We start from the raw sequence: 70,094 nt of genomic DNA on the forward strand, positions 1-70,094 counted from the left end.
ATATGGAATAATTAGACACATAACTGATTTAAATACTAATACAAAGCCGTATTCTTTTGTCTCCACTTAATGGTGACTGGGGGCACGGTGCCAAAGGTTAGAAGTGCATGCATGGGTGCACGGTTGTACGTTTTCCTTCTTGCGTTGATCAAAAGTCTTTTTTTTCCTCTCACAGGTTGAAATTCAGCAGTGATGTGGGTGCACTGCAGTCTTTACAGCAGCTGAATTTCAGTTTACAAAATAAGCGAATGCATGTGGCGCATGCACAAGCATCCGTGTATGTGTGTGTTGCTGGGTATTGTATGCACACAGGGGGCCTGTATGTGGTGTGTATGTGTGTGTCTGTCTGCTTGTCTGTTTGTGTACGCTGCATTCATTATCCAATCCAAAGGTGAAAACAAGAGAGAACATTCATCCTGCGGTTACCTAATAATAAATATCAAGCACACTGGTTGAGAGGAGAGAAAAAAAATAGATCAACTTTAGTTTTAATATTTGTTTATGAGTGTTTGCAAAACCTGTTAATTCACACACGGCCTCAAGTGTCAAGGACAAGGTCTTTGTGGAGGTATTAGTGTGTGTTAATGTGGAAGGAGAGTTCCTGTCACAAGAACCCAGCTGTTCGTAAAGTCTACAAAAAAACAAAAAATGTGGTGGCACTGATGATGATCATGATGATTCTTGAATAGGATTTCTTGCAGAAAGACATTGACATTGAATCAGAATTTTAACTGATGGCTACTTATGTCTGTTGACTCTTACAATGATGATGATGATGAATGTCTTATACTTGATGGATTTGTTGATGACACACATCACACATGCACATCCTCCACACAAGAGGCCAGAGCACAAACTTCTACAAATGCTAATGTGGTTAAACGGCAAAATGATAAAAAAAAAAAAAATGCAATCTTCAGGACAATTGACATTAATTTGAAGTGTCAGTCCACTTTACTTGCATGTTAAGTGTGTATTTGCATTTGTCTGTACGCAACATTTCAAAATTCAAGTGAACAAGTAACTAGCATTGCGTGCTAGGCTAATACAAAATACCCATTAACTTTTGACACTCATTTGCATTCATATGACAAATACTACAAAACTTTGAGTTATTTATTGATTTAAAAAGAAATACAAGGAAGCATTCCTAACAGCGCCTCGCAATAGTTTTTAACAGAGAACAAATTACAGACAAAAATTGAAGTCACAATACGCCCAATTTCTTCTTCTACGTTGTCGGACTCGAGTCACCTTGTGATTCACCTCTGAGCTCTCGTAGCTTGTTTGCGGCGTAGCCAGAACAGCGATGCTCTGTTATGGTTTTGTCTGAGTCTGGATTAAACGATTATTGTTGTCCATAGAATTTCTTGGTTTTGCCAAAGGAATTACAAACGCATTTCTTTGTGTTTGTTTTGAACAAAAAAATGGAGAAAAGTGTGTGTGTGTGTGTGTGTGTGTGTGTGTGTGTGTGTGTGTGTGTGTGTGTGTGTGTGTGTGTGTGTGTGTGTGTGTGTGTGTTCCCACATACATTGACACATTTGTATTCCTGCGTGCCTCCATCTCTCAGGGTTGCGCCTGCCTCAGCCATAAGGGGCTGTTAAAAAGAAACCGTGGCAATGCGACAGCGCTACAACACAAACCAAAATACGCTTCCTTTCGTGCTCTTTCTTTCTTTGTACTCTCCGTTCTCATTGAGCTCTTAGTTCTCAACAATGCCCGTTTTTTGTTTTTTCCCTCTCCCCCCTGGACGAGGTCCCTCTGCAGGGACCGCGCCCCCTTCTTCCTAATTTCCCTCCACCTCGACAGAAAGGAGCCCTGTTAAAGAGCGTCATTAGTGCCAGGCCATTTTTTTTTGTTTCCCTACTCTCAGAAGAAAGAGGAAGTGTTATCTGTGGCGGACAAACTTAACCCAATTAAGATCTGGTGGGGCGTAGGGGCTTGGCTTGGGACGCAGCTGAAGCTGTTTGCTTGCCAAGCCGGCATGCAGCCAGCCAGTCAGCCAGACAACCAACCAGGCAGGCAAGTAGCCAGCCGCCCACTCAGCCAGCCAGCAGCCAGTCAAACAGTCCGTCAGCCGGTGGAGGAACCAACCAGCTGCCTGCTCAGTTCACCTACTGGCCGGGCAGTCAACACAACTCAGAGGCCATCCAGCGAACCTGACAGATAGTCAGACATTTTATCAGTTCCCCAGCATCAGACCCCGAAAAGTCATTCTGAATTATTTTTAAGAAATGTTGATTTTTAAGTACATATGCTCAAAGTTGAAAATCAAGAACTGAGATATTACAATAACAAAACAAAAACAACATAGATGAAACACGTTCCGTACAAAAAAATGCATCAAAAGATGAGTATGAGATCAGCTTGATCAGATGATCCTGTTTTTGCTGGAAAATTCTGTGTTGGCATTGAAAAAAGGCAAAATGTTAAATTTCGGTTGAATGTTGTGGAGTACAGATTCAAACAAAGGAAGAGGCTGTTTTCTAGTAATGAGATACAATACAGGTATAATTACCATATTACTATATTAACTTTTGTATTTAGTTTGGGTTGTTTTTCAACCTATTATTAAAGTTTTACCAAAATTTTGTTGTGTTCCTGCAAAATGACAATAAAAGGAATTCTCCTCAATATATTTTCTATTATATTCTATGAAAGTTCTCTCTCATGAATATCCAAACTTATCTTGGCATCTGAGCTTCTTAAATATGTATCCTCCCATCCAGCTGGAAGCAACCACGCCTAAAATAGACACATTTTGCATCACAAATTAACTTCAAGTACATGTTTTTAGGTTTGAATAAAACTTGCGTATCCAAAATAAACCCACTAAATTACAGGAAGAACATGTAATCTCCGACCTGACCCTGACAAGCTGGGGATATTCTCACTGTGAGGCAGGAGCTGACGCCTGAACCACAAAAGTATCCAACTGAATTAAGTTAAATTGAGTGAACATAATGCAAGGAAATATTATGACAATTAAAAAAAATAGATTTAAAAGTTTGATCATGAATTTTTCATGTTTGTGCAATTTATTTTATAAACTCAAACATGATGAAATATATGTATTTAATCAAGAATATTGACTTCCTCCTTTGTTTCTCTGATTTAAGTATCTAAGATCAAGTAAACGGAATATATTAGAAAACTATTTAAGCTTTTTTTTTTTTTTTTAACTAATCAAGTTTTAATTATAATGTATTGGCATACAAATCATTGAAAGATCCTAAAATGAGCTGAGATCCGTTTGGGTACCGGAGCACTGGATACAAGTAAAAGATAACAAGCTATTAATATTATTATGTTACTACAAATTGAATATGCAGCATATTAGTCGAATATTTCTATTTATTAGAATATATTTTACAAAGGCCTCAAGTGCGAATTCCCTCGAGTACTTTAGATCTCTTCTTCTGGACCCCTGTTAGTCTTTACATGTCAACACATTTCTCAAAATCTTGCACTCCGGGGTAGGATGGAAACCCAGAGGAGTAAAAGGGATTTTTTTTTTTTTTAATTCATATTTGCAAAACATGATAAAGATCTGATTGTGCATGTGTATGTGTATGTGTATGCGTGACTATGTGTGATGCAAAAGAGGCATTGCAGTGGTGTCATTTCTACAGTACAGAGCATTTGCAATTAACCAAACAACAAAAGACCCCTTGTCATATGCAAATGTGGACTGAGACATCATCACCCCATACAAGAGAGCATGTGCACACACACACACACACACACACACACACACACACACACACACACACACACACACACACACACACACACACACACACACACACACACACACACACACACACACACACACTCACCCCTCGCATAGACACGTACACACACAGCAGCAGCATATTTCAAAATCATCAAACCTTCTTCCCCTGATGCCACACCTCACACTGGCACACACACAAACACTCTCACCCCATGATCCGTACACAAGTGCCAGATACACACTTCGACAGCCAAACATGTTGATAATTAGAGACTTGTTATTGGAAGGTGTTATCACAACAATTAACACCCTAATGTGTGTATGCATGCATGCATGAGTGTGTGTGTGTGCGTGTGCGCGCGTGCGTGGATGCGTGCGGTGTGTGTAAAAACCTTTTTATGCAATGCTTGATAGTGAGGTGTGTGCATTCCATTAATTCTGCCACACAGGCTCAGAACAGACACACACACACACACACACACACACACACACACACACACACACACAAACACACACACACACACACACACACACACACACACACACACACACACACACACACACACACACACACACACACACACACACACACACACACACACACACACACACACACACACACACACACACACTCACAGCGAGGGTTCGATGTAACAATGAAACAGTTTCCTATTTGATGAAGTTCCTGTGAATTCTGACACAAAGGCAGCAGGAATAGGTGGAGTGATAGATTCTGATTGATATCCAGTGGGGAGCAGAGAGGAGGGGAAGAGACGGAGCCTGGGGCGGTGGCGGGGGTGGAAAGGGGTAAAAGAGGGGAAAAAGACAAGGGAGAGGGACACAGAGGAGGAGAGGGTGGACTTTTCAGAAAAAGACAAAGGAACAAATAGAAAATAAAGTGTTTGTGGTTAAATTAACTTTTCTCTTTGCTGTACTGGTGTAGAAGACGCTGTCATCAACCTGCAGCCCCGCTTTTCATCTCACCCGGAGAACTCAGGATGTGCTGTGAGGGTCATGTACTTTGACATCTCAGCGTGTCCAACAGTGTCCAGCCGTCTCTGCCGAGGGAGAAGTTAGAGGGAGCAGGTGTCAACAGCGCCCTGACTGCATGGACCATCGACTACCTCACCAACAGACCGCGACATGTGAGGTCTCACGTCTGTGGTACAGGAGTTCCTCAGGGTACTGTGCTCTCTCCCTTCCTCTTCTCCCTCTACACCTCTGACTTCTGCCAAAACATGGAGAGCCGCCACCTCCTGAGGTTCCATTGATGATACAGCCAAAGTTGGCTGTGTATTAGGGGGAACAGTTTGGAGTATACGGAGGTTGATTGGTGAGGTCAGAACCAACACAGAGGAGATGATGGTTGAATTTTGCTGAAAGGACCCCGACACACACTCCGGTGAACATCCAGGGTTTGGACATAGAGACAGTGGACTCCTACAAATACCTGGGTGTTCATCTAAATTATAAACTCACCCGGGCCACCAACACAGATGCCCTGTACAAGGAGGGCCAAAGCTGACTCCACCGACTGAGGAGGCTGAAATCCTTCGGCGTCTGCAGACATTCTATGACACTGTGGTAGCATCGGCTGTATTCTATGCAGTGGTCTGCTGGCGCTTCTCTGCTACGTTCAGGGACAGGATCAGACTGGACAGACTAGTTCGGAGGACAGGTTCTGTAAAAAACTCACATTTTGATGGATTTAGAAAATGTAAGTAGAATTTCTCTGTTAAGTGACCATTTATGTCTGAACACATTTTTAACGCACAAGCAGGAGCGATCAATGAAGGATTGCAGTTGTGCCAGATGCCAATTCCAATCCAACACTTTTTGTTATAAATAATCAAACATCAGTTTTCCTCCATAGAAAACTGCAATAACTTGAAATTACATTGCAGCATATCGAGCGCAACCAGTAGTTTGCAAATAAACTCATGAGAAATTCTTCCTATCAGACATAAAGAACTGCCCACAAAAAAAATAAAAATACTTTGAGAGATATTTGAATTATGAATTTAAAGATATGAACCCTATGCAGTATTTCTTTTACACACAGTGTCCAATCAGTGTGTGTGTAGGCTGGTGTAATGAGGTGAAGACAGTTGTCCATTATTCTGTGAGTTGATGGGCTCCTCACAGCAGAGCACCCACAGCTGGAGGAGAGGAGGAGGAGGCGCCCTGAGGAGAACACCAGCCACACTCATGCAGATTCGCCCTCTGTGTTTTCGTGTCAGTGCGTCTGACTCCTGCTTCAGCGTACAATATCAGTAATATTAAGGCAAAACAACGATGGGGTCCTTGACTTATACAGCAGTTTTTTTTTTTTAGGAAGAGGTGATTAGTAAACTTTGTAAACCTATTTAAAAAGAGAGAGAACAGTGATCTGGATTAAAAAGAGCACAAGAACTTTCTTGACGTTGGCTTATGTAGGGGAAAGAAAGCCATTATAAAACTGTTTTGATAGTTTTAATTAAGCCTGGTTTTATTAACAATGATATATTTTTATTTAATTAACTCGCCCATTTAACCTTGAAGTGAAGTTAATATATTGATAATGTTTACAGTTGGTTTTGTTTTTTTACATTCCTGAAAGAAGTCACATAGATTTATCCTTCCACTGCCGCCCAGAAGCATCACTGACACCCATACTCTAAGCCCAACAGGAAGTTGGCGTCAACTGTGAAATTCTTGAACTCCTCCTACAGGGTTAATCCAAGAGACCTCAAACTTGGCCTGTACATACAGCAGTCCCTCCCAATGAAAAGGATATCAAGACTCTTCAGCAAAAGTCAAAGCGCATGGCCATGGCTGCCTGCCGAATATCTGATGGTTCGCCATGAAACAGGACATGATGTGGAACTGTGCTCTACATGCTGCAATGGGCCTAAAACTTTACATGCTTCATCGAAGACCTCCCTCCATCAAATCCATATGCCCATATCTATACACAGACATAGTGCCACCTGCTGACAACAGAAAAGATCATCTTTTACATTTGTATTAATCTTAAATGAGGTTTTGTGAGTATAAAATATGTTAATGACTCACGATGAAAATTGTGACTTTTCATCGAAGGGCGTGTCCGTGGCGGCCTTCCGAATTTTGATGTGTTTGGTCTGACAGACACACGGGTCCTACATTGAGCTGCAAGCCCACACTGGTGCCGTGGAGAAATGTGACAGGCATAAAACCTTGGCATGCACCACTTTCCATCATGTGTAGCTGTGCTAGGACTCTGCTTGCAGCTTTAATTTTAAATTCTTTCCCTTACTAACAATAAAAAAAAATATATAAAAATTTGTTTAAGAAATAATGAATAGTTTTATGCTATAAATATCTGCTTTTCATCTTTCCTGCTGCTGTGCCTCCTCGGTCATCTATTATGAACAAATGTGCAAGGTGAAAGTTACAGCGACAGAGAATATGACACTCACCTGTATCCATGCAGGGCTGAGACAACAAGACAGTCTTAAAATAACTTCACATATATTGTGTTAGTGGTTCAACGAATATTGTACAATTTCCACTGAACAATCTAATAATAAGGCAGGCACTACCTTTTGTTCACCTCTGTGTATTGGGTTGGATTTGTGTGCCTTGTTTCACAACGCACAAGTGCACATTACCATCTAGCGTTTAACAAATGTAACTACAGGAAGATACTTTTTTTCTTTTTCTTTTCTTCAGCACACATAAAATATACAAAGATCATAAATGAACAAAACTAAATCATATCCCCCTGGTAGGGCCCAGCTAAAAGGACCATGACAAAAAGAAAGAAAGAAAAAGGTCAAAGGTTTATTTTAAAAAATTTATCTTATTTCTCAAAACAGAATATATTGACTGAGTTTGTACACCATAAAATTGATACACGTACAAGAAAAGATCCCAGGCTGGAGTCAACTGTAATGTTTTGCAACTATATATCCAACACACGCCATTGTGATTTTTAATAAGCCATTTTTAATTCTTGTGAACACGACACACAATAAGGTTCATCAGATACAAATCGATTCACATAAGTTTTCTTTGAAAATAAAATCCAGTTTCACCCGAAAGAGGTGGGAAAGGTTTCCCACCTTTCATCAGCACAGCTCCACGTCAAAGAAAAGGTAGCGAGACGATCACAAACGCTTTGGACAGTAAATATATCAGGAATGAAAAATCTATTTAGTAAAAAATATTCCATGTGTAATTTGGAGTGACAAGTGTGAAAGGTCCAAAATTTAATTTAATTGAAAAAAAAAAAAAAAAAAAAAGTGTCCCGGACTGTCTGATAGCACCAGCCAGCATGTTTTGACAACTAAAGAAATACCTTAAAAAAAAAAAAAAGAAAAAAAAAAAGAAAAAGGATTTTCACCTGAATAAGACAATTGTTCACAGTAATTAATTCAAATGTTTCAAATACATTAAGAAAAAACGACAACTGCTGCACACTCATGCACACATTTCAGTAAGATTTTCTTAATCGTTTCTTGAATGACAAATGACTGAAAATTAGTGATTCTTTCCTCACAGGCCAAATATTTGTTTTTAACTGCTCCAATCCTGCAACTTCAAGAAAAATGGACACATTCAGGGCTTCTGTACTCTGTATATACAAATTATATACTTACATGTTGATAAAAATGTGTTTATTGAGAAAGACTATGATTTATCTTCAGTATGGATCATTACTCAAACAGGTCAAAAGCAAAAATATCAATTTGAAAGTGAAGTAAATGTTCTTGTACAACAGGTGGAAAGAAACCCATCACACAAACTTTTTCAAATTAATTACTGTGATTAGTGACAGGAAAAAAAAAAAAAAAAAAAAAGGAATTTACTGCAGTAAGTTTGAACTCTCACACCGTCGGGAAATCACGAGACCCTTTACAATAACTTTCCATTATCAACAACAAAAAATGGCTCTGCTGCCATCCTGTAACCACATTTTATCTTTATCGTCTTCACATCCAAACCTGATGTGAAAATTTACAACCAAAATGGTCGATACACAGTCACTGCAGGTTGTCCCTCTTTTTAATGCTGAATCGACAACACTTTGAAATCCAGAACATAAACAACCCCCCCCTCAAAAAAAGTGTTGGTATGCTCCACAACTTCCTCCATCAGTCTATCCTTAATATAACAATATCAAACACTCGCTTTTATCCACTGACTAAACGTCCTTCTATAGCTTAAAAAAGGTCAGTAAAGAAATCTAATGTGAGGAACAAGAGTTCTTTAAAACACTGCCTGGAACCTGAAGGTTTTACAGTATGTGTGAGCTCGGGTGTTTTCGTCATTTCTCAGTGTCGAGGACCACACAGCCGAGGAAGAGGGGGGCCTGAGGAGAGGAAGAAGGAAGGGGTGTTTAGATAAGAGTCCTAATGTAACTAGAACTGGACTGTATCCACATGTAAAGGATGACTAATGACCTACCTGGGGCGCATAGCAGAGGAGGGCGGGAGCTCTTTAGAGAGGGAGGGTTTCCTCGGGTACCGGGGGGGCCCCTGGAGCCGGGGTGAAACAGAGGCGGGTGGTGGAGTAGGGGTCCTCTCGGCATTCCGGGTGGACCGAAAGGCATGTGTGGGGGCATGGGACCTCGGGACATCGGCGGCCCCAGTGGCGGACAGGGAAGCCGATGTAAGGAAAGCAGCGGTGGAGGTTTGCTTTTGAGGTGAGAGCCTAGAAGAAGAAAAACATCCCGAGTGAGCGACATGACTTTAATGAAACCGTGATCATTTCGGTACAAGAAAGCGATTCGGCGAAGAAAGATAAAAAAAAAACGTTCCTTTGGTTTGGTTCACGTTTGAAAACAGATGCTCTACTGGGGCGCTTTTGCACCAAATAAACACAAGACTTGGACTTTTTTTTTTTAAAAACACAAAGAACAAGAGAATCTAGCTCTGATTGAAGCAGGCTGAATGAGATGAATTTCTGTCTTCAGGCACATAAAAATTTTTTTTAATCCACACTTAATAATAGAGCAATTTAAAGTACATAATCATCTGACCAATGACTACATCAGTATGAATAACTGCCTGCACCTCGTCATCGCTCCAGGTTTACCCACAATACTTTTTCCTATGTTTCCCCAGCTTCCTCACAAGCACTATTAACTTTCCTTTTTCTACCGACAGTTCACTATACGCTCGACATCCCTCTCCTTGGTTCACTTCCTGCATTTCTTCCGCATCAGAATTTACTTGTTTGGTCTCAACCAGAGTGCAGACGAGCCTTTCCATCGAAATTTACTCTTGGAAGAGGAATCCTTCCCTGCTCGCCTAAAAGTTGTGCACAGTACTGTCTGTGGGCAGTCCAAACCTGGTGAAGGCAGGAGAGGTACAGGAACAGGTGGGGGGTGGTCGCCCATGGGCCCGCCGAGCCCAACCTGAGGAGGCCCAGGTGGAGTAGGAAGCAAAGGAGGTGGTTTTCCCAGTCCTGGAGTCAAAGATTTCCCCCTCTCCCCCTCACTGCCGGAGGCTAAAGAGAGAAGGAAGGAGAAAAATGACTGACAGGAAATGAGTGCTCCACAGAGACAGACCGGAGCATCAACCTGAAATGACCAACAACGACACAGCTTCAGCTCCTGTGGCGGCTGCTGTGTTTATCGGAGCTTCACCTTGTATGTGGTCCTGTCGCGAGCGAACATAATCGGAGACGGTTTCCAGCTCCTCGGAGTACAGATGCACCCCGTCAGCTAACAGCATGAGGAGCTGGCGGGTTTCGGGGGGAACCGTGTGCCGTTCAATCTTCTCTCGGTCCAGGAAGTCGTCCAGCAGCTGCGACGCCTGCGCTGCGATGTCTGAGGGTTCCCTCGCTGGGCGCTCTTTGGCGTGCCCGCGATTATGCTCGCCCTGGACAAAGTCCATGGCCTGTTCTTTGGGCATGTTGCGATGGACTGAGGAAGGAACGGGAACGTCAGCGGTGAGGGACGAGGAGACAAAAGTAGATAAAAGAGGTGAAAAAATAAATAAATCCTGAAACGCAAGGAAGATCTGGTGTTTTGAGTTCACTCGGGTCATACTGACGTGGGTTTTGTCTTATGTGATGATGATCAGCATTAGTAGATTAATCTGTACCTTTTGTCGGGGAAAAACTATTAAATGGGAGTTGTGTTTTGTTGGAGAAGCCGCAGTGTTGATTGGAATTATTTTTTGACGTATATATTCTTTTTGTGCTGCATTGCATTTGTTTCTCAACAAAGAACTGTTTTCTGAACACATATTTGCCGTGTGTGTGTGTGTGTGTGTGTGTGTGTGTGTGTGTGTGTGTGTGTGTGTGTGTGTGTGTGTCCAAGTCTAACGAGTGAACCTGAGATGTTTTTATGCATTTGCATGTTTGGTGAAAGAAGGTTTCTTTATTGCATTACTATTATTATTCTCATTTAGTCTGGATAGACTGAACTAAAGTAACCAACTCATTTTGCTGTATAGCATCATAATGAAGCAGGGAAGAGTTTGATGTAATGCATATGTCTGATTTGTATTATGCAGTTTGTGTGGGGTATGCACGAGAGAACGCGTAAACATTGTTTCATTATGTAGATGTAAAACCAAAACAAAAAACAAACAACAGTTGTGTTAAACGAAACACTCTTAATTATGAAAAGCTACAATTTATCACACCTTGAGTTTGATTTTAGTAGCTTTGGCCATTCGTTCAGTCGAGTGAGATTTCTCTCGCAGCGGATTGTGTCCATGCAAAACCTCCTAGTTATAGAGTTTGCTTTAGTCATGCAGAACAAGCAGAGGCTTGACATAAAGAAAAACCTCCTATTCGTGAAAGTCCTTGTAAGATTACCACAATGGATTGTGGAGGCTCAAATGCGGTCATCTTTTGGTCTTCTTCAAAAATATCAAAACCATTCGACCCACGTTACACTTAAAATCAGCCAGCCTGGCGGCTTCTCAATGAATTCCTAGTGAATGATTGATCACATGCATGCCTCATCTGGTGTAAAAAAAACATTATTTTCATTCCACCGAACATTTTTTTTTCCAGTGTCGCCTTTGTTTTCAGAGACTTCACAAGTTGTTTTGTGACGTTAGAAACAGAACATATGGCCCACACTACAAAATGAAATCCAAGCTGTAATAAATCAAAGCTTTATTTCAAACTGGTTTAGTTAATATCTGGTTAATGTGATGTAATGTGTGTCCAAGTGGAGATTTTCCAAGTAAGAGCTGTTAATGTGTTGAAAATATGTAGAATTGACAGATTATATGATTTCAGTAAATATTCATTCAACTTCATATGTTGGTGTTTGCAAAGTCAATTAGGGTTTTATTTGAGTAAAATATATTGTGAGATCTAAATGAAAGGGAAAACAATTAAGACTGCTGATCTGGTCTGGAGCCCGAAAAGAGGATTGGAAGGTTACAGCTGAGGTGGCTTGGGCAAGTTAAAGGAATACGAGGGGTGGGGACTTACTTTTGAGGGATTCTGAGAATATGATAACAGTGCAGGAGGACAGATCTACGTTTGTCTGCTCCACCAGAATACATAACGGGGAGCCAGCAGCTCGGACATCCTGCAGGGCCCGGGTCAGGCCCGATTCCACTTGAAGGTAGAGCATTTCCACTGACAGGCCGCGCTCCTGCAAGCACTGGCTTAGCGATTTGGGGTAATCCCTTTGAGAGGAAGAGAAACACTTCGTTAACTTTACATTTCTTATGTTATGTGACTCAACTGGTACGTAGAGAAGCCTCCAGTGACATCGCCGAAAGCAGCAGGGACGGCTTTTTTTATTTTTTTAAATTAGTGTGTTGCATGAAATTTAAATTGGGTAGCACTTGTTATTTTAAATTGGTGTTTGTAGTTGTGTGCATTTAGAAAATGTATATAGAAAGGTATCCATTCAAGACCATGAAATGTCTGAGGGTTGTGGAGGAAAACCACTCACTATAATAATCAACATCAAAAGTGGAAGCTAAATATTCCAACTGCATGATTCACATGTGTACAATTGTCTGCTTTTAAGGGGACCCTAAATGCTTTCCTGTAATTCATGCCTCATAAATTGTTACAGTGAGGCTCTTGGAATGATGTGAGGACAAAACACTCTTCTTTATCTGCTTGAGCAATAGCTGGGGGGGGGGGTCACGTCTCAATGAGGCTTGTTTTAAATGACTAACATTTGATGCTGTGAGTCGGCAGGCCCATTGCTGTTAAAAAAGCAGCTGCCTGGATGTTGGCTGCATAAAGGGTCCATATAAAACAAATGATAACTCTGAATAATAAGACTTTTTATGTATATATATCGGATAAAAGAAATCAAATTATTAACCCATGTCATTCTCTTGTGCCACACTGTTGTTTCACTGATTAAAACCAAGACGAATGCTAATGACCAGCATTGTCCTGTTGGATACTAATACACCAAGTGGTATTGCAATGTCAACACGTCAAAGTAAATCTGATGCCACAGAAACTTTACCGCAGGCCCACTCGATATATTTGTGACACTGCATCGCGTTTGTTGTTTGTACGCATCTTGTGTATGAATCACTGATGTTGAACTGTGTTGGAAATTTGAGTTTTGTGCTTGTGTGACGACTGGCCACTGAATGAACATGTTTTAAAGGAATATGTACATTAAGTTGTTTGTATTGAGAGAGAGAATGTGTGGGAAGATGACATTTAGAACAGACAAGGTATTCAAACGTGCTGTCGAATGTGAATGTGTTGAAGATATATCAGAATAAATTACAACACGACAATGGCCTAGGTGACGCAGTAATAATGTGAAAGTGAAAAGCTGTAGTCAGTTAAAGTATTGAGCATGAGTGGCTGAGAAACAGGTCTGTGTGCTGGAAAATATTTGAGTTAGAGTGGTTAAAATTTGAGTTTTGTATATCTTTGTGAAATACGTCTGTGCTTAAAAGACCGTGTGAAGTTGTGTCAACCAGTACTGGACATTTAGAGGTCAGGATATGGAATGGAATATAATTCTCTTAAAACGAGTGAAAGAATCACAAGTCAAAAAGGTTTGCGCATAAAGGCCCAATACAGCAAAAAGCAAACTTAAAAAGAACTTAAAGCCAACTGGCAATTACATCATTGCAAGCTTTAGCATCACAAGGTGTGACGCTGTTATTTACACACAAACACAGGGCCAGGCATCTGCAACAGCTGAATTTAACAGATTATTATCCGTTTCAGATTTGTGTAATACTCTTACAACCATTCCCCTGGCCTGTTACAGAAAATATAGGAAAGAAATCCCTGAGACAGCATATTCGTATAGCTAAGTGAGCTTGAGGTTGGTTTAGATGTTTACACTGTGAACCAAAAATGAAATACACACTGCAGCCCAATCAAGTATTTTTGACACTTTCTCAGTCACAACAATGTCCCTTTTGTCAAACTGGGCTGACAAAATTTCAAGAGAAGCTCAAAATCAACTGACTTTCCAAGGTGTAGTTATCCCATTTTGTTCAACTGCCACATTAAAAAGGTGGATGCAGGCTGTGGGTTGGAAACCACAAACCAAGCTCAGGACAGTCGCCTGGCAACCAACAGGAGAAACTTGTGCTGACATGGGCCAAAATGTCGAAGATTTTAGGAAGTGATGAGCTACAGACAAGACAAACACACTTCAAACTGGGAGGTCCAAATGAAGTTGGAGCATTTGGAGTCAAACTTGTGCCAAGCTTAATATGCAAATAGTGATCTGATGGGGTGAAACCCGAACTGAGAATGCAAACGACCATCGACTCTCAGCTTTGTCTACATACGGGTCATAAAACTTCCATATCCTATATTGAAGATGACATGCATTTATGTCACACCAGCCTTTAAAGCTCTGAATATCTTAAAAGCTGGAAAAATAAAGTGAGTCATGATCAATAGGGAGGGGTGAATTTCAGTAAAAGACATTAATACCCCTCATCCTTGGAGCATGAAGTTGCATTGCTTTTTAACAAAGCACAGCTGTTCCATGCTGAAACACAACAAAAATATGTATAATATCTACCTGAATCTTGCCTCACTGACAGACAGCCAAGAAGAAACTATCAAAAACCTACCTGAAAAATTCAAACAATTTGTACGTCATCTAGGTCTTTGTAGTAGGTACTCACAGGCACTGGTTGGTGACAGAGAGGACGACGCAGTCGGCCGGCTTCTTCTCGTCCTGCACCTGTCTATAGAACTTCTGATAGAGGGTTTTACGTCTGTCTGATGGGGTACAGTTCTCTGACTTGGCTGGGGGTGGGGGGGTGGGGGGGCGGGTTTCCAGGAAGGTGACGGAGTGACAGAGCGGGGAAAGTGAAGAGAAAAAAGGAATGAAACCTTCCATTGGTATGGTGTGGCAAATGATTTGACGTGCATAACTGTCATAACAACGGATCTTGGACCACTGATGGTGTCCATAAAATTCCTAAACTACCAGAAAGCAGAGAAGTTTTATGAGAAGAAAGCTTTATGTCTTCAGATATTCATTACAGTGATGCACTAAACATGTCCAGTACAAAACAAGATTTATCAGCATCAAACATATTTGTGACACGAGCTTCCCGCTACCAACAAAAATACAGAGCAATATTGAAAAAACTGCCAGACAATGAGTTATTTTTTGAAAAAGATACCGAAGCACTCACTGACTGCACAATTTCGGACAATTACAAAGCCATAACATCAAATTAGATCTGGTCAATATGGTCGTAAAATGTGACGTTAACAGGTCCTACCATTTGACTGATGCTTGAACCCTTCAAACTTTCCACTTCCGCTGAGGTTTTGCATTTGTTCTAGTTCTTCATAACTGAAAAACAAACATCCAAAAATGTATTACATTTCACCATAAATTAATTTCATCCGTCTTCTTCACAACATTCTGACCCTGGAGGGACTCTGGATTGAGAACAGGCATTTATCTGTACTGGAAAACCACTGCATGGGTACAGGAAGAGTACTAGAAATCACTGTGTGTACAAACCTTTCAGCATGGAAAAAAAGAAGTATATCATGTTAAGAGGAAGGCCACACAGAGGTGTAGTGATGGGCACTCTTGCTTCATAGCAGGAAAGTTGTGGGTTTGAGACTGGGCGCGATTTTTTAATGTGAAGTTTGCCTTTTGCATTCAAGAGTTTTCTTTTACAGTCTAAAAACATACATTTGGGACGGATTGACCCTTAATAGCCCACAGGTGTGGATGTATGCGGCAGTTTGTCATCACAAGACAAACACAGAGACAGATAATAACATTCTCAATTAAAGACAATTTGGAATCACGCATAAGTCAAATCGTTTGTAATAAGTGCAAAAGCCTGCACCTCTGATGAAATTAGATGGCACACATTTAGAACGGCTCGATCAACACTAGAAAGTACATCAAAGTTTAAAACACATGCCCCAATTGAGACAATGGTTCTTTCAGGGAATATGTAACCTCTTTTACAACATCATGACTTTGAGAAAAAGAATCTTTGTGCTGAACTGAACTTAATGTAAATATTATTTGATACAGCAATGAAGGGTCAGTAGAATCCTCCTTCATATGAAAAGTGGAAAACATTCATCTTCCAGAACTCCTGCAGGTGGCCTCTCCCAAGTTCCCGGATGATGGGAAGAGCTCCAGATGATGGGGTGCTGCTGGTTTGTGAACATCGTCCTCTCCCAACTTTTTAAAGATGTTTTTCTGCAACCAATTTGAAAACAACAACAACAAAAATCCAAAATGAAGCTGTTACCTGTCGAGGGCATCTTTGATATCATCGCCCCTCTCCTCCCTGCTGGGGTAAGGAGCTGGTCTGCGAAACAGACGCATCGGCTGCGCACTGTGAAACACAGGAACAAGGTTTTGTATTTTTAAAAACTGAAAATAGCGTGTGTCACCCTCGGCGAACTGTTGGAAGCGTGAATTATTATAACTGCTGGTTTACTGGTGTGTTTTGCGCTGTGCAGCATGCTAGCTGCTAACACGCATGACGCTACACAGCAGAAGACTTTTACCTCCCGTTTGGGTTTCCTGAAGATCGCCGTCCACCTGACGATGATTTCGCCCAGGACGACATTTTATCTTTGCACCTCCTTCTGCTGGATAGACTTTTACAAACGCCGGATGTGAAGGTGAAGGTTTGTGGGTGTTTTGTTCCCCCAGAAGTGAACTCAGTGAGCAGGCGGGGAGTTCTTCTTCTGGTGGTCACTGTGCTGCCTGGGTCACTTTGTTTAGGCGCTCTACCGCCCCCTGCTGGAAGTGGACTCATACTGCCGGAAATAAAGACCAAGGCCTAAATGTTGCAGTCATTTGCAGATATGTACATATATCTGAAAATAGATGCAACATTAGGGTCCGAGCACTGACAGTGCATAAAACCCTATTGAAACCATAAGGATTATTATTATTATTATTATTATTATTTCTTTTCCCCAGAACAAACACGTTTTTGAGGGCCTTAACATACGTAACATTTTGCGACACTTCGCACACTCATCAGACCCGGCGAAAAATTTGATAAATTGGAGAAATCACACATGTGACTAGAAAAATGGCTCAATGGCAAGAATGAAGAGAACTAGTCCAAGGGGGTAATTCCAAATGGACTGAACGTGGTCAGGCTGACCTCAGACTTGATACGCTGCATCAGAGTTCGGCTCTCATCGCAGCCATACAACAATTATGACCACCAGCTGGAAACAGGGAGTGAGGGGTACATGCTCTGTTCTGGTTGAAACTTTACAAGTTGCATGAGAGTCCACATCTGATCACAGTCATAGGACGATTACATCGATTTGGCATAGCGCCACCTGCTGGGAACAGGAAGTGTGGTGACGTGCACAAAACCACAACGAGCGACACATTCCGACGTGCGTGGGTGTGCGTGGACCCGTTCAACGCTGCTTGCGGCTTTCATTTTTCTTCTTCTTTTTTTTTTTTTTTTTTTTTTGCGTTTCCCAGAAGTCTCCTTAAAACCAAAACTCAATGATGAAAAAAAAAAACAACTGAATCTGACTAATAAAACAGCCGAAACACTGCGATTTGATAGGTTTAAGCAATGGCTTGGGTCAGGCGTCTGCAAACCTGCAGCCCTGGAGCCTCATGTGGCTTCAAGCCCCCTTTGTAGTGGCTCCCTGTAACCTGTACAACATTATACAGCAAATAAAAATGTCCATAATCTTTTTATAACCTTTGTCATACAGCCTACAATCTTTCAGGGTTATCTTGCAGCTTGAGCGGGCAAATTTAACACAGAGATTGGTTTAGGTTTGTCAACACAGATGTGTGTCACATCCTGACATGGCATCTAAACTGATTCCTTTCACACATTGAGATTACAAACAAACAAACAAACAACCAATCATTCACTCATCCAGTTTCTGAACCAAACCCAGCTAAATTCTATTCTATTCTATTCTATTAATATAGTCAAATAATCATTTCAAAAAGTGTAGGTGTATTATGATTCCATGTTTTAGTGTGTTTCCATATTTATACACAACTAATGGTCCTACTAAAGTGAAACCGAAGGGATGATGTTTTCACTGCAGAGCGTTGTTGGTAGTCAAGCTGGTGGAAGTGTTGCTTAAAATTCTCAGTAAATGTACAACAGTGTCAAAAACAGAGTGCCACGATATCACACCTCCTCCTCCGTGCTTCACGCATTCAACCACAGTTTTCAAATCTCATCTATTGATCTTCCTGCAACCACTCAGCACCATTCTTCTATATATATGTCTTATACAAAGTGAGGTTGCATATGATGGGAGCCTGTCCTGGGCAACATGAGGCGAGAAACAAAGTTCAACCAGGAAAGATCAACCATCATTTAGAGAGCTCCAGCAAAGAGACACACACGTGACCAACCTGCATTTCTTTGGACTGTGAGAAAAGGCTGAATGAACTTGAGAATCAAAGTGAGAACGTGCAAGCGGCCAGTAACCATCTTTCTGTGAGGCGAAAGTGCTGACCGCTACACAACTGTGTCACTGCCGCCCCAAATTCTGGAATCCAGAGAAGTATGTGCACTTTTGTTTTTCTTCTTGTCTCATAGATTTTTCTTTTTCTTTCTTTCTTTTTTACAATTCACTGATATTTCAGCCTGCAAGAGAATCCAGGGTGGGGTAGTGGTTAGCACACTCTACACACCAACACTGCTCCTGGTTTGAGTCCGGGCTTGGAGCCTGCACGTTCCCTTTTTGTTTGCATCCGTTTGATTTCCACCAAAAACGATTAGTATAGAAAAAACTGGCGACTCTAAATTGTCTGTGTGTCTGTTTTTGTTTCTTTCTTTGAACCTTTGATGGCTGATGACCTGTTCAGAGTGTATCCTGCCTTTGCACATATTCAGTTTTGATTGGCTCCAGCCCCTCCTAGCTCTGTTGGTTAAAGCCATAGAACTGGAGGTCCAAAGTCCGACTCGAGGACCCTTCATGGTCTATGTTGTTTCTTTGCATCTTTTCTGTCCTAAAATGTTACTTGGCACAAACAAACATATAAATACAATTCTGAATCCCTAGTTTGAACTAACGTTGTTTTACATGTTTGTGTAGCATGCATGAAAATGGTATGATCTCTGGTAAAATCCTATTCACATAAGCGGATGGGGCATTTACGTTTTCTTTTCACAGATTTTTGAGGACAAAAATCTGAATTATGAGAATAAAATCTGAATTCAGACTTTTGTTGTGTCAGAATTAAAATTAAAAAGTCTGGATTTTGTGATTTTAGTCAGACTTCAAAGTCAGACTTCAGTTTCTCAGATTTCCAATAAAGAAAACCCCTCTTTTTCTTTTTTTCCACACAATTCTTACTTTAATCTCAGAATTCCACTTTCAGTGAAAGAGAGAAAATGATTCTTTTCCAACCTCATGATTTTCTCATATTACTGATCACAGATTTTGAAGTGAAAGTCAAAGTGAGCTTTCTTGTCAATCTGACAAGACATGGCAGAATCAAACATTCGTCTGACTTGCCCTTCTATAGTGTAGACATACATCACCCAAAAATGAAGCTATAGACAAAAAAGAGAGTATCCAGAAGAGTGCAAAAATAATTAAATATAAAATCTTTTAATCTAAAATGTGCAAAATACAAGACAATGTAGGATTAAAATTAACTATAATTGCCTGGATAATGGATTCTGACTTTAATGTCAGGATTCTGAGAAAAAAAGTCAGAATTTTGACTTTAAGTTCAAAATTCAGATTCTTCCAGGGGCCCCTGACAAGAAAATCAGGAATTCTTTCCTCCCAAAAAATTCCCTCAAGATTCTAAAAGAAAAGCGTGGCTGTGATTGGGGGGGGAAAAAAGCTGAGTTTTGTTTCTCAGGAATTATACAGATAAGTCAGAATTCTAACTTTTCTTGGAGCTTTGAGGGGTAAAACCACTTACCGTATGTGTGTGAGAATGAAATGAGCGCGCGGGTCAGGTGTCCAGCGGCGGTCACCTTAAAACGTGTCGCGCGGATAAAGTTCACGCGCGCGTCTCCAACCGTGAGCGCGCAGCGGCGGTGACAGACGCCATTTTATTTTGAAACTCACACTGAGCTGGAGGCACGGCAGCTTTTCCATTTCGTTCAGGTTGTTGTGAGAAACGGGATAAGGGATGACGATCTGACGCACTTTCTGGGGGAGCACGGTGAGACTTCGGTTAGATTCTAGTGCGCGGAGGTCGACATGTTTGTCTCCGAAGCTCGTTAAGCAGCGAAGTGAACGCGGAGCGGAGCAGAGGGTTAGCTACTAGCACGGGGGGCGGCTACTTGCTGGGGAAGTACTAGCATGTTGGTCTCACCGATAAATTTAACATTTCACTTCTTGTTTTCATCCCAAGCCCGACATTTTCCTTTAACCAAATGAGTCCAGTTCACATTGGGACCAATATGAGACGCAAACACTTCTGTGCATCAAATTGTTGTTCCATGACTCCTGGTACTAGTCGGAGCCCGTCGAAATGAGCTAACAAGGTTAATGCTAACGTTAGCTGGCACGATCGCGTAAAAACAAACTTTCTCTGTCCTCGTGGCTTTAAAAGTGAAATAAATTTAAAGGTGCGACTTTATTAATTTCTTAGACCGTCAAGCATGTAGTGTAAGTTTGCAAATGTGCCGTTTTGATTGAATTTCCAGTTTCACACTCGCTAGCTCGAAACGCGCTCATGTTGCTAACGTTAGCTCTTCGCAAATGCTAATGGTAGCATGAGCTCGTAGCTTCGGAAGGAGTTGGTAACGTCCCAAGAGTGGATCATGTGTTATGTTTTGGTTGTTCTGATTATCTCTGAGATGTGTGTAAAGTAATGGAGTAACTTTGGTGGGTATAAAAGTGAATCCTCAATCAGGTTATTGGTAATGCTAGTTAAATTGATTAACATGTTGGCTACTGAAGGTAACTTAAACTTCTCCATCGCTGTTGTTTATCAGCGTCACGGTGATATTAGCTGGAGTAGTTAGCCAAACTGCCTCACTTCCCAATGGAATGTAGTCTATAAAGGATACGTTTGCCTCAAATCGCTTAATATACACGATCTACTAAAAAAAAGTACATTTATATGCATTACTTCGCGATTGGATCAGAACCCCCATTCACTAACCAACACTAGCATGCCCCTTTGTTCCGGTGGGTGACTCTTGAACATTATTAGTTAATGAGTTGTCAGAAATAAATTCGTGGTTGGGTGCTCTTGGTGCTCCGTGTTCGTGGTTTTATTGAAGGACTAACACGGTTTGATATCGTGTGCCTGCAGCTGGCGGTCCTGCTGAGGCCTAGTAGTAACACCAACTGCACGGCAAGTTTATGTAACTTTCAATAACTCGGGGAAGGTTTTGCAGGATCCCGGGAGCAATAACTTTTAGTGTCCAGACGTGCAGCTTTCCTTACTAGTGTAATGTCTTGGCACCTAATGTTAACTGTGTTTTTCAATGCACATTTCAGGTAGTTGTTCAACTAGGCCTCAAAGCCTGTCAGTGTGTCATTTGCGTTTTCTCGTCACTCAATAGTAAATATTGTCACTTTTCAAAGTAAACTTTCCAAAGTGTCAAGCAACACAAAAATGAACTGATTCTACGGATAGGCTATGATTTTGGTTAGCACTCATCGAAATTGTGGGAACATAAAATAGGATTAAAAGAAACCTGAACATAATAGTACACTAAGACACTAACCCCAATCATTTATAATTGGGCAATGTGTCTGTGTGATAGACCATAACTAAATAAACTAATCAGGTGAATAAATGCTGCATTTGTTTGTTTTCTTTCGTAATACAAAGCAAACCTGACTTGACTATTAATGCAACTGTAGTACATGAGAAATATATTTCCCTTAAAATGTTAACTATGTCATAAACAGATGTGTTTTATATGTTTCTTTAACGAACAGGAAGCCATTCTATTGGATTGAATATTCATGTGATGCTGCTGTTTCATGTGCAAAAAACACTTGCTTTGAAATGATTTTGTTTTCTCCTTTTTTCATTCAGATGGTGATCTTGATTTTAAACTGAAGGACTCTACAGAATAATACTGGGACCCACTGATCGGATTGCCTATTTGGAAGCCGACATTTTTCACACCTTTTGGGGGGGGGGAGCAGAAGTAACCTATCACTGAAGTGACTAAAGGGGAATAATGGTGATTTTGCGCCGTGCTCGGCCGCCTGCTTCCGCCCCAACCAGCAATGAATCTTGACTCGCTCTCGCTGGCTTTGTCTCAAATCAGCTATCTGGTGGACAATTTGACAAAGAAAAACTACAGAGCCAGCCAGCAAGAAATACAGCATGTAAGTGGCAATGGTGTTGATGTTGTTCTTATTATTACGCGTGACGGCAAACGCCTTGGAATAATTCAACACTGAGGAGGTTACACTTGTAAATTCAAGCTTTCTTACGTCAACAATAATGGCCTGACTGTTTTTGCTAATACATACATTAACACAAAACAGCAAGATGTGAAAACTAAAGCTGCTTTAAACTGTGTATTCGTCATACAGACCCACTCGGTGTCTGTCAGAAATGTTTCTCCACTTATGATCCAGATGATGGTGTAGTAAATGTACACTGTTGAAGAAGTGCTGTTAAATTCCAACGAGGGCACAGCACAAATAGTCTGGACTGTGAGATTATTGTTGATTCAGTCATACGTGCAGAAACACAGATTGTGACCATCGTGCACATATGCAGAGTCTTCAGAGTCCAGTGCCTTCAGAAAACCATTCTCAATGATTTGCAATGTTGTAGACATGTAAACAAAAAATCCAAAATGTAATGAAAGCGTTAACATTTTCACTGTTGTGTGAACAGTTGAATTTTTCATTCAGACTTTAAAATTTTTTTTTCCCCCTTCTTGCTAAAATGAAACATTTCCCAAGTGGCTTTCAGGGTGTATAAATCCGATATTTTAGAACAGATGTTTTACAAAGCAACTACAACAGTAAGAAGCTGTTTCACAGGATCACATATTGTTTAGATGAATAAAGGGAAAAGATATGATGCACTTTCTAAGTTATTCCTGAAAACTATTGACATACCAACATTTTGGGTCCTGATGTTTTCTGTTTGCTCCTGTAGATTGTGAATCGCCACGGTCCTGAGGCAGACAGGCATCTACTACGCTGTCTCTTCTCTCATGTGGATTTCAGTGGCGATGGTAAAAGCAGTGGCAAGGATTTTCACCAGGTAGATTTTCATTTATATGTCATTGTTTTTGGATTATATGCCCTCATGTTATGTCAACGCTATCAATCCACCCTTGAAGGGTATTTGAGTAACATCTTCTTAAAATATTTTGTGACGAATGTATTTAAAACTATACCCTCAATTTGAGCGCTTGAAATCAACATTCTAATGGCTGTAGATGAGCATTCCCTAATCAAAGTCTTTTCCTTTTTGAACATGTTTCAGTTCAATTTCATTATTTTGGGTTCCCTAAGTCTCAGTCTGTCAGTAATTTTCTTTGCATCTTGTCCAATCTGTAAGTTTTGTTCAAATTCCCCCAATCAGCGTTATCCTGAGTATTGGACATGATTCTGTACTAGCTTTTTGGACTGAAAGATAAAGGATCGATAAGTTAGTAAATCCAATAGCACTGTTTGACCCTTGAATCCCCAAACAGTTGCGTATCACTAAAGCAGTGATTTAATCACTTTGTGTTAGGATTTTCATTTAAAAACTTTGTCTCGGCTGATTAGTAATGACATGCATTGATGTGTCACATCGACATCCGGTCAGTGTGGCAGCAGCAATAAAAGCATGGACGAGCGAGTTAACTTATCAGTCCAGCGTGAAAGAAGGAATGAGGCACGTCATGGGAAGTGGGGTACTTATTGACTTGTATATTTAACAAACCAGTTACCTTGCCACTGAGGTGAACTGCTCGGTTCAGCAAACGCGCCATTGGCGTTTCACTCTTCAGTACTTCACTCTGCTGTGGGCTGACTGGAGCGTGACACGAAAGGAGTCGGACTGTCCTACTGGAAACGTAATATAAGGACATCAAAAAAACACCACACTCTCTGCATTTTGTTTGTAAACGAGCAATCACAGATTTCTGACGTCCACCAAAGGTTCACCTGGACTCCCAAAAAAAAGAATTTCCGGATCACCTCCAAAAGTTTATGGCATCTTCCATGGCCTAATATCTATCCGTGGTGAAAAATTTGACAATCTGTGAAGTAGTTTTGACATAATCTTGCTAACAGACATGCAGACAAATATATGCCAGTGATTTTATTACATCCTTGGCGAACGTAAAAAGTCGATCATTCTCTATTGGCTATAATTGGCCCATTAAATCGGTTGGGCCCAGGTATCGACCACTCTACAGATACAGTGTTAAAATATGAGATGCTTTACCCTAGAGCCTCTGTGTATCAGGGAAAAACCTGCATTTCATAAATCATCTTGACTTTCTTCTTCGAGTAGTGTGTGATTTAATACTTTTTGTTTTGACTCGTTTTCTTATCGTTTAACTCTTGTCTTTCCTTTCATCTTGCAATACTTTTTCCTTTTCAACTTGCCCAAGACACAGTTTCTGATCCAGGAGTGTGTGTCGCTGATATCAAAGCCAAACTTTATCTCGACTCTGTGTTACGCCATTGACAATCCCCTGCACTACCAGAAGGTAAGGAGCAGATACTGCAACATTCAACTTAATTGAATCCAAAGGCATTTCCCCCTGAAGATGGAGTTTGTGAGTTTCGTGTAATTGCAGCCAAACTCTGTTAAACTGTTTGACTTTAATTGTCTTTCAGAGTTTGAAGCCATCGGCCCACTTATTCACTCAACTGAGTAAAGTTCTTAAGCTCAGCAAGGTCCAAGAGGTAAGCCAACCCTGTACCAGGTTTTAAAAAAAGTTCCTGTTGTAAGGCAGGAGTGCATAGTTTAATTTTGTTTTCTTGATTTATTTCCAAGGTCATATTTGGTCTTGCTTTGCTCAACTCCAGCAACGCAGACCTTCAGGGTTTTGGTAAGTTGTTCAAGTAGAGTGTGATGAATGATTCATTAGAACAAATCCAAGCTTCAGTCCACTTGTTTCTCTCCCCAAATAATGATTCGATTTCCTAATAAGCTGTATCAAAAGTACAGAATTTGAAGCCATAATAGCATTCAATCTTTTACTGAAATTGAATATCCACACACCGTCAGTATCCACTGATAGTCTTCATCAATAAGTCTCTGACCATTGTAAACATTTATTCTGATCTTACTGCCTGATTAGAAGAGTCAATTCATCACTGGAGAGCTTTGTTTACTCTTAGTTCAGCAGAGTTACATAACAAATTGTTATATAACTCCACTCATATTCTATTTATTTTTTTAAATCATACTTCCTAGCTACATCTCTCTTGGCGAATAAAATGAGTAGCTGTGGTTCAACTCGATGTGATGACACATTGGTTTAATGGTGCAAGCAAAATCATTGGAAATGAGGTTGAGCTGACATGAGTATTTCTTTTTTTTTTTCATTTGTGCAGCTGCACAATTTATCAAGCAGAAACTTCCAGACCTCCTGCGGTCTTACGTTGACGCAGATCTTGGTGGAAACCAGGAAGGTGGCTTCCAAGACATTGCCATAGAGGTGTTACACCTGCTGCTCTCCCATCTACTGTTTGGCCAGAAGGGAGCTAGTGGGGTTGGGCAAGAGCAGATTGACGCCTTCCTCAAGACACTTTGCCGAGGTATAGTGACTTGAATCTTCAAGTGGAGGTGTTCACACATGGCTTGTACATATATGAACCTGTCGGTTTATTTGTGGTGTCTTTTTTTTTTTTTTTTTCCCCCCCCAGATTTCCCCCAGGAGCGCTGTCCTGTGGTGCTCGCACCACTGCTGTACCCTGAAAAACGGGACATTCTCATGGACAGGATCCTACCAGACTCGGGGGAGTTAGCTAAGACCATAATGGAGAGTTCTCTTGCAGAATTCATTCAAGAAGTCGGCTATGGCTTCTGTGCAAGGTGACATTTTGAAATAATTTAGAAATAACTACACATTGCCTATGTGTATGAAATCACTTCGTTCTGCTGTCCTTGTCTGCTAACAAATAAAGACCACCTGCAGTGCATTTAGACCAAACCAAATGAGACATTGAACATATGGGGAAGACAATATGTGCAGACATTGTGAAATTTGTTGTGCTCCTTGATAAAATGGTGATTAAAGTTGAACTGTAAATGCTGGATCAACTTGATGGACCATCGGGTCTGTTCCCTTGTTCTCCGCAGTCTGGACGAGTGCAGAAACATAATCCACCAGTATGGGGTGAGAGAGGTGACTGCTAGCCAGGTGGCCAGAGTCCTGGGCATGATGGCTCGGACCCACTCTGGCCTAACTGATGGCATTCCACTGCAGGTGAGGCTTGGCCCGTGCACCTAGAATTGCAATCTGTTTTTTTCAGATATTAATTTTTACTCATGGTTGTTTTCTCCTGCAGTCCATCTCTGCTCCAGGAAGTGGAATCTGGAGTGATGGCAAAGACAAAAGCGATGGTTCGCAGGCGCACACGTGGAACGTTGAGGTGCTCATCGATGTTGTCAAAGAAGTGGTGAGTGAACAGTCAAATATCGTCACTTTTTTCTAATGTTGTTTGATAGTTTCCACACAGCCTCTGACAAGTCTTGAGTGAATCTGATCAGTTTGAATGTACTGCATGATTTCGAGTTAAGGTTTCCGTACTGTGATTGACATTAGTCACACAGATCATCAGTACATGAACTAATCTTGTGCACACCATAGCATGCCACAAAAGTAATGCAGGATATTGGAAAAGTCTGTTTTTTTGTGTCTGACTATTAAACAGCTGCCGGAGTTTCAACATGTCTTTTTCTTAAATTAGAATCCAAACTTGAACTTCAAAGAGGTGACCTACGAACTGGACCACCCGGGATTTTTAATCCGCGACAATAAAGGCCTGCATATAGTGGTGTATGGTATCCAGAGGGGGCTGGGAATGGAAGTATTTCCTGTTGATCTCATCTACCGACCATGGAAACATGCCGAGGGACAGGTAAAAGGCCAAAAGTTAGGATTTCGCTATTGTGAAGTTGCAATATTAAGAGGACATGTAAGGTATTGATGCCTTTTTTTTTTTTTTTTTTTCCAGTTGTCCTTCATTCAGCACTCTCTGATGAACCTAGATGTGTTTTGCTTTGCCGACTACGCTTGTCACACTGTGGCCATTGACATTCTTAAGGCCCCACCAGAGGATGACAACAGGGAGATAGCTACATGGTATGCTGACTCACCATTTCAGAAGCTTCCTTTGCATTTAAGTTATGTGATTAGTATCGGATACACTTGATCTGTAGCAGCCCGATTAATGCAGGCTTCATTTGATGTGGCAATCTTTACTGATGCTTGAATGAGTTTTGACTGAGTCGCTCAAATTCATCACAGGAAAAGTTTGGACCTTGTGGAGAGTTTGCTCAGGCTGTCGGAGGTTGGCCAGTATGAACAGGTGAAGCAGTTGTTCAGCTTCCCAATCAAGCACTGCCCGGACATGCTGGTGCTGGCGTTACTGCAGATCTCCACCTCCTGGCACACACTGCGACATGAGCTCATCTCTACCCTCATGCCCATCTTCCTGGGCAACCACCCCAACTCTGCCATCATCCTGCACTATGCTTGGCATGGACAGGTTGGTGTTTTTAGATTTCAAGCCAGTGTGCCATGCTGCTCCTCTATTGTTTTTTTCCCCTTTTTTAGCTCATTCAATATGATCAGCTTTTCATTAGTATTTATCTCTTGATTTATTTACAGCCTTGAGAAATGCTTTTTCTGAAACCCTTGTTTTCCTGTCCAGGGACAGTCTCCCTCCATTCGTCAGCTCATTATGCATTCGATGGCTGAGTGGTACATGAGAGGGGAGCAGTATGACCAGGCCAAGCTTTCTCGCATCCTGGACGTTGCCCAGGATTTGAAGGTTTGTTATGATAAATAATATGAATGACATTACATAAGCACTTTGAACACAAAGCTGAAATACTTTTTTCACACGTAAATGTTTAATTGGGATTGCAGCTGAAAATTCACGCTAAAAATTTTCTTAACTCAAATGCACAAAAAATGTTGTGGTTATAGAGGCTTGATAGAGCTTCAAAAGTGAGTTGAATTTCCAGGGAAAAATTCATGACATGTTTCAAATTAAATGTATGCTGATTTCATTCTAACTTAGTTTTTTTCCTCCTTCTCTAGTCTCTATCGATGCTGCTAAATGGTACTCCATTTGCCTTTGTTATTGACCTTGCTGCACTTGCCTCTCGCCGTGAATACCTCAAACTTGATAAATGGCTGACAGACAAAATCAGAGAGCATGGAGTAAGTCCACATTTGTCTGACCAAAGTTTTATTTTTTGTATTTATATGGAGTCATTGTGAAGCATGGGGGTCTTAATGCAACATGTTATGTTCTGCACCAGGAACCATTCATTCAGGCGTGTGTGACCTTTCTGAAGAGGCGCTGCCCATCCATTATGGGTGGTCTGGCCCCCGACAAGGACCAGCCCAAAAGCGCCCAGCTCCCCCCAGAGACTTTAGCCACCATGCTGGCCTGCTTGCAGTCTTGTGCAGGGTGAGGCTGTTTATTGTTTTCAAGTCTGTACTTCTAAATCTTTAATCTCTGCGGGTCACAGTTTATTTGGCAGGGATATGTGATTTCCAGAGTGATGAGAATGATTAATGTATCTCATAATTATTAGGTATTTTTGAGTTAAGTTTCTATTTAAAACATTTTTCAAATGTCGCTTTCCCAGGAGTGTGTCTCAGGAGTTGTCGGAAACCATCTTGACCATGGTTGCCAACTGCAGCAATGTCATGAACAAAGCCCGTCAGCCACCACCGGGGGTAATGCCAAAGGGACGTGCTCCGAGCACCAGCAGCCTGGATGCCATCTCACCAGTACAGGTATCTTCACACAAACGCCTCAATGTACCTCTGTTCGCAAACTTTGAAATTACTTTTAATGCGTAAGATTATTGTGAATAAAATGCTGCATATAACATGAGGTACACCGGCTTCTCCTTCTGTTCTAGATGGACCCTCTGACTGGCATGGGATCGTTGAACTTGGGAGGAACGGCCACCTCCCACACTCAAAGCATGCAAGGTTTCCCAACCTCTCTAAGTTCAGCTTTCAGTAACCCCCAGTCGCCAGCAAAAGCCTTCCCACCACTCACCAATCCCAACTCCAGCACACCATTCGGGGGCATTGGCAGCCTCACCTCGCAGCTCCCCGGTATGGACACTGGTACTATGCTATTTAATTTCCTTTGAATACTAACACATTTACACTCATTTTACTAGCTGTAGTTCAGGAGGTAGAGCAAGTTGTTTTGAAGACCTCAAGGTTAGTGGTTGACATTACTCCAATAATTTGTTTTTCTACATATTTGTCTCAACATTTAGTGAAACTTAATCGTGCATGTTAAGCTCATGATACTTGCTCATATTAAGCTAAACTTATTGCACATTTCAAAAGGGAAAGTATTTCGGAGTTGATATGATCAAAGTTGTTTTGGCTACTTCTAGGTCCCTTGGGCTCGGGTATTGGTTCTGGTATTGGGTCTAGTCTGGGGATGCCAACAGTGAGCACGGATCCATTTGGCACCAGGAAGATGAGCACACCCGGCCTGAACCCGCCGACCTTTCAGCAGAGTAAGATGAAGGCCTGTAAGTGGTGGTGGTGGTATTGGTGTGACTGAGAGCCCTGCCCTGCGCTGCTCAGCTCTGTATTTCCTCCGTGCTGACAAAATCTATTTCTCATACACACATGTGTAATGATGTAATATCTAACTCTTAGAACTATAAATTTTGCTCACCTTTGAAAAAGCTTTTATTCGTTTTGAAATAACTTGTGATGCAGCTAATCAAGGAGGAAATACAGATCAGTCTTCCATTCCTCGTCTGCTTCTGCTGACAACCCCACTTTGTTATTGGTCTACTGTTGCGCAAGAAGTCTTCCTGAGTAATTCAACTGTCTTAATAAGAAATCATGTTCTTATACGATGGTTTGTGCCAATGTCATTCCTTAATGTAATGAAGTTTTAAGAAAAAAGCAGGATAAGCTCAACCTTCTAACTCTGCTGTTCAGATATTTGTATTTGAAACAAGCACAGTAAAGCAAAAGTCACAAGATTTCATTTAGCATTCCATTGACACAAGTTCCCATTTGGGTGGTGAAAAATAATTTGTATGTAGGGATAAAGTGGAAAGAGTCGGGGCAGTGATCCCCTTATTACTGGTTTTATCTCGAAGACGTCTCTTGGATGCCTTCTGACTCCTGATCGTATGATTTATGCTGTTGGTTGAATCACTGGGCTTAAGCTACATAACTAGCACATGGCATCAAATTGAAAGACATAACTTTGACGACACTACACTCTTTGTCCAGCTGACCTTTCTCAGGTGTGGCCAGAGGCAAATCAGCACTTTAGCAAGGAGATAGACGATGAAGCCAACAGTTACTTCCAGCGCATCTACAACCACCCACCTCACCCAACTATGTCTGTAGATGAAGTAAGTAATGGCGTGATCATGTTTGCTTTAGAAATTCAAATGTACTGAGTTTTATTTGTGCTTGGACAAATAAAATTTATTCCTGTGTTTTATGTTTTTTCCCTTTTTAGGTACTAGAGATGCTTCAACGGTTCAAGGATTCAACCATCAAGCGGGAGCGAGAAGTGTTCAACTGCATGCTTCGCAACTTGTTTGAGGAATACAGATTCTTCCCTCAATATCCAGACAAGGAGCTGCACATCACTGCATGTCTGTTTGGCGGCATTATCGAGAAGGGCCTTGTTACCTACATGGCCCTGGGCTTGGCCCTCCGATATGTTCTTGAAGCCTTAAGAAAACCATACGGATCCAAAATGTATTACTTTGGAATTGCTGCCCTAGATAGGTTCAAAAATAGGTATTAAAATGCTTCATGTTCTCAAAATTTGTTAATCACACACTCGGCCTGTAAATTCTGATGCATCTTTTATGGTTTTTAGACTAAAGGATTATCCTCAATATTGTCAACACCTGGCTTCAATTGCTCACTTCTTGCAATTTCCCCACCATTTACAAGAGGTAATCAGGTTTCCCTAATTTAGCCTTGTTTGCAATTCTCTCGTCTTCTCTCTGTACCAACTCTGAATTCAGAGAGGGGCCAACCCCTTCAGATAGATTAAATCTCCCGCTCTGTACCTTTCAAATATCCTGTGCGTGCAGTATATCGAGTATGGCCAACAGTCACGGGACCCTCCGGTGAAGATGCAGGGATCCATCACAACCCCTGGAAGTTTGGCCCTGGCACAGGTTCAAGCCCAGTCTCAGCAGCCTGCCGGCCTCAAACCGCCACAGCAAGGCCAGCCGAGCACCCTCGTCACCACCGCCACGACGACAACCACGGCAGCCAAAACGACCACCATCACGAGACCGACGCCCAGCAGCTTTAAGAAGGACGTGCCGGTGAGTTGCACGTTGCAAATGACCGAATCCCGTCTTACTGCTTTTGTCAATTCACCAAATTAATTCTCGTTCATCCAACTATTCTCAGCCATCTATAAACACTACCAATATTGACACGCTGCTTGTGGCCACTGACCAAACGGAGCGGATTGTCGAGCCTCCGGAGAATGTCCAGGAGAAGATAGCTTTTATCTTCAACAATCTTTCTCAGTCCAACATGACACAGAAGGTACAGAAAGAAACCAATTTTTAAAATCCAGTCACGCTTTGTTAATGATGTTTTGACAATTTCTAAAAAAAAAAATAAAAATGTTATCCCCCAGGTTGAGGAGTTGAAAGAGACGGTGAAAGACGAGTTTATGCCCTGGGTGTCTCAGTACCTGGTGATGAAGCGTGTCAGCATTGAGCCAAACTTCCACAGCCTCTACTCCAACTTCCTGGACACGCTCAAAAATCCAGAGTTTGTCAAGATGGTCCTCAATGAAACTTACAGGAATATCAAGGTAACTGTGTGATTCAGGAGCAACTTGAGTGCTAGAAGATGAAGTGTGTAGTGTTTCCATATATGGAATGGTCATCAGTTCAAGAATGTGGAAAAGTTTCAGCGCTTTATATGAGAGCCTCTCGCATCTCTTGTCCTGCTGTATTTTTGTTCCTGCTTGAAAAGGCTTCAGCACAACTGAAAAGCCACTAACGTTTGAATCTTTTTCTCTCCATCTCAGGTGCTTTTGACCTCGGACAAGGCAGCTGCAAATTTCTCTGATCGCTCCCTGCTGAAGAACCTGGGCCACTGGTTGGGCATGATTACACTGGCCAAAAATAAGCCGATCCTCTATACAGTAAGAATGTGACACAAGATTGTTTTACTGTGAAGTTGTTGTTGTTGTTTTTTTGTAAATCCCCTGTCTTGAAAGTCTGCTAAGTTGGTTTTCTCCTCTCCTAGGATCTGGAAGTCAAGTCTCTGCTACTGGAAGCTTATGTGAAAGGCCAACAGGAGCTACTTTATGTGGTTCCTTTTGTTGCCAAAGTTTTGGAGTCTAGTCTGCGGAGCATGGTAAGCAGCACAAGCCTGACCTTAGTTTCTCTCCATGTTGTTAATACTGCTTGATATCGGTGACTTTTGATTCCGTTGTATGATGTTCCTTCCATTCTTCCTTGGTGTTTTAGGTATTTCGGCCCCAGAATCCCTGGACTATGGCTATCATGAATGTTCTTGCTGAGCTGCACCAGGAACATGACCTCAAGGTAACGTTGCATATCAGTAAAGTCACAAAAGCTACAAAACTGAATTATGTAAGATAAGTGAATTATTGAGTTCGGTTCTGGCACAGAGTAGAATGTTGTTTTTTGGGTTCTCTTTTTCTTTTTTTTAGATTGGTTCAAATACATTTGCTGCATGACTGTTTTATTGAAGTCATAAGATTAACTCTGCTGTAGCTTGACCTCAGTTAAAATTGGGCTGATTACTTGAAGTAAATTTTTAAACATGAGGCCCAAAATGTCTTGTTTTCACTATAAAATTATTTGTACAAACATGTGCAATACTCTGCTTCTCCTGTTTCCTGCAGTTGAATTTGAAGTTTGAGATTGAAGTTCTTTGTAAGAACTTGTCTCTGGACATCAATGACCTGAAGCCGGGAAACCTGTTGAAGGACAAGGAGAAGCTGAAGAGCCTTGAAGAGCAGCTCTCTGCACCAAAGAAAGAAGCGAAACCTCCAGAAGAAATGATACCTGCAGGTAATTATTTCAGAATGTTGTGTTTATTTTATTTATTTATATAACTTGCATTTAAATCCTCTTCAGAATCTTTTGACATTTGCTTTTATACAAGAAAATGTAATAATTATAAGTATTGTGTGCTTTTTAATTAGACCAAACTGGATTGTTTTTGAAAATATTTTATACAAGCTTGCAAATATGTGACCGCTACCATTTTAGTTTGATTATAACCATGCCTGTTTTCAGTAAAGCAACTCTTCTGATTTTGTTGCGCGTTTGCTGTTTGTGTAATCTGCCTTTTCTCATGATTTTAATCAAACGAGCGTTTTGTGACCAACAGGAGACTTTGTTCCATTTGCAGCTCCTCCCTCGACCCCGGCTACTACCACCAACACTTGCACAACCACCGGGCCCCCCACGCCGCAGTTCAGCTACCATGACATCAATGTGTATGCCTTGGCAGGCCTGGCTCCACACATCAACATCAATGCCACCGTAAGTGTCAAGAAGTTGTGGATGATCTGTCCGCAGACAGCTTTGCAGGCTCAAACCGATGTGTGATCTCCTGATGGCTAAAAGAATTGCTGTGTTTATTAGTGCTGCTAATAACAAGAATAGTTACACTTAATGTTCTGTTTAATTTTGTGGTACATGCCGCAAGCAGTGCAGTCTGCTCCCCACTCGAGGTCCATGTAGCATCAGTTACTACATGTTCTCACACTTGTGTTCTTCTCTTCAGATCCCCCTGCTACAGGCTCACCCTCAGCTGAAGCAATGCATTCGGCAAGCAGTGGAGCGAGCGGTCCAGGAGCTGGTCCACCCAGTGGTCGATCGTTCCATCAAAATTGCAATGACAACTTGTGAGCAGATTATCAGGAAGGACTTTGCCCTCGACTCGGAAGAGTCCCGCATGCGTGTGGCTGCCCATCATATGATGAGAAACCTGACTGCTGGCATGGCCATGATCACCTGCCGCGAGCCGCTGCTTGTCAGCATTTCCACCAACCTGAAGAACAGCTTCAATGCTGCACTTAGGGTGAGCCTACCAGAATTCACCAGAGTACATTTTATGGGGTTGTATCTTTGTCAAGAAATGAGGAGAAAACTAAACATCTATACAACCTTTCAAATGAAAAAACCTTTCACTTTGTCTGACCATGATGTGGCCTTCATTTGTTTTAATTAATTTTTACACACAGGCACCAACCCCACAACAGAGGGAGATGATGGAGGATGCTGCAAACAGGATTGCTCAAGAGAACTGTGAATTGGCTTGCTGCTTTATCCAGAAGACGGCAGTGGAAAAGGCAGGCCCCGAAATGGACAAGAGACTAGCCACGGTGAGACTTGAACAGACTAAAACGTAAACGGACCATAAATCTATTTCGCTTTCCGAAACGTGATCTGTGGCCAGTGTTACTTCAACATGTACGAATCCCTAAGCCAGCTCAAATATTAATATTGTAGACTGCAATACTTAATTATAGATTCGATCATGGTTTCCAGCCCCAACACTGAGAGCCCAGGTAAATGTAGACAGAGATGGTTTTGTTCTCATTACAACTATTTAAAAAATAATGCATGTCACTCTTGAGTGGGTGCTAAGGATATGCACCACCACGGTGATTTAAGAGTACAAGTACACTGGCACCTCAAATTCATAGGTGACTCTTATGATGCACTGGGCTTTCACATGTTTTTGTTCCTTTTTGACAACATATGTATTGCAATGTATCTTGATCATTTTCCTGCTTTCAGGAGTTTGAGCTGAGGAAGCATGCTCGCCAAGAGGGACGTCGCTATTGTGATCCAGTTGTCCTGACATACCAAGCAGAACGTATGCCTGAACAGATCAGACTCAAGGTATAATGGAGAAGAGAGGGAAAGAAAACACTCCCCCTGTACAAATCAACACTGTTTTGCATTTGCATCAGTGCAATTGGATAATGATTCAATGCAATTTGTGATTGTCAACAATATGATGCATTTTTTCACCCGGATGTTCTTCCCTGTATATTTCAGGTGGGAGGAGTAGACCCAAAGCAGCTGGCTGTGTATGAGGAGTTTGCCAGGAATGTTCCAGGTTTCCTACCAAGTAATGATCTTTCCCAGCCCACTGGCTTCTTGGCTCAGCCCATGAAGGTACTTTTTTATTTTCTTCTTCCTCCTCGTGCAAGTTCTAAATTTGAAAAACATAACAATGCGCCATGTTGCTTAATGTTTGTGATCAAACCCAGAAATATCAAACTTAGTTGTTAATCTGACTTTCTCGTGCTCCAAATTTCAGCAACAGGCATGGGCAACTGATGACGTGGCTCAGATCTACGAGAAGTGCATGGCAGACTTGGAGCAGCATCTTCATGCCATTTCTCCGGCCCTGGCCATGAATCCCCTGACGCAGGCCCTGCGTAGCCTGCTCGAAGCTGTGGCTCTAGCCAGGAACTCCAGGGATGGCATTGCTGCACTCGGCTTACTGCAAAAGGTAAAGAAAGCATTACGGTTTTTATGCTAATGACAAGCAGCCACCTGTTTGTGGACAAGAGGATAGAAAAAGGTCAACAATTTTTGCATCACTACTCTGGACTATCCATGATTTATTTGAACAAAGTTTTTTTTTTTCTTTTCCTTCCCTAGGCTGTGGAAGGTCTTCTGGATGCCACTAGTGGAGCGGATGCTGACCTCTTGCTCCGCTATCGGGAATGTCATCTGCTTGTGCTTAAAGCCCTGCAGGATGGCCGTGCCTATGGCCCACAGTGGTGCAACAAGCAGATTACCAGGTGAGGAAAGACGTCATTACATAGATCTGCTGCTGTTTTTGTATAGTTTTCAGACTGCAAAAGGTGGTCCGTATCTTTTGACTGCTAAGAATTCATCATACCCTCGCTCGTTGCGGCTTGAGATGTGCTTTTTTTGGTAATGCATCGGGGGTGGAATACCTCATTTGCTTTACCTGCTTTTTGTTTACAGGTGTCTGATTGAATGCCGGGACGAATATAAATATAACGTGGAGGCTGTGGACCTTCTGATTAGAAACCATCTTGTGAATATGCAGCAATATGATCTCCACCTTGCACAGGTACAACTTAATCAGTCACTTTTTTTTATTACATAATTTATTTATTTGCCTTGTTTCTTATGCTGTTGGTAACATGAATATGTGACATAACACTTTATTTCTCATCACTTTTTTTAAATTTCTTCATCCAGTCAATGGAAAATGGATTGCACTACATGGCGGTTGCATTTGCCATGCAGTTGGTCAAGCTGCTGTTGGTTGATGACCGCAGTGTGAGCCATGTCACAGAAGCTGACCTCTTCCATACAATTGAGACTCTGATGAGAACCTGTGCACACTCCAGAGGCAGCGCACCCGAGGGGTACTTAACTACTTTTATTCTATTGGTTTTTTGCATGCAGTGTATGCTTTTGTTTTTAAATGTTTTTTTATTCAAAACAGCCAACCTTTCTTTGAAGTCCACGTGTTATTCATATCTTACTTTTTTCTCTACTTTAATCTCCAGACTTCCCCAACTGATGGATGTTGTTCGCTCCAACTATGAAGCCATGATCGACAGGGCTCACGGCGGACCCAACTTCATGATGCACTCCGGGATTTCTCAGGCGTCCGAATACGACGATCCACCGGGCCTGAGGGAGAAGGCCGAGTACCTCCTGCGGGAATGGGTCAACCTGTATCACTCAGCAGCTGCGGGCAGAGACAGCACCAAGGCATTCTCTGCCTTTGTTGGCCAGGTTAAAAATGAGTTATCAGTTAAGTCGAGTACCAATAATACAAAATATTTAGTGCTTTGGTGGTTGCTTGTGTTTACCTTCTTTTTTTTTGCTCAGATGCATCAGCAGGGCATCCTGAAAACCGACGACCTGATCACGCGGTTCTTTCGGCTGTGCACAGAAATGTGTGTGGAAATAAGCTATCGCGCTCAGGCTGAGCAACAGCACAACCCTGCGGCGAGCGCAGCCATCATAAGGGCCAAATGTTACCACAACCTGGACGCCTTCGTCAGGCTCATTGCTCTTCTGGTCAAACACTCTGGAGAGGCAACCAACACGGTGACGAAAATCAACCTCCTCAACAAGGTACAGCCACATAATGCTCCAGACTGATGGTAGATCGTTTTCAAACTTTTCATCATTATCATATGGAGTGCAATTTGATTGAGTTTCCACTGCTCCATTCTACAAAAACGCTTATTTTGATTTCATATATAAACTATTGTAGGGCAATGGTAGTTAGGTGGTCAAGGATAGGATATTTATAATAGCTTAAAAGTGATTTAATTGAGAATCACGTTTAAAATAAAGCTAGAAACATAATTTAGCTTTTATTTATTTAGATTAAGACCTCATCATTTAACTGAATATTTCTGCTCCTCTCTTCTGGAACTTCTAATGGTGTTATCTAATCTATGCTCAAGTTTTACAGTTCTCACATTAAAAGACTGGAGTTCAACTCGCTCTTATTGCGTTTTTAGGTGCTGGGTATTGTGGTTGGGGTCCTGATTCAGGACCACGATGTACGGCAGACGGAGTTCCAGCAGCTGCCATACCACCGCATCTTCATCATGCTGCTGCTGGAGCTCAATGCCCCAGAACATGTACTGGAAACCATCAACTTCCAGACACTCACTGCCTTCTGGTAGGATGTTACTAAATCCCACAGAGAAGTCCTTTCACTGTTTTAACATGGAGATGGATCAAAAAGTGCCAGTATTGTCTTTAAAATGGCGCCACTCAATATGTTTTAATACTTCTTGTATTCCAGCAATACCTTTCACATCCTGAGACCCACCAAAGCCCCTGGCTTTGTGTACGCCTGGCTGGAACTCATCTCTCATCGCATCTTCATTGCCAGGATGCTGGCACACACCCCACAGCAGAAGGTATTGAATAAAACTGTACTGGTACATGAGCAGGCATTTTATGTTCTTGAAGGACATGGTTTACATCCCATTATTAGATTTGAGTTGTGTTAAAATGACCCCAAAATGTCTTCCAGGGTTGGCCCATGTATGCACAGCTGCTGATTGATCTCTTTAAGTTTCTTGCCCCATTCCTGAGGAACGTCGAGCTGAACAAACCTATGCAAATTCTTTACAAGGTGAGTTCTGTCTCGGATGTTTTAATAATTTAAAGGAACTTGTATTGAAACTTTTGCCTATGAAGAAATGAAAGCTTAACGTGTCTCCTTTTGATTGTCCTGCCATTTATTTCCTTAATGACAAATTCACACCGCCGAAAGCGGTTATCTATAACAAAAATGTTACACAAATCTTTTTCTCCGTGTTTGTCCCCATTGGTCGTTCAGGGCACGCTGCGGGTGCTTCTCGTCCTGCTGCATGACTTCCCAGAGTTCCTCTGTGATTACCATTATGGCTTCTGTGATGTGATCCCACCCAACTGCATTCAGCTCCGCAACCTCATCCTCAGTGCCTTTCCACGCAACATGAGGCTTCCTGACCCTTTCACGCCCAATCTCAAGGTAAATACGAACAGAAGCCACGATAAAATCACAGGTGGAGAAGATACTTTGATTTAAAGGCTTAAGAAAATCTCTTATTTTCTGCAACCCTTACAACAGGTGGACATGCTGAGTGAGATCAACATTGCTCCCCGGATCGTCACCAACTTCACAGGGGTGATGCCCTCTCAGTTTAAGAAGGATCTGGATTCGTATCTGAAGACGCGCTCGCCAGTCACTTTCCTGTCTGAGTTACGCAGTAACCTGCAGGTATGCCGACGGGTCATTTCTCAGTCCCGAGTATAATGGAGACCAACTCTTCAATAACCAGCTCTAATGATATACAAATGCTTGTTTCTTTTTGCCTCCTAGGTGTCAAATGAACCAGGAAACCGCTACAACATCCAGCTGATAAACGCTCTAGTGCTGTATGTCGGTACACAGGCAATTGCTCACATCCACAACAAGGGAAGCACCCCTTCCATGAGCACGATCACCCACTCTGCACACATGGACATCTTCCAGAACCTGGCGGTGGACCTGGATACTGAAGGTAAGAAGGCAGCATAAAACTCTCTTGTAAAAAATGAAAACGGTGGTAGCTTTATTCCCAGTAATTCAGAACAAACTAAAGTCAATATCCCACATCTTCATGGGCATGAGTAGAGAAATTACTAGGTAATGCGTCATCAATGTTTCACTCGACTCTGAACAGGATAAGTGGTATAGAAAATGGATGGATGTTGTCAAAATGCCCAAAATAAACAAATCTTCAATTTCACATCTTTTTGACGTCTGTGGATAGGACATGTTGAAAGTTACGTGTGTATATCTTCAACATTTCTTGCCTTGTCCTTCCAGGTCGTTACTTATTCCTGAACGCGATCGCCAATCAGCTGCGCTACCCCAACAGCCACACACACTACTTCAGCTGCACCATGCTCTATCTGTTCGCTGAGGCCAACACTGAGGCCATCCAGGAGCAGATCACCAGGTGAGGCAGTCGGTGTCTTCTGGGGGGGGGGGGGTGGTAGCAGCACTAGCACTAGCACTCCAATCTCAAGAGCTGAAAGGTTAAAGGTTTTTTTTCTTGTTTTGCAGGGTTCTGTTGGAGAGGTTGATTGTGAACAGGCCGCATCCATGGGGTCTCCTCATCACTTTCATTGAGCTGATCAAGAATCCCGCCTTCAAGTTCTGGAGCCACGACTTTGTGCACTGTGCCCCCGAGATCGAAAAGTAGGTTTCCTGCTCGACTCTCCGATGTAGTCGTGCCTGCAATCACAGTGCTTGTTAGCAGCACTGACAGCCAATAATAATTGTTTCCTATTAGTCAATTAATTGGGTAGCCTTGTAATAAATTTTTCTCAAATTGAATTTCGACCTCCAGTCTCACTAGAAGGTCTATAATTTTTCTCTATTACTGTGTAAATCCTGATAGTTGGCGCTTCTGAACCAAACATTGCACAATCCCCTGTAGCCGCAATGAGATTAGAAGCAAATAAATGGAAGTTCAACACCTCCAGACGACCGCCGCTTGCAACGCTGCATCTGATTGTGGCTCTTTTTCCTTATCGACTTCAGTCCGGCCCTCCCACCGTCACCATCGTACTTATTGACTTCCTCCTCTCCTTTATCTAGATGTAGAGCATCATCCCATTGGATTGAATGCCAAAAGGTCATTTTTAAAAAAAAAAAAATGCTTACATAAATGAGCCTTAATCTCCAACTTTGTTAAAAACCGCTAAACCAAATCATCAGATCATTTGTCGTGGAGACCTCGGAAACTGAAATCCACTATAAAATACTTAAACATTTCATGATGTATATATTTTTTTCTTTAGGCTCACATTATTTTCCCAGCTTGTTTTCTAGTTCCTTTTTGTTCAGATTAACAATAAAGCATCGTTTGTGGCTTCTCGGGACAAAATGAGGATTTTCAGGCTTCATCTCAAACTATTTAAAATATTTACAAACTACTGCAGTTTGAATTGTTTGTGTTCTTTAAAGAGTAAATTATGATCTATACATGATCAGCATGTTTTCTCGGTGAACGTTTTTCTAATGAGAAAATGAAATAACTTTTAGATCCAGTTTCCTGTTTTGGGGAAAAAGTGGTTGATTCCGAAGTGGTTTCGTCTTCACTGACTTCTTGTGGCGGTCTCTCTCTCTCTCTCCTCAGGCTGTTCCAGTCAGTGGCTCAGTGCTGCATGGGACAGAAGCAGGCGCAGCAGGTGATGGAGGGCACCGGTGCCAGCTAGCCTGTGTACCAGCCACTTTGTAGCCCTCGGGAGAGACGCCGTGGCCTTGACCCACCCCATCGCACACTCACACCTTCCTCTTTACTGTCGGCACTGGATAAACTGGCACCCACAGTGGTTTGAAACGTGGATGAACGGACTACTGCTCACGGATCTGGAGTTCCCAGTTTATTTGTTCTTTTTTTTTTTTTTTGTTGTTGTTGTTGATCACTTGGGGGGCCGATTTGAGATGACTGGATTGAGGACATGACATGCTGTTAAATATACTTTTTGATGCTTTGATGTAAATATTGAAAAAAAAAAAAAATGAAAAAAAAGGGAGAACAGGGGAGTAGACAAGTGGAGAGCAACGCACATGTCAAACTGAAATGTATCCTGATATGTAAAGACATCGAAACAAAATTTTCACTCGCTACCAAAGTCCTTGGTTTGCTTCCCTCCCACAGATTCTCTGTTCACTTTTTTAAAAAAATTTTTGTTCTTTGCGTTGAAAGGCTGAATGGTAGGCGATCGAAGAAAGCTGCCTGCTACTTTGAGTTGATTCCTTTTTATCCCCACGTGGGATGGCAAGATGCAGTTCGGTCTCCCGGGTGAGGTGGGGGTGGGGTGCGGTGGGGGGGGGTTTCCGCTCTTGTGTTGGCGGAGGTTATTTGCGGATCGTTTGTCCATTTCAAACCGGCTCTGGAAGTCTCTCCCTGGCACCTGTAAAATTGTGCAGAAGTGATGGCGACATCAAATCTTGACAAATTGTAAAAAGACCCAAATTGAAGAACAATAGAAGGACCAATACAGCCCATTTTGTAACATTTTGAATGTTTTGTAAATGTATTGGTCCGTGTGTTGTATTTTGTAGTCCTTTCTAGTTTGCCTTTAGTTCTTGCTACTTAACTGCAGTATGCATACATACAGGAAATAAAGCATTCAAACTGCAAACGCATCCATCTTCTTTCAAGCTGATAAATGGAAGATTTGTATTTATATGCAACTGGGTCATTCCTGTGGGAGAGAACGGTACACCTGGACAGCTTTCCAGTCTGTCACAGTACAGACGACTAACCAGCGTATCTGGAGCGAACATGCAAACGCCACATGAACTGCAGATTAAAGGGCTCTTACCATGCAAAATTCACTTACTAATGGTTTTCCAACACTAATAATCGTCCCCATACCTGGAATGACGCCCAGGAAGTTTAGAAAGTCTGTTATCTCTCGTGTTTCAGTTTTTAAAAAGTGTTGCGCCAATCAAATCAAACCCTATATAGTGTCAGCAAGGGTTCAGTCAATACCAATTAAGGTAGGTCCTCCCTTTGACCCTCCCACAATTAGACCGCTCTGCTCTGGCACATGGCACCACGAGAGGAAGTACTTCCTCCTCTTCCCAAGATGGGAATGTGTGGGTGGAGCCAGTCCAGCTCAGACAGATTCTGAATGTAGCTCCTATGATTCAATTTTTAAATGGGTGAAAATCAAACAAAAGCTGAATACAATGTGTTGAAAAGCTGTTTAATGACTCATTTTAATATTGGAGTCTTCAGAACATGAAATGTTCACATATCTTAATCTGTTGGATTAAAAACTTGTAAATCTCAAAGTGTAACACACATGAAAATCCCCATGAAGCACATTTGTACAAACTATTTTTACTCTTGCATATGTTTGATTCCTGCAGTACTGTTGCTCTAAAGTTGGCCAACGGGAATGCAGCACACTGCTTTTTATGCCAGTTGAACACGGTAGCATTTTCAAGAAAATTTATTTGGAGTATTGAAAAAGGCATTGCATACATTTTAGATAAAAACAAAAACCCCACACAGGTAGTCTGGGCTGCCTCATGACTTTGTGAGGTCCATCAGTCTGTGCAGGATGGTCTTCTGCCCGTAGCGAACCTGCAGGGCTTTCTTCTGCCTGCAGCCGAGTCTCGCCACCGCGGCCTCGTCCTCCATCAGCGCTCGATCCCCGGCTAGAACCTGCTCCCCCTCCTGCTCGCCGTCTCCGTACGCCTTCAGAGTCACGCCGGCTGCGTCGTGAAGCAGCCGCCTCCACGAGGACGTCAGTTCAGGGAGGCCCTCGTTGGAGAAGGCCCGGGAAATGGTCTCCTCGTCCTCGTCCTCGTCCTCTTCTTCCCATCCTTCGTTGTCTTTGAACTCGGAGAACTCGGACTTGGACATGCACAGCACCTGAAGAGAAGCGCAGTCGTGTGTGTTCCTCCATAAAAAAGCAGACCAAAAGGGAATCGAGGGACGTAAAATGTCGCCTCACCTTGAGCGCAGTGTGGAGCTCTGCGTCTGTGAGGCACCCATGTTTACCAAAGACGAAGGCTGATTTTTCCTCCAGCATCTGAGTCACCGTCTCCCACCGCTCCCCCAACAGCTGCCGCTCCAAATCCGACTCGACGCCTGGAGGAGGAAGGAGGAACCGGATATAATCGACGCTGCATCGCCACAGTGTCCTTGTTGAGCCTCTCTGTGTGGAGTTCTGCATGTTCTCCATGCATGTGTGCGTTTCCTCCACTGGCTACATCACATCTACTTAGATTATCAGTGTAGGGTACAACAGCTATGATTGAAGCAGAGAATAAGCCCCAGGTTATTATGGGACATTTATGAAAAGTTACTCAAACACACGCATCTGGCATTTATGAATTTGTGGATGGATTACCGTTAATAGTTGGCAGTTTGGAAAAAAACATGAAGACATTACTGCTTTTTAAACTTGGGGGTTAGTTTACAGTAACATGACACATCTCCACAGACTGAAGCGTGTGTTTGCAAAGAATATTCCTATCCCCCCCCCCCCCCCCCCCCCCCATTTGTTTATCCACTGAGGCCTGAAAAGAGAGCGGTTATTTTGTTGTATTTTTGATTTTCGACACAGACGATGCGTTTCTGTCGCTTAATTCCAATGTGGGCCAGTCGGATTCACTCAATAAGCTGAAGTTGCTTCTAAAACTAACGACAATGAGAAGAAGCAGAGACACAAACATCGGTGAGCCGATGTTTTGCGTGCCGCAGCAGCTCAGGCTCACCTCGTGTGGCGGCTTGGCGGAGGCTGCTGAACGGGACGTCGGCCGTGTCGTTGCTGTTCTGGCGGTACGGCTCGGTGAAGCCGTACATGTGAAGCAGCTGCCAGTTGGCCATCTGACCGTACGTGTTGAACACTTCCTCGTTTTTCTTGATGGGACGCACGCACACCATCTTCAAACTGTCCTGAATGTGACAAGAGAGGAGGTGGAAAAGGAAGAAACCATTTTCAACAAGCGAAATGCTGCCGATTGAATCTCCTGAAATGTGAAATATATATCTTTCCATACATTTTTAAGCATTCTGAACACACATTTGTGAGCCAATAGTTTTTTTTTTTAATTGTTGATTGGTTTTACTTTCTATTAGAATCTGCCCCCAAAAGTTATCTCAATGCCTCCCAGTTAAAAAGAAGAAACACACTAATAGCCATCGTGTCCGCTTACTGGTGTGAACTCCAGATTAGCATTGTGATTGGACACGTGGTTAAGCATGTCGGCCATCGGAACCATCATTGGTGGGTTAGGGGTCTTCTCCTCATCGTCACAATCATCAGCATCGTCTTCATCGTCCTCTTCCTGCGGCTCTTGGAAACTACAGAAATAAGAAGAATCAGGGACAATATGGTGTATTATAATAATAAGCTCAAAGTGCTTTATTAAGAAAAAGAAAAACACATATACCATATTTTCCAGGCTACAAAAATCACATCTACCAAAAAGAGGAAAAAAAGCTGATTATATATATATATCGACTGTGTAGCTTTTTCCTTTGGCAACATTTAACTTGCACTTTCGGTTAAATACGGTGGAAATGGGAGGTTATTCATTGGTACTGTAGCAACATTCTGGTGTCAGACAGTGACATCTAGTGATCACAGATGATATGTACCAGTTTAATATGATATATATAAAACCTGCTCCTTTATATAAGTCACATGACCAGCCAAACAAATAAATAAGTGGGACTTATAGTACAGAAAATACAGTAATACATGCAACTAAAACCTATTTGAGAAGGATCTTGGCATGTGTAGGGTTAAATATATGAACAGTGGTGTATCCATGAGGACTACACAATGAAAACTGGTAATGTACAAAAAGGGTTATGGTTCATTCCAGTTGGTAATGGCACCCGTGGGAAGTGGGAATTCCCCGTTCAAGTCTCCAGACTACTTGAGATTTCCATTTGGCCGTGTTCAACACGTTCATTTTCTGAACACCGGCATCATCCGTCACGTCTTGTCTCTGCTGACCTGTACGCCATGACGAAGGCCACCAGCTGTGTGTACAGCTCCAGCGTGTGCATGTCGGGGCTCCACAGGTCCGGATGCCTGCTCATGAACGGCAGCGCCACGTCTGTGTACTCCCGCCGGATGTTCACCAGGTCTCTGTCCACCGCCTCCGGGACACCCGTCCCCTTCAAAAGCCCGTCCCTCTCCTCTTTAGACCTGAAACGACGGGAGGGAAACCAACCGTGAAGGACGCATTCCGACTCAAGACCTCCGGGACGGGAGTCAGGTCTTGACTTCCTACCAGAACATGGGATGATCCAGGGTTTTAAAGTCGCTCCACAAAGTGAGGTAGGGCTTCCAGTGGGACTGAGAGGAGGTGTACTCGTACAGCAGGGACAGCAGCAGGGGCACCCAGCCCGAGGAGCTGTCCAGGGACGACTGCTCTAAGAGGGGAAAGGACAAGAACTAGAATTACAAACTGAGTGGGAATGTGAAGAAAAACCATGGAGAAAAGTGATGAAGACGGGGAGGAGGAAGAGACTGTATGGGACAAGCCAACAATTTTATTCTGATTCAGGAGATCTGTAACTGTTATGACTAAAAGAGCTGGGGTTGTTTTCGACAAACTTTCCACTAAATAAAATTGGTCTGCAGCCATAAAACAAGTTTGACTTTAAAGGAATTGCACCAAGCCTCATCATGGATTTATAGATTAAAAGGAGGAAGAGAATTCATGAATCTAATCAATCAAATAAAATTTAAATAAATAAATGTATTAATTTTAAATATAACTGTATCCAGGGACTTCATGAATGAAATTAAATGAAATAAAGGCAGATCCGTTCCTGACTTTCCTGTTATTGAGAAAATAACAGGGAGAACCTGCAGACTCCACAATGATCCCCCGGAGTAAAACTCACCTTTTTCCAGCAGGGCAGAAACCTTCGTCGTCCCATGATGAAGAAGAGCTGACCTGGGGATGGTGAACAATACCTCTCCTTCCTGGATGCTGTCGAGAGCCAGCATGCCGTACTCTGCTACCGTTCCCTCTTTGCTCACACACACCTGCAGACAGAAACACTTCAGTTCAGAAAGTCAAAGCCCTGCAGGATAGTTGAAACGACCTGTTAAAGCAACAGACCTTTTTGCTGAGAACCAGACCGACTCTGTCGCACCACTGGAGAAAGTTCTGGAGAGGGCTGAGCTCAGCGTCATCATCAACCTGTCAAAAGTCAAAACAATTAGCAGATATGTGTGTTAGACTGACAGTAATTGTTCAACCACGGCCGGTAAAAAACACTTCTCTGTAAAAAAAACTAAAAAATGGTTATTAAAAGATCCGTATCAGAGCAATGTGCCAACAGCCATCTTTTGTCCTGCTCACTCCAGTTCAGGGTGGCAGCTGAGGGAACTTGGTGGGAACCCAAGTGTCCCTTCGTCGATGTTTCTTCTGAGGCATTTCTATTTTTCAGATTTGTTCAGGGTTGGGTTCCTGAGTGGTGAGATGGAAACTCGACAGCTGCAGTGAAAGGCGAACAGATAGGTAACTCACAAAGTTAATCAACTATCGGACTGATTCAAAAAGCCACACGTGACTCCAAAGCTGCAGGTTGCCAACCTCTGACCTACTCACAGGGACACAGATTTATTTATTGGTGAAGTTACTTCAGTTGCAGTGAAAAAAAAAGGTTTGCTTTCAACTTTTTGTTTAATCTGTCAACTTGACCCAATGTCCTATTTTGGCAGGACATGTCTTCTTTTCAGGCTCTATTTTATTTGACTGGCAGTTTTCTCATAAAACTCTGGCCATTTGTTGAACGCAATATAATCCTCAGTCCCCAAACTGAATTTGGATATTTTTTTAATTTATATGTCAAGTAAGACTTGAACAGAGGATTATGTCTTTTTGTATTTTTAATTCCTTAAAAAAGAACAGGCATTATTTTTAAACATTCCAGAGATTTTTCTGTTATTTTGATACTGAGACCGATCATTTTAGGGATGATAAAGTATTCTCTTAGAGGATATAAATGTCTATCTGTCAACAGACAGAAAAAAAGCCACACTTTGAATATACATGAAGCATTTTTGAATAATAGTCAAGTATCCTTCAAGTATCCTGAGGTCAAGCCAAGTCAAAACATGGTCACCCTAATAAAAGTCACTGTGTTGACAAGTAGTAGTACTGAAATCCTGACAATATATTTGTTGTTTGGATGAGGAAAAACTCCCCCGATTTAGTAGAAAGTGAGTATGGACACTTAACCACGTGTTGTACACAGAACTCTAAAGCTTCATCGCAGGGGACACGAATCTGCGCGGTGACCGATGTCATTGTAACACCCCATGCACTCACGGACCCCGAAATACACTCATTGGACACCCTGTAAACGCACATCGTACCCCCGCAGCAGGGACCGTTGTTTCCTCACTAAACCCCCACACAGACAACACATCCACATATATGCTTTGAGCTTAAATATATTTATGTGACCTTTGCGCGTTTCGCTTCCGTTGCCATATGTGCCTCGTGAAGATTGACCCAGCCTGTTCTTCTTCCTTGGATTAAGCAGACTAGACGCAACACTGGCGTATTGCTGCCATCTGCAGGATGTTCGCTACATTGCGAGGCCTCCTCTCCGTCCCCGGAAGTGACGTCCTAACCCCCGGAAGAAGCCTCTGCTTACGCTGTTAGCCTCAAAGCGAATGGGCACGCGGATGTGCGGCAAGATGGCCAAACTTGGCACCGTACGGTAACTTTTAGGTCCGCAACCTTTTAGAATTCCACTCTGTCCAAAGCGAAAACAGTATATCTAACCATACGATCCAAATATTAAAAGAAACCTACAAAAAATTCTACGGCTTCTAGAAAAACTCGAAGTTGGGCCGCTTTCTGCAGCTGGCTCGTTGGTCTAGGGGTATGATTCTCGCTTTGGGTGCGAGAGGTCCCGGGTTCAAATCCCGGACGAGCCCTCCCTTTTTACATTTGCCCACCCGTATTATCATCGCAACAACACTTCATGAGTCGGGTAGAAGGACGATCTAAATCCAGCTCACGTTCCCTCTTAGTGGGCGAACAGTCCAAACGCTTCGTGAATTCTACTTCACAGTGATAGAAAGAGCTGACATCGAAGAATCAACCAGTGGGTAAACATACGCTTCAATTTTGTCAAATAATAATCTTCTAAAAAAGCAACAACAATGTCACCAAAATGATGATTTGTACAAAAATTTAACAGGTAAGATTTATGTTTTTATACAATAAAAATGTACATCAACAAGATAAAATTAAATGATGCTGACAAGAATCATTGAAAGAAAATCAATAAATAAAAAGTAATAATGTCGAAAATGAAAATGGTCACAGGTCATATAAGATGTTTTTTGTATTTTAAAGTGTAATTGCATTGTTCCAAATCAATATTTGTTTTGACAAATCAATAGTATGGATGTTGTTGGTCCAGCTAAACAACATGCACTCATTTATTATGTCTAATTTGAGTATACCTCTGAGTAATATGAATAAATAAAGAATGAAAAAACAATAAAAGGAATAAATTATAATCAAGAATCTTTTTTTCACACATTGAAAGGAATAAACCAAGGTTTATCCAAGTGAAGCCAGATCAGCAGTAAATTGAATAATGAATAATTTAGACTAACAGAGTGAATTAAATATAATTAAATTACATTGATAGACATCTTTAAAAGTGCTTCTTTAGTAGTGATTTAAGTATGATTCTTCTTGTTACGTATTCATCTCATCACCCCAAAAAACCCCAAATCATACATTTATGTTATTGTTGACCTGATAAGAGGCATAGGCTGGCAAAATCGTATTTCATATATTCGTTCCACTTACTGAATATTTGTGTGTCCAAATGTTTTCTTCTTTGTTCATAAACCATTTGGTCCTTACTAGTTCTACACGAAAACATGACACATTTTTAAAGGTAGATTTCTGTGTTGATTTCACAATATTTTAACGCCACCGCTAGAGGGAGCTGTTGATCGATATAAAATATAAAAGCATAGTGCCACATCACCAGTACATCTGCAACTGCTTTTCCTACATGGATCTGACAGTAAGAAATGACATATGAGGCTCGTTGGTCTAGGGGTATGATTCTCGCTTAGGGTGCGAGAGGTCCCGGGTTCAAATCCCGGACGAGCCCTTGGCTTTTCTCAAAAAACATCTTGGATCATATGCAAATATTTGCCATATGGTTCACTACTAAAGTTTACCAGAGAGTATGAAAGGCTTACAAATTGTGCTTTATGGCAACAATTATTGTTAAAGTTCAACTGGATGAGTTTCAGAAATGGTGACATCGGGAGGAAGATCATTTTTAACAGTTTGACTTGACCTAAGTTGTAATTACTCCCAAAACGAGGAATGACTTTCAAGGAGAAACCATCATATATGTCATTTCATTTATTAGACTGAATTTACTAAGTTACAGCTTCCTGGTTCTGAAGAGTTCCCTGACCTGGGGGGTTACACTACATTTATGCTTGGGATACAAATTAGATTAGATTAGATAAAGGTTTCCATTCTTCAAGGAAAGTGGACAGAATGTAATGTATACAAAAAGCAAATAACTTCCAGTTAAGCTCCTCCCTTCTCTGACCTCTGCAGCCACTTGAAGATAATGACTTTACAGGGCACACGACAAACAATTAGTCAGAAATCGCTGATCAATCAGTGACGCGTGTATTTTGGAGAATTCTAGTTGAAAAGGTGATTTTCAACAAGAATCTCTCTTCCTCTCACTGTACCTTTGTACAAGATCTCTGATAATCAACCTGGATCTTTGTGATATGTGCATCCTGCAGTGAGAGGATCACCTTTCTGTCTCATGTTAACATGTTGGGTTGTTGCCCTCTGCCTCTGTCTTTTCACTGTTCATTTCCCCTGCCAACTCTGACCAAAGCAGCAGAAATCTTCCACCTCTGAACCTGCTTTTGTAAAATTGACCCTCTCAACCATGTGAGGTTATTTGGTTTTGAATTGCAGTGATGCACTGATCTTATCTCAGCCATGATCTCCAGTACTGTGCAAAAAGTGAACCGGACGCTTTTTTTTAATAGCGGTCCGGCGTTTCGGATTAATTGGTTTCCCCGTTAGCTGATGACCAACTTCCTTCGGCGTCCGTTGTTACTACAGAAAACTGAAGCTGTCTTGACGAACACCGTTTAACCGCATTTACAATAAACTTTGGAGAGTTTGATTTTAATATTTGCTGAAACAACAACTGACGATAAAGGAAGTCGGTCACCGGTTAATCGGGAAACCAGTTAATCCGTAACACCGGAAGTGCAAAAACCTGTCGCTGCTGTGTTGTAATGTGAGCTAGCCTGTTAGCTGGCTGCTTCCTTCCGATCAAAAACACAATATTCACGCTTGAGGACTGGAGCAGCTCATATTCTTTGTGAAGTGTGGTATGTTTTTCTATTGAGCGCTGTATTTCTTTTTTTTTGCCGGAGCGTCGTTATTCTTCCGTCGTCTCCTGCAAATTAAACGACAGCGATCCATGTTAGCTTAGCATGCCAAGTTTCCAAAGCGATTAAGTCAAATCAAAGTAAATTAAATTATGTGGAAAACAAAACGTGGCACCGAGTATTTGTGTACTGGTTTACGGTGCGTTAAAGAGGGGCGTGTTTTATGTTTTCGGTAAATAAATGACATTCTTGTCATGGTAAACGGAAGAGAGATTAGCCAGGAGAGGAGCTTGATGTTGCCTGGCAACAGTAGTCAGGGTGGCTGAAGCAAAGCCTCTAATGACATTAGTGCAAAATCACGCTTCCTATTTAGGGTTAAAGCTAAATTTGAAAAGATGTCCAAAGAAAGACAAAACATTCTTACCACGAGAAAAAGAAAAACAAGGCAAAAATGTCTTTTATCAAAGATCTCAGTATTTCTTAGCTTAGATTAATATCTGTATTAAACGAAAGTATGATGATTTGGCTGTAGTCATCAAAACGTTAAAATTTTCTTTATTTGACCTTTATTCATACAAGTAATCTCGTTGAGAGACAAGTTTTGATTTATAAGAGAAAGCTGCTAAAACAACACAAGCGTGCATAACATTACATAAAGTGACCGACAGAATACAATAACAGTACATGGACATTTATCAGAAAGTGCAGTAGAATTTCGATTAAATGATCTATAACCCTTCAGATATTCTGAAATGACCAGTATTTCTAAGCATCATGTTGGTGGATAAATACAGGGTACCATGCCAAGAATGGATTTATAGATAAAGTTGTACCAGTCTACCATGTATCCTTAATACATGTATTCACAAATTAGGAAGTTTTAAAAGGGATATACTTGCATAGTTCCAGATATTACATGTAAACAAAACCGTCTACATCTCCGAAGTGATCATTTCTTAGAAAAAGATGTATTCATGTCTGCAAACTCTATGATTGAATCAAAGAAAGTGAAATGTAAAATTGACTAACACTGTCTTGTCTTTTTGATTTTTGTTTGATAAGAATAAGGAATAAGCACCATGCTGGTCCCCATATTCACTCTCAAGCTCAACCACAAGATAAACCCTCGCATGGTGACTATTGGAAAGTTTGATGGAGTACACCCATGTCTTACTGCAGCCACACAGGCTGGAAAGGTGGATGAATTGAATTATTGAAATAAAAGTTATGTCCGTCGCGTTGTACACTTTATGCCAAAGTCTCTCGTTTTCCATATCGAAAGGTTTTCATCCACAATCCTCATGGTCGAGGTCAGATGCCGGTGGCACATCGACTGAGCCAAAGTTCTCAGGACACTGACATCTCTCTGCTCAACATCAACCAGGCAGTCACGTGTTTGACTGCAGGAAAACTGGGACCGAACACCACGGGGGACACCCTTTTGGTGGGATCTCAAACCAACCTGTTGGCCTACGACGTTCATGACAATGCTGATATCTTTTACAGAGAGGTGAGTGGAGCTCGGATCCATATCTTATGTGGTATAAATCCACTTGTGGGAGTAGACATTCTTTACATTTTGTTTCTACTGTCTTGTTAGGTGACGGATGGCGCCAATGCAATCGTTTTGGGAAAACTTGGCAACATCCCCTCTCCCCTCGCCATCATTGGAGGGAACTGTGCCTTACAGGGTTTCAACTACGAGGGCAACGACCACTTCTGGACAGTAAGACAATTAACTTTTTTTTTATTCTTAGGAGTCTCTCTCTATAGAGTTAGTTGTTACTTTCATTATATCTCATTATTTCTATCATGAAGAACACATCTATATAACGCTGTAATGAATCATTATTCCTTCAGTTGTTGGTGTGTTTTTTTTTTTTTTTTTTAGGTAACTGGAGACAACGTGAGGTCTCTGGTGCTGTGCGACCTCACTGGGGACGGAAAGAACGAGGTGAGTGTTGGCGAGTAGACAATTGCAGACACTCACTCTCTGTCCTCCGTGATCATGGTCTGAGTCATAGTACTGAGGCACAGTGTTAGATAAACTTCAGTAGATGATGTTCTTCTGAGTAACAGTGCTCTTTCTTTTTGCCCGTAATGGCCTAAATAAGGCTCATCAAGCTCTCGAACAATGAAGTTGTGATATATTGTGCAGCCCTCCCGGATCATAGGATGTCTGTCTCCAGTTATTGTAATTTGTTGTTCTGGTTTCTGCAGCTCCTGGTTGGATCTGAGGACTTTGACATCAGGATATTCAAAGAGGATGAGCTTGTGTCCGAGATGACTGAAAATGAGGTATCATGTTCTTTTTTCAGAATAATAATGTAACTACGCTGCACATCGAGGGCATATAATGGTATATTGTGTATAAAAAACAATTCTCTCTTCATTTGTATGACATGAAATTTGAATAATTGTGAGAGAAGGGGCTTGATTTAATACATTCCTACCTCCTCTAATTACTGAATTTTTCATGGATAGCAAGATTCTAGTTTATATATATATATATATATATATATATATATATATATACAGTAATTTAAGTGCATTTATTGTTCAGTCTGAATAATTTTTAATTTTTTTTCTCATGCATTGTCAGTGTTTTGTCCAAAGGGCACTGGTGGACAAAACACTGCTTCACTAGCATTGATATTTTAAAGATCTATGTTTTCCTTCCTGCTCCTTCTGTCTTCTGTCTTCTGTGCAGACTGTGACGTCACTGTGCCACATGCATGGCAGCAGGTTTGGTTATGCGCTGGCTAACGGCACTGTGGGAGTCTATGACCGCACTGCGCGCTACTGGAGAATCAAGGTACCGCTGTCATCCGTGACCTTTCACGTCTGTATGATGTCCGCTTTTTCTGTCATATGAACAGTATTCTCCTCTCGCTCAGTCTAAGAATCATGCAATGAGCATCCACGCCTTTGACTTGAACGCTGATGGAGTTGTGGAGCTCATCACAGGCTGGTCCAGTGGAAAGGTCATAATATAACGTTAAGATTCTATTATTTTCACTGAGCGTTTCTACGTGTTCGGCGTCTGGCGTCAATCCTGACGACATTGTTCCTTTTGGTTCCAGATCGATGCTCGGAGCGACCGCACGGGTGACGTCATTTTCAAAGACAACTTCTCCTCGTCTGTGGCCGGAGTGGTGGAGGGCGACTACAGACTGGATGGACAGAAACAACTCATCTGCGCCTCTGTGGATGGAGAGGGTGCGTTCTACGGATCCGTGTGGGGTTGTGTTGGAGTGAGCTGATTCTAGGATCGGAAAACAACTGTGAGCAATAAATCAAAGTAACTGCTGCAACGTGAAGACGCCAGCTCAGCGACGGAGGAGAGAAAAGCTGAACGTCTTGCGACCTGAGAAGCATCAATGGTTGCTTGAAGATAAACACGATGGAAGTTTAGATTTTTAGATCTTTCAGCAGATGTGGAAAACTAAACAGAGACAAATCCGCTCATTTGTTGTGAAATGCAAACTTTACAGTATTTTTGTTCCAGGATGCATATTTTACAATGTCATAATATCGAATCCACACAAAGGGAAGTTTTTTTTGGGATTGTTTGGAGACATTAATTCTCAAACGCTGACTTTCGTAGAGTTATTTAAGTCATTGCGCTGTCAATTTACTGGACCTGATTTAGAGACATGGGCTTTAAACCTACAGTAAGATTGGTAACACTGTCACTGACGTCTGCATGTTGTAGTTCGTGGTTACCTGCCAGCCAGCAAGGACCTGAAAGGGAATCTCATGGACTCCAGTGTTGAACAGGACCAAGTTCGAGAGCTCAGCCAGCGCAGACAGAATCTGCTCCTCGAGCTCCGCAACTATGAGGAGAACGCCAAGGTGTGTATTTTTTTTGTTTAGAGGAGAGACAATTCATGAATGGAATTTGTGGGGAAAACATCCCTTTTTCCCCTTCTGGTTTTCTTTGTGTCTGGTTTTTTGTTTGTTTGTTGAGCTCTGGCATACTTTTTTTTTTTTTTTTAGAAATGTGCAGTTTTTGTAATGGACTATATTATAGAATCTTCTGGTATCCCGACACTCTGCCTCATTGTTTCAGGGTGTGTCAGACACAAACAGTGGGGTGGGCGTCATACCGGCCAACACTCAGCTCCAGACGGCACTGTCAGTGAGACCTGCCACAGAGAGCCAGAAGGCTCACGTAGAGCTCAGCATTTCCACTCCAAATGGTAGAGTTGTTGTGCTGATGAATCGTGGCGTGTGGATTTTCTGAATGGGTAAACTTCACCTCCCCTCTTTCTTCGCCAGAAACCATCATCCGAGCCGTGCTTATCTTTGCCGAGGGGATCTTTGAGGGCGAGAGTCACGTCGTTCACCCCAGTGCCCAGAATCTGTCGGGCTGCGTCAGAGTCCCCATTGTTCCTCCAAAAGACATCCCAGTGGATCTGCACATCAAAGCTTTTGTTGGAGGGAAAACAAGGTGGGAAGTGCGTCTGCGCTTTCAATCTGCAACAGGAATTACGAGGGAATTCTGTCAGCCACAATAACTCTTCTTATGTTTCTGTCTTTGCTGTCTCCAGCACGCAGTTCCATGTGTTTGAAATCACCCGTCAGCTGCCTCGCTTCTCCATGTACGACATCACAGTGGAGCCCTCCGATGCGCTGCCCACCGGGAGGGTCACCTTCAGCATCAACGACAGGCCGCAAAGGGTTCGACTCGTTCCCACTCCGCAATTCTTCAAATCTGCCTCGGGATCCGTGCGTATTCATGTTTTCATCAACGCGCGTGTCTTTGCAGGTGGTGATGTGGCTGAATCAAAACTTTTTGCTTTCGGAGGAAGTCAAAAGCCCTGATGTTACTTTTATTTCACTGAGGGGAGGCGAGCTGCTGTCCTTCAACATGTCCAGCAATGGGCAGGTACACACAAACACAACAAATATTATTTCTTTTCTTTTTTTCAAATTGAAGTAAATGAGCATGAAGAGGATGGATTTTATCATTAAATTCATTCACATGTACTTGTTCATTGCTGCAGCAATTGAAAAATCAACAAAAAAAACCCCACCCCATTTGTTCAATCAGATCACCCTGAACACCGACGACATCGACCTCGCAGGAGATCTGGTCCAATCACTGGCCTCCTTCCTGGGAATCGAGGATCTATCAGCAGAGGCAGACTTTCCCACGTACTTTGAGGAACTGCGCACGACACTCACTAAGGTTTGACTGCGATTAGTCCACTGAAAGTCCAGGACGGCTCTGTTTGTCTTCACTTTGTTACGATTGTTATGATGGAAACAGCCTGCTGTCTAGTTATTTCATTGTAAGAGGGGCTGTGTACACACGGCTGGGTGTGTTCTGTTTAAGGTGGATCAGATTGTGTTGTGTACATACTGTATGTTAGGATATGTTGATTACAGTGCATATGCCTGTCTGCCTTGGATTTATCAGCTGGGAGTGTGTTTGTCCACATGTTGATGTTTTAGGGTGGATGGATGGTTTCGTTTTGTCTTTATGAGGGTCTGGTAAGTTTGTTGTGTCTTGTCTGGCACTGACTGGCTTTTCCAGGACCTGAAGAGGATTCTGATATTTTTCTCAAATAGCCTGAGTGAAACTTCATGGGTTGGGTTTTTTTTTTTTTTTTTTTTTTTTTTTAACTCATTTCTCTGACTGGTTACAGCAGAAACACAGCTGTGATGTAATGATGTTTACTTCTGTGTGTTCCAGGTGGATGAGTTCCACTCTGTCCATCAGAAACTAACTGCAGCGATGGCCGACCACTCCAACTACATCAGGAACCTGCTGGTTCAAGCAGAGGACGCTCGCCTTATGGCCGACATGTGAGTCTTTACGACGTGTGTGGTGAAAGATACGTCTTCTAGAAGCATCATCAGTGACGTAACCGGGGGTCATTCAACATCAGACGCCGTGGCCCAGGCGACCCGACCGAGGTTGATCAGACGCCAGCCTGTGTTTGTCCACGGCTCTGCCCTCTTAATCCATAGCCACCTGTGTCTTTTTCCAATGTCTTGTCTTTTTTGTCTTCGCAGGTTAACTATGAAGAAGCGTTACAGAGAGCTGTACGACCTGAACCGGGATCTCGTCAACGAATACAAGATCCGCTCTAACAACTACAACGCCCTTCAGGCTTGCCTCAAGTTTGTTAACCAAGGCATACAGCGGGCGGGGCGACTCAGAGGTACGTCGCTGCGTTTACATACGTGTGTGAGACATACTGTAACAACACCAGACAGTGAGTCCAACCGAAGGTTCAGGGGCGATTTTAAAAAAAAAAAAAAAAAATAGGTGTCAAGCTGTCTGGTACTGCCTACGATGATGACATTTTCTTCACTGAACACACAGTGCAGCGATCATTCTGTCGCTTTTCTCCGAACCTGCTCCGTGCTGTATAACATTCTTACATTTTAAAATCAGATCTCTGTTGCAACAGCTCAACTGTCTCATCCCACTAGCTCCTAATCTGAAGTGAAAAGTCTCATAACTTGTATTAAAATAGCTTAACATCAAGACATTTAACCGGCAACAGCTGCAACGTCTATTTCAGCCGGGAGATGTGAAGAAAGGATGTTCTACCAAAATGTGTTTTATGATGATCAAGTGTGAACAGTTAGACTCTTGAAAATAGTTGTTTTATTCTCAACTTCAGACAAAACGTGGAAATAACGTTTGGCAAACACTGATCTGTTGCTGCGGTTTCCATATTGTAACCCGGCGTATCTCTGTCTCTCAGTGGGTAAACCAAACAACCAAGTGATATCCGCCTGTCGAGATGCCATCAAGAGCAATAACGTCAACGCACTGTTCAGGATCATGAGGGCGGGGGCTGCTTCTTCCTGAGGAGAGGAGGAGGACAAAGAGGGGACGGACCAGTCGTCCGGAAAGGAAAGACGTTGACCAGCGGCGATTACTGTCTGCAAACGTTTTCCCACCACGACGAGCCTGGAACAAGAAATGAGCGTCGACCTAAAAGCTGATGACTGTAGGACTCTGGAATGGGGACTGTTGCAGCCTTAATCCATGTTTTTCCATGACTTAGTTTTAAGCAACAGCCTGGCAGCAGCTCTGTGAACACTGGAAGAGAACGCGGACCGCGGGCTCGGAGGAGTCGACTTCTGCCTTTGTGCGGCTGTTAGGGGAGGTCCGATCTTAGCGCAGAATGACCGAGTTAGTTGTGAAAATTGATGTAAGCACTTCAAACTGATCCCTTGTGTAGGTCCAGCTAAACCAAAACACACATAAGCTCATAAACGACAAAGAAAATAGAGCCCTGGAACAAATTCTGTGTCGTAGAAACATTCCAGATGATGTTGCACATTTGTTTACTGTGTGAATGTGGTTAGAAAAAAAAAAAAAAAGCCATTCAGACCGTTTTCTCACAGATGTTCCTATTTGGAGTGTAAGTGAGGGAATAAATGTGAGTTGTTGATTTGGATCAGTGGTTGTTTAGAGAGAAAAAAATATTTTTAAGTATCGAGTTTCACAAAAGACCAATACTGTGTGTTTACCTTTTTGTAGTTTGTATTGAAAAACTGTTGATGGTACGTTTGTGTTTGTGACAGAAACTATTATTAAATTAATGAGAGTTTTACAAGTTTTGCGTGCGCCTGCGACCATCAGTGTTTCCTGCCGATGTTTATCCTGTTATACTTACGTCATTACACGTCCCAAGTTTTGACCAAACCAGATTTCATGCACATTGATTATGAAACAAGAAAGTGATGACATAAAGCATGAATCATGTGTCTGAGTTAAAGATCAAAAAGAATAGAGTAAACTGCTTGTGCAAAAAATAAAGAAGGATGAAGTGGGTGAAAATGTCAGTATCAAGGTAAAGACCTGAAAAGTTAAGAGAAAATCAAGATTCATCTTGCAATGTTCTAAATGTGCTTCCTCACTTCTTTAATTATAATTTGAATTTTGAACATGAAATTGTTAATGTACCACTGGAAAAATACTTTTTGTTCAGTTAAAAATCAAATAATTGGACTTTGTTTCCACACGTTAATTTGCCATTCAGACTAAATCACACTTTCGTGTGTGCGTGTGTTTTATAATAGTTTGTCAGTTTAGCTCCACTTGCTTCAGCACAGAGTGTTTCTTTCCCCTCTTCTCTCCCCGAATACTTGTGATTGCAGAGGCATGTGTGTGTGGACAGCTGTAGTCTATAGGAGCGCCATATGGTTGAGTGAAGAGTCGTTCTGCTGTCATAAATCTGTATTATCACCACGTGTCCCTGAAGTCTCCGCGACTCTGCTCATTCCACGGAAAGTATCATCAAACCCTGGCGTTCCTCAGCGGAGCGCAGTCTGACTTTAAACCCAATTAGAGCCTCTGGATTCAAAGGAGAGAGGCGATAAAGTGTCAAATCCAGACCAGATTTTTATTTTATTTTTTTTAAATAGTCAAACATTTGCATTAAAATTCTGTATCTGTGATCAGATCAGAGTAGTTCAAAGAGTTAAAGTCTAGTAGAAAAACAAAAGTCCACATTTCATTGTAAGATCCCAATTCTGGATTAAAGAACCGAATGAGACCGGGAAGTGTCGGTTAGAAACCGAATCATATTTTAAAACAATGTGCAATAAAAAAATATATATATTTTGAGATGGCAGTTTAATTTTTCCAGTGTGTTACAGGTTAAACCATTTGAATTGATCCAGAGGAATATTGATGTTGTATTTACAGAATTGAGCTGATTGGCTCAGCCCTACACAGTAGAAATAATTATCGAGGTGTATTTTAATGTCAGACTTAAACCGGGGGGCTAATTTAAAGAGTCCATATATGGATAAGAAAGTTTGATCCAAAGTTAAATGTCCAGGTGTATCAGAAGTCCGGGCCTTTAGGTTAGAGAGTTCAGATCATGTTCTGGTTTAAGAAATATATTTCTGGAGGATATTAAAGAGGTTTAAATGTTCCACATCCTGAAATGAAACCTTTAACTCGTAGGGTCTTCAACCTGAGGCTCTTCAGCTCGTCTGTAGTGTTTGTCAACTAAGAAAAATTACGTTTAGATTATGTGGATTGTCACGCGCAAGACTTTTTCTTATTTATTTTTTGTTATTTAGTCTAAACAATGTACATTAAATTATAGTGTTGGCTTCCATAGACAAGGTTACACATGAAAGCAGTTGGAAAGCATCCATACTAATGCCACCGAGCGGGGGTAGTTTCACTTAGAGGGGATTCGGTAGCTGCCCCTCGTCTGTGAACTCTCTCAACCCAGAAACACATAAAAAAAAAGTAATGACTCATGTTCCATCCTCTCCTGCCCCCTCCCCCCTTTCTTTTTCTTCCAGACTTTTCTTTCTCCCCCACTTTTGGTTGGCTGGCATCTGGTTTGCTCAACATGCCAGGACAACCGTGATGCCTTCAGGTGCTTCTGTTCACGTGCCACGAAGTCGACTCTCTAAATTATCCACGTGTTTTCATCTTAATTTGCGATAGACAGGATTTTTAATTGTGTTTCCATATATATCATTTCACATTTTCGATACTCATTCCTTCTTTTATTGTGTGTCAACCCATTCTAAACACACTTTATTTTGTTAACCTCAATTTCACAATCTTATTCTACTCCGGCCCGCTGAGATTAAACTGTGGCACCTGGACAACAAGGGGAGTCAAATTGGTAAAATAGTTAAAGACGTGAGTTACATCAATAATCTTCTTAACAGGATTCTAAAGAAAATGTGATCCAACATGTAGATCAGATCAGAGATTCCTTTAGGGCAATGTGAAGACAGCTCCTGTGGGTGAAAAAGTGTGGAACCACCGCTGAAAAAGACTGATGTTATGACATAAATAATTGATTTCAATGAAATAGAACCGGCGCTTCGCTGTATTTTCCCACCGCCCGTGAACGCACCGTGTGCGCACTCAGCTGCGGATGAGACAGATGTGGACGCTCTCCTCTCATTCCGCCTCCTTCACGCAGACGCGCACTCATGAATACAGCATCTGGCACTCTCCCCGCTCCTTCCTCACTTCCTTCACTGGACCTTCGTACGAGTAAATAACCTCTTGTGTGTTTATTGGTGCAGAGAGAAGACGCAGGAGTTTGCGCTGCACAGCCCAGATGTTTCCAGTCTGACCTCCCTCCGCTCCCTCTCTGTCTCTCCTGGTAAGTTTGAATGACTTGTACAAATAATCAGGGAGCTTTGCGGTTCGCCCCAGGATGATGACTATACCTGGACACACCTTTGATTAGATCAAACATGTACGATTGTCTCATTTTGGTGTGCTCTCTGTGCAAATTGCGCAAAACGTTTTGGTCATGCTTGTTTGGAGTTTGCCTTATTTGGTAAAAACAGAGAAGAAAAAACAACTAAAGGTGGGTAAATACAGTGATATTCATTTCTATTGTTGTAAAATTGCTTTTAATGAGTGATGCATGCCTCTGTAATGATATTTGTTGGTACACAGTGTTCCTCGATATAGTTTGTACCCTCATGTTCTCTTGCATAAGACAGACACTCCCCCTTCTGCTCGCAGCTCCAGTGTAGAGATGGAAATCCAGATCAAGACAGACTCATATTGATGAATCAGCACGCAGTTTGACTGATTTTTGGATGTATTGATTAAACTCCAGCTTTAAGTTTCTATATGAACCAGATGATGTGCATGCGGTGTCAAACCTATGGCCCAACGTTCAATATCGGGCCTCCAGAGAGTAAAACTACAGCTGCAAAGAGGTGGAGAGGTTTAGCTCGTTTCAGTGAGGGATCTCTGGTTCAAGTCCCGACCTTTCCATGCAAGGTTTCTCTGTGGGTTGGGGGTTCCTCCTACAGTCCAGAAACATGCATTTGAGGTAACTGTCGACGATATAATTGCCTGTGATTATGAAAGTGACCGTGAATGGGTGTGTTTGCCCTGCGATGGCCTGGCGATCTGTCCACACTCAGCTGGGATTGGTTCCAGCAACCCCGCGGCGCCTCAGTGGGATGAGACAGTATAGTGTAGGACGCATGGATGGGTCATTAGATGCTCCGCTGATACAAGTCAGCTGTTTAGAAAAGCTGGAAAAGAACAGTGGAGCTGAGTAAACCCTCTGACCGCCGCAGTTTGAGTGCCAGGAAAAATGAGCCATGAGTAGTGAGGAGCATTTCCCAAAGGAATTAACAATAAAGAATTCTAGGACATTATGAACGTTTGGCTGGAATGTAGCCAAAGTTATTGATGCATTATTTAGATAAATGATACCCACCATAGGAAAGTCTTAAAGGAGACATATCATGCTTTTAAATCCTTCCTTTTTACATATAAATCATACAGTTGTGGTCTATACAACGCGAAACTGCAATGCTTGGGTCTGAATTCCTCATTATTAGAGCTCCACAGGCCCCTTTTCAACCCCTTTTCTGATGTGCTTCTGAGAGCAACTCGTTTTGGGGCGGTCTCTTCAAATGCAAATGACACACTTCATACCCCGCCTCTTCTCCAGGTTGCAGAGGTGACACTCGGTTCAACTCCACCCTGTTCGGCCATCTTTGTAGTTTGATAGAACAGATACAATTATCTAGCGGCGCAGAAACTTTATATTCACACATTATTTACAAAATGTCAACAACGGAAGATTTGTCCATCCAGCCGTACATGTTGGAGCCAGAGTCGGACCCGGCGGAGCGAGATGAAAATGACGATGATGCACCTGCAGAACAACGTCTTCATATGGATGTAACGCAATGGTGTGTTACTATATTTACACTAACTTCTCCATCCATGCCCACTACTACAATACTGCCTGTATTACAACGACTATTTAACACAGAAGTTACATTATAATCTAAAACGAGCACACAGCGCTAACATATGAAGACGGTGCAACTGCTAATGCTAACAAAACAATGACAGTGACGTCTTATCATCACACTTTTTAGCGTTATATACAGCTTACCGAAGTGCTCTGTTCGTCGTCTCCATAGATAGAAGGAACTGACCGCTCAATCAGACCAAGTCTTTCGGCAAATCCTTCTTTATACTGGCGGAGGTTGCTGAAGCAGTCGTCCTTAAAGTGCTTCGCGCACACAAAAATGACCTTACCCACAGATGTGGGTACATTTCTGTGAAAAATAAAACTCAACCAGGCACTTCGAAAAGGTTCTGATGCTGGGAGACGGTGTAACGAAGCTTGTGGGTTACTACATCCAACAACCGAACATTTCGACTTATCCTCTCGTAACTTCGGTTGGACTACAAAATCGCAGCGAGAAACAAAAATGGCGGATTGCTCGAAATGTCGATGTCCTAATTTGGCAGTTCCGCTGAGAATACTGTGACGTCATTGTTCAAAAAATGTAATAGAGAATAGAAAAATCGAAACCGATCGCAAAATATGACCAAAACAGAATATAAAGATATCAACGGAGCACCTGAAGAGACTACTTTGAACTTTTCTGTACTTCTAAACGCTCTAAATATACAACAAAATGCATTTAAGGGCTAAAAAAGTGGATTTAGCATGATATGTCCCCTTTAAATCTGTGGCTGCTCCAGTGAAACAAGCCTCTACCAAGTGTTATGTAAAATCACTACTATTCCTGAAGGTTGCAGGAATGGTGTTGAATTCCAGGTTGTTCATTACAAGCTTTGCTCAGGAGAGTCGATTAAACTCCATACTTAGGAACTTTCCTACTCTTCCCCCATTGAGATCACACTGGACTGCTGGTGTCCCCTTGAACTACCACCACTTTTCCACAAGATAGAACAAGATTGATTTTCGAGTGAAACTGCAGTAACTTACGACTAAAAGTACGACCTGGGGTCAGGGAGCAGTAGTGTTTGGCTTCACTGTAATCTTTTAGTAAATCAGAGATTGGAGAGGAGGTCCACAGGCTTCCCGGAAAAGAAAATCAGTCATGGTTATGATGCAAACTATTATTGAATTAAACCGTGGAAATGTACATTTCCAGGGCAGATTATCTTCCTTAGTCAAGAAGAAACCGAGGGCACGTGACATGTGACAAGTAGAAGTTGCATTACTTATACATTTAACTGTTTTTTTTGTTTTTTTTTAATACAGACCCGCTGTGGTCCTGTGCTGATCCCTGACTGCAGTTTTGTTTTCCCCCCTTGTCCAGGATGCTCCTCCACACTGATGCCTCATTAAATCGTCATCGGATATAAAAAAGTTCTGATTCAGTCTAGCTCTAAGCAGCAATTTAGTCTGCGAGGAAGAGCAGAGCGCTGCATTGCCTGGACGCCATAAAGAATCAGCAGGGATGCGTTCTCACAGGCAGGCTGTAAAGTTTGCGGAGCTTTTCAACACGGCAGCAGAGAGGAAGAAGGGAAAGCTGCCCGTTGATTTTGCGACTAAAACAAGCGCCTCCGTCCCGGCGGCTCACTGAGGTCCGGCAGCAGCTTCTCAATGCACTTTTTTTGTTTGACACCTATGAAGTGAGATCAGTGCGTGCAGAAGATGGTGACGATGAGGAGGATTTTCCACGTGAAAGGAGACGTGTTGTGCACAGTGCTGCTGCTGGTGCTCTTCTGCCTGCTGCTCTACGCCCGCCAGGTCAGAACACCACAGATGGTTTTATTTAAGATTTTTTTTGTTGTAATTCCTTAACTGGACCTGTGTCTCCAGGCTGTGCTCTCCTCTGGATCGGGCGGGACGCTGTGGAGGCTGGAGGTTCATGGCTCCACCAGCTCCAACAGGAACCTTCTGGGAGCCGGTGGAGCCAACGTCAGGCCGGGGTCGCCGACGGTACGATTCTCCCGCCATGCATGTTTACTTCCAGGTCAAACGCCACAATAACAGTCACGTTTCCATGACAACTGGATACGACGACACGAGGAGCGTCACATGGGAAATTCGATGCCTTCAATTCGGCGTCGTTATGCACTTATCTATGAAGTTGTATTATGGGGAACTTCTCGGCACAATTAAAACTGAAAATCCACAGTGATTTTTTATTTTTTTTCCCACTCTGCATTCAGGTTCCGCACCGGAGTGTGACTGCCGCCGCTCCGAGACCACCTCTGATTTCACGAGTTTAGTTTAGAAATTGGTTCAAGGTTTAGCCTCTTCCGGGTACGGGCTGAGCGTCGGAGGGCTTTACATAATGATCCTCAGCGGTGACTCCCTCACAGCGCAATATAAACCAGCAAGTTTCCCTCGTTCGGTCCCAATAATCCACACAGGGAGTCACAAACAAATGTGGAGGAGTTCACAAAAGAAAAATGTAGCATCCATGCAGAGGAAACGTTTTAATTATATTCTTGATGGTAAATGTGGATATTTCTAAAATGGCAGATCCATCCATCCACTTAGTGCATGTTGTAGGACTCTGGGATTTTCTATTCTGCAGAGAACTCATGCACAGGGAGAACATGCAAATAGTTTATTTATTTATTTATTTTTGCATCACATGCAATTGTACGTAGATTAACACGTATAATTGTGAAGACGTGCATTTATATATAAATTCCAAGATTTATATTAATATTAATTCTCTTTTAAAAATGACTGTCCCTCCAAGATAAAGGCTTCAAATGGAAATCATAGTGTTGGTTTTTATAAAGTTGATAAACTGTTTATACATTATGAGACGAGTTTAATCATGATGATCTGTTGTTTACACACTCATGTAATATTACAATAGCATCATTTCATTTGATTCTTATATCTAACTTTTTTTTTTTTTTACATTTAGTACCTGTACTTTTTACTTTTACTTGAGAAAGTTGATTCGGTTCCATGGTATCTGTAGTTCTACTTAAGGAAAAACAATGTTTACCTTAACCAACTCTGATATAGACATCATTTAAAGCAGGTTTGTCATTTAAAGGACGATCTGTCCTCCTCTTTTATGCCTAAGACATTAGTGAGTGGGGAATTTATTAACTGTAGACAAGCACATTATACATAGAAACCAGAAGAACCATAAAAAAGGAAATACATTCCTCAGGTTTTATCGTGTGTCTTTGAGATAATTGCTCACATGTACCAAACCCTCGTACTTTCATGACGTATCTGAAACCTTTCGGCGCATCAACAGCAGCAGTGGCTCCAATTATTAACTTCAACTCAAAGTGCAACACTGAAAATGACTCATTAAAAGTGTTTCTAATGAAAATACGTTCATCTATATTTCCCTTTTTTTTTTTCTTTTATCACCCGGACATATGTTTTACTGCTGAGGTGTCAGATTTATTGCAGCCACATGCTGCTGAATTTGACTTTAATTGGGTTGGACCAGTAAAAAGTCTGGCATGATATATTTTTCATTCCAGATGTTTACAATACTCATATTGTTCCCATTTGTTTTGTTTAAATTGAACCATCTTTTTAAGCTTTACAAAGGCTTAAAAAGATGAACATCTTAAAGCAGAATTAAAAGACGTCTCAGTATTAGGTCTGCTGCTCTTACTGAAACACCGATCGCCGGTAAAGACACAACAAACTGAAACTATGAAATTTACAGACATTAAGTGTTAAAAGTCAAGAGGACAGGGGATGAATTTTAATATGAACAGAATATGAAGAATCGCACCAGTTTTCTCATTTTGTGGGGTGAGATTGTAGAATAATATGAGTTTTAAACAATGTTCAACCATAAGATGATATAAAGACGTAAAGAAAGTAGGTGACAGGCAGAAAGGATCAAGGAATTACTGAGGATGTTTTTCGTAAATGTTTTTACCGGTACATTTCTTTTTTGTATATTGCTGTTCTTGATAATGAGGGAAAAAGACTCCACAGTTACCACAATGAGTATTGTTTTATTTATTCTAGGTTCTAAGACTGTTGATAAAGTCGACATAAATCGTCTTCTTTCACTGCTTCCCTTCATTCTGCAGACTTCATCCGGCTCCCGGGAGCCACAGCTGCCTGTCTGTAAGCCCCAAACCAAGTCCAAACCTCCTCAGTCCAAAGCCAAAGCCAAACCTCAGGCCAAGTCGAAGGGCAAATCCAAGTCACGGAAGAAAAACGCAGCGCCCACCAAACCTGCGGGCAATCCTCCGCCAACGATGCCCCCCTTCGACTTCGAGGGCTATTTGAGAGAGAAGGACAAGAGAAATTTCCGGCTCCTCATAAACCAGCCGAAGAAATGTCACTTCATGGGAGCAGAGGGGGGAGGAGGAGGAGGAGGAGGAGGAGGAGGAAGAGAGTCTGGCTCTCCCTACATGCTCATCGCAGTGAAATCCATAGCTGCAGATTTCCACAAGCGTCAGGTAAAGTGTTCTGTGAAAGCTGCTATAATCAATATTTAATTCATGGGTGAAATCTGTTGCGTATTTACACGATCATTAAGTTCCACTTGAGATTTAAAGCTCTTTGTTTTGAACCTTCCAGTCAAATCGTTTTCCTGTTTGGGTTCTTGTTTATCGCTTTCAGTCTCATTTCCAGCTGCAGCAAAACAGTGACATTTCACTGGAAAACCTCCGGTTAGGCTTCTGGATGCAATCTACCCGGCGTCAGATCAGTTACCTCACCAGTGCAGGGAGACATCCAGGAGTTAGGAGAAAGAGGTTTCTGTCAGGGGAAGCAAAAAGTGAGCTGATCTTAATCAGGATGAATTACCAGAATTGGTAACATTTCTTCCTCTGCGGTGCTTGTCGTTGATGCTTCCAAGTTGTAAATTAAGAAAGAAAAAAAAAATCTATTGGGACAGGACGTTCAACTCGTCATGTTTAGAGAAACTAAAGCTGTGGGATTTATCTATCCATTAGTTGAACCACTTCATTTCATTTAGGGTCTCAGGGTTTAGAGCTGACTATGGATGAAAGGCAGAGAACAGCTTATCAAGGAAAACACAGAAAACTGACAACCACACACTCTCACTTGTGATTTTTAATTATCGTACTCAAGTTAAAAGTATTTTTGGTAGATATAGCAAAACTGTATATATAACATTAAGAGCTAGGTTATCTTCATTTACGGAAGGTTTTTAGTGCCCAGTGAATTTTAACTGGTGGAAAGTGGGCAAGACCTGCTTTTTTAGTCAAATAATAAGCAGACCTTTGGCTTTTAAAAAAAATAAATAAAATTCTCCTTCTTCTGTGATCGATGCTTTCAGGTGGTACGTCGGACGTGGGGTAAAGAGGGGTACCTTCCAAACGATGTGTCGATCCGTACGGTTTTCCTGCTCGGGGTTCCCAGGAATCGCTCGTCTCTGCCGCTGTGGGAGCATCTCCTGACCTACGAGAGTGAGACTTACAAGGACATCCTGCTGTGGGACTTCGAGGACACCTTCTTCAACCTGACTCTGAAGGAAACACACTTTCTGGAATGGGTCAACAGCAGCTGTCCTCATGTCAAGTTAGTTGTTGTTTTTTTTCTTCCCTTTTCCTTAATAGCAGTGATTCATGAGACTCTTTTCTCTGATGCCTTTGATTCTTCTGTTGACCAGGTTCATCTTCAAAGGTGATGCCGACGTGTACGTGAACATTGAAAACATACTTGAGATGCTCCGCGGTCAAAAATGGGACGAGGATCTGTTTGTGGGGGACATTATCATCCATGCCAAACCCATTCGCCGGCGCACATCCAAATACTACGTGCCAGAGTTTGTGTATGGAGGAGGTTTGTACCCGAACTACGCCGGAGGAGGAGGGTTCGTCATGTCGGGACATACAGCTCGAAGACTCAGCTCCGCCTGCCAACAGGTACCGCTGAGCTCACAATGCAGGTTGAGGCCTTGCTATCATTTTCAGGGGGTTTGCCTTGATGTTTTCTCCCCTCACTCTCCCAGGTGGAGTTGTTCCCGATCGACGACGTCTTTCTGGGAATGTGCCTCCAGGTGATTGGCGTCAAACCGTCACGCCACCAGGGCTTCCGGACCTTCGGGATCCCCCGGCCGTCCGCGGCGCCCAACCTCCAGACCTTCGATCCTTGCTTTTACCGAGAGCTCATGGTCGTCCACAGCCTCAGCGTCCCGCAGATCTGGCTCATGTGGAACCTCCTGCACGACCCCAAACTGAGCTGCCACAACAGGACCAACCCGACGTCCTGGCCCTTTAAATGGAGGGACGAGATGGGGGACACGGTGGGCGCGGAAGTGGACTACGGAGAAAAGCAGGTGTTTGTCACGCATTAGTGACTGTCTGCCGGGGCCGAGTGGGATCCTCAAATTGAGAAAAAAAAAGAAAAAAAAAAAGAAGGTTAAAGCTCAGGATTTGAGGCCACTTTGATCTGCTAGAAGAATTCCTTTGTGTCACAGGAGACTTTATCCAGGCTGGCAGACGGTCTTGGGATGGGAAATGAATTGGCAAAGGCCCGATGTGCTTCAGATTATTCATTAAGGAAGTCAACAGGGAGATGAGGCTCCTGCCATCAGTGTCCCATCTGTCTTTATCACACAGTGTGTGTGAACAGACATCCAACAAGACTTCAGATGAGCAAAGAAGACTGCAGTCAGCGAGAGAGGGGGGATTTCCACAGACTTTTGAATGTGTTACCACAGTTTGCACAGAGGTCCACAAGGACAACACGACCCATGCGGTTAGCCGGCTTAACCTCATTTGGATTGCAAAAAGTTTCACGTCAACGAGAGCACAACACTGTTGATACGCTTTACGTTTGTGAAACTGTCATGGCTGGAAGTGTTGCTGCCTGCCGGCTGAGGTTCAAGCTGCGAGGTGAATCACGGGCGGAGCTCTCCTCCTGGACCTGACGCACAAATGGACAGTCGCATTATCTGTTCCCCGGGGGAACAACAAAAGAAGACTAAATGGAAACCAGCTGCATGACGGGGCCGGGCAACGCACACACACACACGCACACACAGAAACACTCTGCTGAGTGTGTGTATTCTCGTGTGTGAAGTCTCTCGGTTTAGTTTGACGAATCGTGCATCTTTCTTTCATCGATCCTTTTGCTGCGCCACAGATTCCGCCGCTTTCCAGTCACAGACTCAGATGGATCACGTGTGATTCTCTTAAATTAATTTATAAGTATTCTCATGTCTCGACTTCAGCTGGCTGTGCAGGTTTTCTGCCATGTAAGTCCAAGACTGTAACACCCCAACAGACATCAGACAGGCTGGCAGCAGGTTTTGGTGTCTCTGCAGGAGGAAGAAAACCCGAGACCAGGAACAGCTGGGACGCAGAGCCTCTCGCCAAAACCACCTACAGGGCCATTTTCTCCCTTTTCTTTTTCTTTTCTTTCCCCCATCGAGGTCAAAGTAATGGAGGCTGAACCTGTAAATCACTCACAGATTCTACTCAGAGTCCCAAATGGGAGCTGGTGGAGTTTTCTGGTGGATCCAGAGAGAAATGTGGAGGGACGGAGCGAACGGGGAAGATTCCACATCTCAGCACAAACAGTCACAGTTACTGTATGATCCAGAGAATCTGTTAACTTTGATTTCATAGCACTGCAGTTATTTTCATAT

At 42.2% G+C, this 70,094-nt stretch overlaps 5 protein-coding genes across 21 annotated transcripts in view; 3 read left to right on the forward strand and 2 right to left on the reverse strand.

Annotated features, from left to right (window-relative positions):
- Positions 1-7,693: 7,693 nt before the first annotated feature.
- LOC308116941 (nuclear receptor coactivator 5) lies at positions 7,694-16,881 on the reverse strand. The gene is made up of 9 exons (XM_080475470.1): positions 16,685-16,881; positions 16,423-16,509; positions 15,421-15,494; positions 14,812-14,935; positions 12,161-12,360; positions 10,350-10,628; positions 10,052-10,210; positions 9,167-9,412; positions 7,694-9,071 (listed from the first exon to the last, which is right to left on the reverse strand). Exons 1-9 carry the CDS (start codon positions 16,744-16,746, stop codon positions 9,034-9,036), a joined length of 1,269 nt encoding a protein of 422 aa, XP_080331596.1. The 5' UTR covers positions 16,747-16,881; the 3' UTR covers positions 7,694-9,033.
- A 3,305-nt stretch (positions 16,882-20,186) lies between these two features.
- On the forward strand, positions 20,187-41,997 carry cnot1 (CCR4-NOT transcription complex, subunit 1; the record flags this gene model as incomplete). 17 transcript variants are annotated; one of them, XM_080475370.1, is made up of 49 exons in its annotated part: positions 20,187-20,309; positions 22,146-22,444; positions 23,232-23,339; positions 24,685-24,783; positions 24,914-24,982; positions 25,074-25,128; positions 25,637-25,840; positions 25,949-26,117; positions 26,385-26,511; positions 26,594-26,704; positions 26,996-27,166; positions 27,263-27,390; positions 27,556-27,796; positions 27,962-28,081; positions 28,354-28,476; positions 28,578-28,729; positions 28,911-29,061; positions 29,190-29,403; positions 29,685-29,810; positions 30,547-30,671; positions 30,782-31,068; positions 31,151-31,229; positions 31,371-31,610; positions 31,699-31,839; positions 31,934-32,113; positions 32,333-32,449; positions 32,554-32,664; positions 32,778-32,855; positions 33,179-33,347; positions 33,670-33,824; positions 34,069-34,365; positions 34,529-34,669; positions 35,088-35,192; positions 35,352-35,471; positions 35,617-35,811; positions 35,964-36,106; positions 36,297-36,405; positions 36,537-36,706; positions 36,851-37,100; positions 37,179-37,427; positions 37,823-37,986; positions 38,113-38,230; positions 38,347-38,448; positions 38,656-38,829; positions 38,929-39,078; positions 39,181-39,361; positions 39,670-39,802; positions 39,910-40,044; positions 40,988-41,997. In XM_080475370.1, exons 2-49 carry the CDS (start codon positions 22,343-22,345, stop codon positions 41,064-41,066), a joined length of 7,167 nt encoding a protein of 2,388 aa, XP_080331496.1. In that variant the 5' UTR covers positions 20,187-20,309; positions 22,146-22,342. The 17 variants fall into 17 exon arrangements, with proteins under 17 accessions (XP_080331496.1, XP_080331499.1, XP_080331511.1 ...); XM_080475373.1 differs by having other exon boundaries at positions 36,851-37,082; XM_080475385.1 differs by having other exon boundaries at positions 31,151-31,228; positions 31,361-31,610.
- Positions 41,998-42,549: 552 nt separating this feature from the next.
- setd6 (SET domain containing 6, protein lysine methyltransferase) lies at positions 42,550-47,955 on the reverse strand. Its single transcript, XM_080475387.1, has 9 exons — positions 47,815-47,955; positions 46,462-46,542; positions 46,241-46,385; positions 45,622-45,763; positions 45,342-45,536; positions 44,533-44,680; positions 44,092-44,272; positions 43,326-43,462; positions 42,550-43,243 (listed from the first exon to the last, which is right to left on the reverse strand). Exons 1-9 carry the CDS (start codon positions 47,839-47,841, stop codon positions 42,896-42,898), a joined length of 1,404 nt encoding a protein of 467 aa, XP_080331513.1. The 5' UTR covers positions 47,842-47,955; the 3' UTR covers positions 42,550-42,895.
- A 2,682-nt stretch (positions 47,956-50,637) lies between these two features.
- On the forward strand, positions 50,638-58,354 carry bbs2 (Bardet-Biedl syndrome 2). Its single transcript, XM_080474488.1, has 18 exons — positions 50,638-50,762; positions 51,825-51,958; positions 52,045-52,272; positions 52,363-52,488; positions 52,654-52,716; positions 52,983-53,060; positions 53,473-53,577; positions 53,660-53,746; positions 53,846-53,981; positions 54,478-54,617; positions 54,835-54,964; positions 55,044-55,215; positions 55,316-55,445; positions 55,534-55,653; positions 55,819-55,956; positions 56,464-56,576; positions 56,787-56,935; positions 57,488-58,354. Exons 2-18 carry the CDS (start codon positions 51,842-51,844, stop codon positions 57,592-57,594), a joined length of 2,139 nt encoding a protein of 712 aa, XP_080330614.1. The 5' UTR covers positions 50,638-50,762; positions 51,825-51,841; the 3' UTR covers positions 57,595-58,354.
- A 2,274-nt stretch (positions 58,355-60,628) lies between these two features.
- The window catches only part of b3gnt9 (UDP-GlcNAc:betaGal beta-1,3-N-acetylglucosaminyltransferase 9), a 9,523-nt gene continuing 57 nt past the window's right edge, over positions 60,629-70,094 (forward strand). Inside the window, exons 1-7 of the mRNA XM_080475414.1 lie at positions 60,629-60,880; positions 63,837-64,270; positions 64,343-64,462; positions 66,559-66,933; positions 67,779-68,020; positions 68,112-68,367; positions 68,454-70,094. The exon at positions 68,454-70,094 is cut by the window's right edge and continues 57 nt beyond it. Of these exons, the coding sequence (XP_080331540.1) occupies positions 64,175-64,270; positions 64,343-64,462; positions 66,559-66,933; positions 67,779-68,020; positions 68,112-68,367; positions 68,454-68,798 (1,434 nt within the window). The 5' untranslated portion in view covers positions 60,629-60,880; positions 63,837-64,174 and the 3' untranslated portion in view covers positions 68,799-70,094. The remainder of the gene's footprint in view (positions 60,881-63,836; positions 64,271-64,342; positions 64,463-66,558; positions 66,934-67,778; positions 68,021-68,111; positions 68,368-68,453) is intronic.

Source organism: Lipophrys pholis (assembly GCF_963383615.2).
Source record: "Lipophrys pholis genome assembly, chromosome: 11".
Taxonomy (NCBI): Eukaryota; Metazoa; Chordata; class Actinopteri; order Blenniiformes; family Blenniidae; genus Lipophrys; species Lipophrys pholis.

Excerpts from the sequence above, each read along its gene's own strand:
- bbs2 (XM_080474488.1), top strand. The coding sequence starts at position 51,842 with ATGCTGGTCCCCATATTCACTCTCAAGCTCAACCACAAGATAAACCCT. Across the intron at positions 54,965-55,043 it reads CAGCATTTCCACTCCAAATG|AAACCATCATCCGAGCCGTG; the intron begins GTAGAGTTGTTG and ends TTTCTTCGCCAG. Across the intron at positions 55,446-55,533 it reads TCAACGACAGGCCGCAAAGG|GTGGTGATGTGGCTGAATCA; the intron begins GTTCGACTCGTT and ends GTGTCTTTGCAG.
- setd6 (XM_080475387.1), bottom strand. The coding sequence starts at position 47,841 with ATGGCAACGGAAGCGAAACGCGCAAAG. Across the intron at positions 46,543-47,814 it reads CGGAAGCGAAACGCGCAAAG|GTTGATGATGACGCTGAGCT; the intron begins GTCACATAAATA and ends GACTTTTGACAG. Across the intron at positions 44,681-45,341 it reads GCCTTCGTCATGGCGTACAG|TTTCCAAGAGCCGCAGGAAG; the intron begins GTCAGCAGAGAC and ends TTATTTCTGTAG.
- LOC308116941 (XM_080475470.1), bottom strand. The coding sequence starts at position 16,746 with ATGTCGTCCTGGGCGAAATCATCGTCAGGTGGACGGCGATCTTCAGGA. Across the intron at positions 14,936-15,420 it reads GTTCAAGCATCAGTCAAATG|CCAAGTCAGAGAACTGTACC; the intron begins GTAGGACCTGTT and ends CCCCACCCCCAG. Across the intron at positions 10,211-10,349 it reads GCGACAGGACCACATACAAG|CCTCCGGCAGTGAGGGGGAG; the intron begins GTGAAGCTCCGA and ends TTCTCTCTTTAG.